This window comes from Acanthochromis polyacanthus, chromosome 9 (assembly GCF_021347895.1).
Source record: "Acanthochromis polyacanthus isolate Apoly-LR-REF ecotype Palm Island chromosome 9, KAUST_Apoly_ChrSc, whole genome shotgun sequence".
In the NCBI taxonomy this organism is placed as follows: domain Eukaryota; kingdom Metazoa; phylum Chordata; class Actinopteri; family Pomacentridae; genus Acanthochromis; species Acanthochromis polyacanthus.
In genome coordinates this window covers 10,737,603-10,790,727 of record NC_067121.1, presented here as the reverse complement: position 1 = coordinate 10,790,727, position 53,125 = coordinate 10,737,603, and the positions used below count along the sequence as shown (strand labels likewise).

The 53,125-nt window shown below is 38.9% G+C and overlaps 3 protein-coding genes across 5 annotated transcripts; 1 reads left to right on the top strand and 2 right to left on the bottom strand.

Moving 5' to 3' along the window:
• Nucleotides 1-3,346: 3,346 nt before the first annotated feature.
• LOC110958065 (acyl-coenzyme A thioesterase 1-like) lies at nt 3,347-13,203 on the bottom strand. Of its 2 annotated transcripts, none has more exons than XM_051953523.1 (2): nt 11,331-13,203; nt 3,347-4,035 (listed from the first exon to the last, which is right to left on the bottom strand). In XM_051953523.1, the coding sequence occupies exons 1-2, from the start codon at nt 11,382-11,384 to the stop codon at nt 3,427-3,429; spliced, it is 663 nt and encodes a 220-aa protein (XP_051809483.1). In that variant the 5' UTR covers nt 11,385-13,203; the 3' UTR covers nt 3,347-3,426. The 2 variants fall into 2 exon arrangements, with proteins under 2 accessions (XP_051809483.1, XP_051809482.1); XM_051953522.1 differs by lacking the exon at nt 3,347-4,035 and adding an exon at nt 9,062-11,133 and having other exon boundaries at nt 11,331-11,647.
• A 423-nt stretch (nt 13,204-13,626) lies between these two features.
• On the bottom strand, nt 13,627-35,915 carry LOC110958064 (acyl-coenzyme A thioesterase 1-like). Of its 2 annotated transcripts, none has more exons than XM_051953519.1 (4): nt 35,778-35,915; nt 30,740-31,195; nt 25,810-26,012; nt 13,627-13,737 (listed from the first exon to the last, which is right to left on the bottom strand). In XM_051953519.1, exons 2-4 carry the CDS (start codon nt 31,191-31,193, stop codon nt 13,711-13,713), a joined length of 684 nt encoding a protein of 227 aa, XP_051809479.1. In that variant the 5' UTR covers nt 31,194-31,195; nt 35,778-35,915; the 3' UTR covers nt 13,627-13,710. The 2 variants fall into 2 exon arrangements, with proteins under 2 accessions (XP_051809479.1, XP_022060060.1); XM_022204368.2 differs by lacking the exon at nt 13,627-13,737 and adding an exon at nt 18,649-22,161 and having other exon boundaries at nt 35,778-35,914.
• A 13,543-nt stretch (nt 35,916-49,458) lies between these two features.
• Nucleotides 49,459-52,442, top strand: LOC110958071 (acyl-coenzyme A thioesterase 1-like). Its single transcript, XM_051953521.1, has 2 exons — nt 49,459-51,208; nt 51,406-52,442. The coding sequence occupies exons 1-2, from the start codon at nt 51,005-51,007 to the stop codon at nt 51,997-51,999; spliced, it is 798 nt and encodes a 265-aa protein (XP_051809481.1). The 5' UTR covers nt 49,459-51,004; the 3' UTR covers nt 52,000-52,442.
• Nucleotides 52,443-53,125: the final 683 nt, after the last annotated feature.

The following is a 53,125-nucleotide window of genomic DNA, read 5'->3' as shown; positions in this document are numbered from 1 at the left end:
TATCTATTGCAGGGAGAAACCAGGCAGTACTGATCATTTCATGTTCAGTGTTTGGCACCTTTGGCTACTCGTCCAGTAGATGTTCAAGGGACATTGTTGTCAACTCAACTAGAGTTTGGCCACTAAAACTTTAGGTTTTATAGTTTAAAGTTTTATACTTTATAGTTTAAAGAACTAGCCTAGTTGGTCCCCTGGTATTGTACTGTGGCTGTTAGGGATTATGTGGTTCTTTAGCCACTAAGGACGGTGCAATTAAATGTAAGAAAATGATAAATCGCTCTGAAAAATTTGTCCCCCTCACTTCTGAGATGGTGGTTACGCTCTTGGGAAGGAGCGAAGATTATGGAGCACCCTTACTTCAAGTAAGTTTACAAACGGTCGGTTCTTCTCACAAATATATCATCAGACTTCAAAGGCCAAAATATAATAAAAAATGATTGGTATTATTATTGATTTGCTTGGCTATATTAGAAATCTTTGTTTCATTTTGTCAGTTGCAACTTGACTTACAATTTTCAGTTATAAAATGAACATTGGTGTTTGCATATACTATTAGCTATGACCAGCTGACATCTAAATGATTTGCTGACAAAATAATATTTTTTTTTTAATTCCACATGTTATATAAATAATAGGAAAAGGAAAACATTGGAAAAATTGGTGAGGGTAGTGAAGAGATTACAGAAGAGAAAAGTACTGGACTGTATGGAGCTGTCATTATGGTTGTGTTTGATAGACTTACTGTCTGTTTAGTAGTGTTGTAATTGCTATAGCATAACTGTAAAAGGCATATTTTTGGAAGGAAAAAAAAACAAACTTTTGGTGCATTGTCCCACGTGACACAACCCTTGCGGTGGCAGAAGTGGCCTGACTGATTGGAAATCTCCCGGCCTGAATTTCTTTCCCAGTCCGGCCCTGCTTCCAACCAATCACAAACTGTGATGAACAATACCCACACTAATGCAGCTGTCCCCTCAGGCGCCAGCAAGCCCACACAGCAAGTATGGGGATGGCTAGTAACTACGTCATCGTGTCCAAAAACGTCACTTCCGTGTCCTACCAAACCAACGATATAATGGTGCTGTGTTGTGTCCTGTGTTGCAACAATAGAAATGATGTAAATAAAACGATATCTTTCAACCACTTTCCTCTGGACGAAAAGGAGAAGAGAAGATGGCTGACACTGATAAGGTAAGTCGGATTTCTAATCTTAGAAAATACATTTAGCGCCGGGAGCTAACGTGCGCTAGCTAGTATTAGCCGCTTGAATCATGTTATCTTTTTGTGTTATGAGGAGTGTTTGGGCCACATTACAAAAGAAACTAAAAGTGGTCGAGATTAAAGTCTCTGATAATAAGTTTATACTTTTAATTTATAAGAATAAAGTCTGCCGAGGGAGACTTTTGTCCCAGTTTTGGGGACTTGGACTTGCTTGACCAATCTGCCCAAAATTCTCGACTTGACTAGGATATGGGTCTATGTGACTTGGATTTAATTGAGTCCAATACTTGGACTGACTTGCTAAAAATGTTTGGCTAAGATTGTTTTAACTGTTATGGATTCATGATTAGTGTAAAGAGATGCGTAGTTATTTACATATGCAAATTAGCCATGTGCTCCAGGCAGAAGTTAGCGCTAGAGTGTGCTGCTGGGAATCTTTAGAGTATACTTTTCAAATCTAACATAACAACTCTAACAAAGCCAAGTAAACGACATTTAACCTCACACAGATGATAAAGCTAGCTTTATTTCTGACATCCTGTGTTTGTTAGCTTACACTACTTAGCTACTCACCTCAACACTGTACGTTTTCCTTTTCATTGACGCCTGCACTTTCCCTTTAAAACCACCTGCCAGCACACTAACTCTTACAACTCTGTTTGAGTTGTAAGAGTTAAGACCTCGCTTTACCGACTTCGGAAAATCCGCAAAATAAGATGTCACAGTGAAAAAGGTGACCGGTTCTTTCGCTACTGCCATTGTGTTTTCATTCGGTGCGCCGCAGCTTGGACACGGAAGTGGTCCATGACGTCACACTAGCCATCCCCATAGCCATCAAGCTAGCCAGAGAATGGATGGTGACAGGGACCTTGAGTTTCCTGTAAAAAATGACTTCACAAAACTTCATTTTGAAGTTCAACTACAAGTCAAAAGGGACGGTAGGCCAACTCCAAATCTCAATCTAAGTGTAGAGCTAATGGAAAAGCTCGCTCTTTTTGTGAAGCTAACTATGCCAGAAACGAGTGGCTAACTGGAAGTGCCAAGCTTAACCGGCTTTTCTGCTGGCCATGTCTCCTATTTGACCGGTCTACCGGCTCCCTAAACAACCCCTGGAGCACTTAACCTCTTTTTTTTCACTGAAATGAATGAGAAGTCGGTAGAATAAAGGTACTGTAACAGTAGGCTGATTTGTTTACATGAAAATAACAGTTAAAACACCGAATCTAATTTGTTGTTCACACTGGCTTCCTCTGTAATTTTGGTCACGGGCCGCCACTGTGTATAGATAGTATTTAGAAGAATCTTTTTGTAAAAATACCATGTGGTTTTTGGTTTTAGGCAGCAATGTTGATTTCTAGGTATGTAAACAGCAAAAATGTCAACTATGATACCTGTCAACTGTGTTACAAAAAGTCCTGCAACTGTATATTGAACCGCATGCCTGTGAGGATTACAATTACAATTACAGTTTCTTTGTCTACACACCCAGTAGAAGGCACAAGCAGACATGTTGTTTTCCGATGTCTGCTTGTGTCAATTTATGTCAATGGCCTCAAGCCCATTAACATAAAGGCATTTAACTTTTCAGATCCTTGCTGAGTGTGGACCTTTTATGCCATTTTTTCATTTCTCCTGCCCTCAATGCTGCAATTTTTCACAAGTTTTATTTTGCTCATGCTATTTTAATTTAAATCAAATTTCCACATCTTAAGATGATGGAAAATTAATTCTCAACATTCGTTTTTTAGTGAAAAATGTAAATCATATGTTCAGTGGGAACCTGAGTTTGAGGCTGAGTGCCACAATCAGAAGGAGTCAAGCCATGTTGAGACAAACTAATGCACAATATTTGAATTTATCACCAAAAGGTTAAAAAAAAAAATAATTTTTTAAAACTTTTAATACTTTGTTATAATACACGCAAGCAAAAGCATGATTTAATTATCTGCACACCTCACAAAGCACTACAAATGCCCATTTACATTTTTAATGATATTCCCTGTTAGATGTAAAAACCATGATCATATTCAGCTGTATGATATTATTTTAGGTTTGCCGGCAGCCGTGATATTATGATTTTGTTATTTGTTAGCCATGATGTCATTTACGCTTCTGTACAGCACCTTGGTCGACTCTGGTTGTTTTAAAGTGATTTCTAAATAAATTTGACTAGATTACTTTGTTATTAGATACTTCTATTTGTATTCATAAGTTGGCTTTTAACTGTGCAGCATCACAGCTCAGGTGAGTTCTGAAGAACTCCTGGATCTTTTTCCACATGTGGACCTCAGCTGCTGCATGGGACCTGGACTCACCCCCCCACATTCCTGGTTTGTCACTTAAGTAATGAGGGCAGGATTCGCAGTGGGGTCCATAAGGTGGCTCCAGTAGGTGTCCAGCTCCAGGGTAACACACACTCTCAAAGTTCTCCTTCCCATGACGCTTCAGTCTCTCCACCATCTGGTCCATGTAAGTCTTGCTGTCCCAGTTGAGGTCATCCTCTGAGGCCACAAAGAGGAAATGTCCCTTTGCTCTTTCAATGGGGATCAGGGTATCCTTGTTCTCCTCTGCCAGGGGATTATCAAGAACATGCGTGCCAATGACAGCCCCTGACTCAGTGGGAATGAACTTCTTGAAGTCAAACGATAATGGCGGAAGTATCAGACGTTTCTTGTAGTAGAGAGGAAAAGCTGTATTGGCGTTGCAGCCATTGATGCACACTACAGCTTCAACACCTGGCACAAAAGCAGCAAGTGAAAGTGCAATATCTCCTCCCTTTGATCTTGATATTACACCAATTCCTTTACTGCCCACCTGTTAATCAAAAGAAAATGAAGCATCCTTAATACCCGGATACTTGAAGATAAATGTGTTGTTTCTGTGGAGACCTAGTTAAAAAGGATACGTGATAGTATGCAGCTTTGACAATTTGAATGAACCAAACAAATATTTTAAAATGTTTCACTCACCTTTGAATGCTGTTTTAAGAAATTAACTGCTTCTTCAAAATAGTCCAGATGCATCTCTTTGATTTTGGAAGGTTTGTCAGTGAACAAAGTTAAGTTCAAAACCACAAATCCTTTGTTGGCCAGCAGACAGGCTCTTTTCTCAGATCGAGTGCTGCTCAGGTCCAACACAGCGGGAAACGGACCTCCACCTACAATATTACACACATGTTAATATCAGTAGATTATGTGAAGTCCAACAATGCAAGCTGTCATTGTTCTGGTTTGATCTCTGGACTTTTCGGGGCATCTGATGAAGTATATGGATTGTCTGTGAAGCAGATCGTGTTGCCAGCATTCATGTAGTGATCCCCTTCTCTCAATGCTTTGAAACAACAGCTCAGTCTTTGCAAAATTTCATGGCAATTCCTCCAATAGATGAGATATGTAATCATATTATTACTGCTTTCTCTTCTTTCCTTGCGTTTTTTTCTTCTTGAAGCTGTAGCAGTAAAGAAACCAACAATTTCCCTCTCGTGTCTATTGTATGTGGAAAAAATTACAATAAATTGTACCGTGAACCTTAAATAACTAGCTAGGAAAATGTTACAGAAAGCAGAACGCCACTAACCTGTGGGAGTATACAGGACTCCACACACTTTTCTTTCTTCGACAAGGATCCTGCTGACCCCGTCACCAATCAGAAGCCTCTCATTAGTCACTTCTGCCAGCATTTTGCTGTCCCCCTCCTCATGCACAGAGAACATAACCATCACTGGGTTGAGTATTCTGCTCTTATGAAAGTATCTGTGCAAAGTGTCTGGCTTCATGGACCACAGCAGACCCATGGGCTCAACCCCAACATAACTCCCGCTGAGTGAGGGGTCTCTGTCCAGGTGGATCTTCCCGTTCCCATCAGCCCTGTAGGTGGCTGAGGAGCTGAACATTACCCCTTTATCGTCAGTCGATCTGGCTCTCATGGTGACTAGTTGCCGCGACTTCAGTCCAGCCACCTTCACCTGAACAGGCTCATCATACAAACACCTGGCACTCGGCAGCAGCCTCAGTCTGACTTGGGAAGACATCTCTGCTGAAAAAAAAACAAACATTTTCTGACTTTACTCTGTAATCAAGTGAACAAAAACATGATCACATTCCTCTTGACACTTCAGTTGGCGAAATGCCCACATAAGGTGTCACCTATTTTAGTCAAGAGGAACAAATTGTTCTACACGCAACAAAAATCAAAACACAACACTTTTGTTTTTGCTCCCATTTTTTATGAGATGAACTCAAAGATCTAAAACTTTTTCCACATACACCTGTGCACTAATCATGGTGTCTAATCAGCATCTTGATATGGCACACCTGTGAGGTGGGATGGATTATCTCAGCAAAGGAGAAGTGCTCACCATCACAGATTTAGACAGATTTGTGAACAATATTTGAGAGAAATGGTGATATTGTGTATGTGGAAAAAGTTTTAGATCTTTGAGTTCATCTCATAAAAAATGGGAGCAAAAACAAAAGTGTTGTGTTTTGATTTTTGTTGTGTGTATTTGTGGGATCAGCAGTAATGCAAGACAGACAAACAATCACACTCACATTCACATCTACGGGCAATTTAGAGTAATCAATTAACGTCAGCATGGGATTTGAACCAGGGATCTTCATGCTCCAAGGTGAAAGTGCTAACCACTACTTCACTTTGCAGCCCCAACTTTAAACAATTTACCAATTTAAACTAGTCAAAATAAGGCCTAATTACATCCCAGCAGCACAATGCAGAGGCTTAATAAATGGTTTTAAAACAGTAACATGTCACCAGCTTTTCTCTTAGTTAAACCTTTTGAGATGAAATGAGGATTGTTTAGCCTCCAGTATTGTTTCTTGGAGTTTTCTCATCTAAATTACATCAAATTTGACACTGACTGTGTTGGCTTATCTAAACATTAACATGCAAACTCAAAAGAGCTGATATTTTGTTAGGTATTGCCAACACTGCTCAGAGACAGTAATAACCCTAACTGTCCCTCTGCTTAGCTCTGAATACTTTGTATAGTGCCGAGAAAAGCAGAATCCAGATGGTGAATTTAATTAGTGATCTGATTAATGTCATTGCTCTTTGTGCAAAATCTTTGATTCACAAACAAAATTGGCTGAATCAGTCACTAACTTTCTACATTTACACTTTGATTTGCGCTGTCAACTGAAATCACTGTTTACTAAACAACAATGAAAAAAAGCTATAAGTCTGAGGAGAGCCATAAAAGTTTAGATTCTATGCAAGTCTGGATAATCTGGGAAAAAGCCCTTTCTATATAAAGTGAGGGTCTGGATGAGGCCAGGGTGAGTCCACAACTGAAGGTAAATTCTCTGTATAATCAAAAAACAGACTCCTACAGCTCCTGACTGAAAATAAGGTCCTGAGCAAACTGACATTATACGTCACATGGCGCACTAAGTTGTATTTGTATCATCAACAGTATTTGTATGATTGTCACTTATATTCTCACTTGTATAGCTATATTGGTTTAACATATTTCTTACTGAAAAATCACTATCTATATCTATCCATCTATCTTATCTATATACAGTGGTTTGCAAAAGTTTGGGCACCGCTGATAATTTTCAAGATTTCCCTTTATAAATCACTGGTTGTTCAGATCAGCAATTTCAGTTAAATAAATATAGGAGACGAACACAGCGATATTTGAGAAGTGAAATGAAGTTTATAGGATTTACAGAAAGTGTGCAATAATTATTTAAACAAAAGTAGGCAGGTGCATAAATTTGGGCACCCCAACAGAAAAATTAAGTCAATATTTAGTAGATCCTCCTTTTGCAGAAATAACAGTCTCTAAATGCTTCCTATAGCTTCCAATGAGGGTCTGGATTCTGGTTGAAGGTATTTTTGACCGTTCTTCTTTACAAAACATCTCCAGTTCAGTCAGGTTTGATGATTTCCGAGCATGGACAGCCTGCTTTAAATCACACCACAGATTTTCAATAATATTCAGGTCTGGGGACTGAGATGGCCATTCCAGAACATTGTAGTTGTTCCTCTGCATGAATGCCTTAGTAGAATTTGAGCATACATTCTGCCTCTCTATCTGTAGCCTGTGTTTTCACTTGGGTTTCCCCCGTAACAGTTTCACAGCATTACTAAGACCATGTTGCACTTTATTCTGCTGGCATTATGTGGCTTTTCACAGCGCTAGAAAAATGAATTTCCTCATCTTTTTCTGTCAAAACAAGGCATAGTGCAGCTTTTTGTGGCACCTAAAGTATTAAGACCCACTATTTTTACTAACAAAAACAATCTGTCAATTGCTGTCATATCTCTTGATTTTTTTTTCTTTTTGCACATTAAGCTCAATGTAAAATGATAACACTCAAGGAACATCTTTGTTCACCATTTGATAAAGGCATCCGCTGGTGGAACAGTCGATGAATCCAACAATCATGGAAAACTGGCAGTCACCTGTTTATTCCTGCAGCCACCACTTGCACTGTGCTGAATGGAGGGGGATTAGTAAAGCTGATTTTTGTTAAGGTATATTTTTAACAATCCACACATCTATATTAAATGTCTAAGACAAAAACACAAGTCTTCTGTTACTGCGCATGTTTTTGTTGGTTGTATTTCACACTTGCTTTGCTATGCCTACAAAAGCACCTTAAAATTATTTACTCTTATTTTTTAATGTTGTTGCTGGCATTTTCATCTGCCCAGGGACTACAGTTGGAAATTAGCTTTATAGCTAAAACTGGTACATTTACAGAAATGTTGATTAATGTGAACTGTCCCTGTTCAAATAAACTAATAAAATAAAAAATAAAAATCGAACTGAGCTGAGATTGTGAGGCTACAAAGGTTCACTCTCACCAAAACACAGTTAATGTTATGCAACTTTTCAATTTAGTATTGATGATGTAAAGATATCTGACATTAGTTGTAAAAGATTTTAATGAACTTTGTGCAAACTATGCTAATTATTTACATGTTTCAAAGTGAAGCTCATCACCATCCACCAGCTACCAGTGCTTTCATTTTAACCATCAGTTCACTGTTTCTTATTCTTATATTCCAAAAGTGATCATATCTGACCTTGTTCTATTTGTAAGCGTGGTCTCCTCCGTCTTGGCGTGATGCAAATGCGCTTTAAAGTCCAAAACTTTATGCAGCCTTTATAACATCCTCCACAGCAGATCACTATGCACCAACTGCAGCTCTGTCCTCGTATGATCCCTCCACTTGGTCAGAGTTTATCGGTCCGCCTGCAGTCACACTCACAACTGTGAGTTAACGGTTATTTCTGATAGACCCAGTTAACACTGACTTCAAGACAGTCCCTGCTCTTGGTGAAATGTAATCTCCCAGGCAGCTCTTGGAATTACTTCAGCTATCAGGTGTTTATGTTCTCATTCTTTCTCTAAATGATCAAGGCTCTCATGGTTGTGAGCTTCTCAGAATCAGTGTAGACAGATTCCCCCTGATCTCAACATCATCGACTCCTAAAAAAACAATTTATCTGTATAATCCTTGCACAAACTGAATATATATTGCACTGTATTGTTTGCTTCAGACACTCATTTCCTTGCATATTTTTTTACATTAACTGTATACTCTCTTATCTGATTGTTTGTCTTTCATTCACTCTTGCTTGTGATCTGGAGGCAAGTGCGTCCCAGAGGCCTTGGAGTGTACAGGAGGCGTTATCTTGTGTGTTGAAGTCCCAGACAAATGATCCTACACAGGCCTTGGAGCACCTCAGTAGTGGCAGTTTAGAATAAACCTTGACACTCTGAGTGACTGTGTTGTGACAGGTATGAGAGGCAAACCAGCCTGAAAAATTATATTTATACTTTTGTTCAAGAAAGCACAAGTCCTGTTTGCTAAACCATGTATGATGTATTGCAATAAACAACTCTGTGGTACACTTGCTCTTTGTGAATTTACCTGTTGTTAAACTTCCACAACAAAAACAACACAAAATCTAATAAAAAGGGAAACAAGTAAAAGGCAGATACTAATTTTCAAGCGTGAGAAAGATTACATGTATCTTCACAAATAAAGATATATGCAGAGACAGAGAATTAATTCATGTAAAGATTCCAAAATTCTGCTGAAACAAAATTAGTCTGATATCAACATGTGGATAAAGCAAGTAAAACTACACGCAGTAACCTAGAAAATGGAGGCCATGCATTACAATTTCAATTAGCTTAGCTGTAAGAACAGATCTCGAATAAACGGGAGACAGATTGCTACTTTTGCAGCTGTACTTCGCGTATAGCAATGTGTCAGTCTGCAGTCTCAACACTCCAGTCATAATCTCCCCATATGAAACTGCTGAAAACCTAGGCTCTTTTTTAACTATCCTTCATCCATCACTCTTTTGACAACTGCATGCCAAGATTCACTTGTGGGGTTACAGTGGAGGTTCTCCAGCCGGGAAATAGCATCACCTTGTTGAGCTTCATGCCGCTGCACGGAAGGCACGGATGGCCAACAGTTAACAGACTGTTTACATTGGTTTTGTAGTATCTGATCTGAGACGTGTTGCTTAATATATTTTGTAGAATGGCATGCGCTTCATCTGCTTTCAACTGTTTAGAATGGAATGTGCTATGTTTGCTCCTGACTGTTCAGAAGGGTTTAAGGTTGTGTCCAAATAAGGGTCCCAATCTTCAGGTGGCTGACCGATGGGGCTCTTTTGGGGCCTCTGTGTCTAGGAGGATGATTGAAGGGGCCCTCTGTTTTCAATTTTGGTCTTTGAGCAGAAACTATTTGTGGTGACCTCATACTTGACCTTCTTGTCCAAAGCGTATAAAAGGGACCTCCAGTTGTTGTTTGGAGAGGTTCATTTGACTGATTTCTCCCTGACAGTCTCTGTCTGACTGATGCTATTCTTCCTGATCATAAAATTATGTCATGAAAAGCAACGGTGTCACGGGACGTGTTATTCAACCTCGGCACATCCAAGAGAAACCAGGACAGTTTACTTACAGTGTAGTTGTTTTGTTAAATGAATTGGTCTATTGCTCTCGTGAGAAAATGGCAAGAGTCCGACAAAGTTCTCCTTAACATTCATTTGTCTTGCTTCACCTATGCAAACATGATCTAATTTAAAATGAGCTACAAATACTCAATACACAATCTTTAATATTTAGTCTATTAAATGTCTATTAAATGTAGAATGCCTAATTGCTTGTTCTAGATTGTGACTGTCCATAAGTTTTCAATATGTGAAATGATCAATTAATGACAAAGCATTTAGCTGTAACACAATGATTTTGGGTGCAATTGACAGACATGATGTCATGATTGTATTTGTTACTCAGTCACCTTATTTGTATCTATAACCTCAATTTTGTTTTGTGCCACATCACAGCTCAGGTGAGTTCTGAAGAACTCCTGGATCTTTCTCCACATGTGGACCTCAGCCGCTGCATGGCACTTGGCCACACCCCCCCACATAAATGGCCTGTCTGAAAACCAACTGCAGCTGGAGCGGCAGTGGGGTCCATAAGGTGGCTCCAGTAGGTGTCCAGCTCCAGGGTAACACACACTCTCAAAGTTGTCCTTCCCATGACGCTTCAGTCTCTCCACCATCTGGTCCATGTAAGTCTTGCTGTCCCAGCTGAGGTCGTCCTCTGAGGCCACAAAGAGGAACTGTCCTTTGGCTAGTTCAGTGGGGATCAGGGCATCATTGTTCTCTTCCAAATGATTATCAAGAATATATTTGTCATTGACAGTACCTGACACACTGGAAATGAGCTTCTTGTAACAAGACAGTATTGGCTGGAGTAACAGGCGCTTGTTATAGTAGAGAGGAAAAAATACATTGGCGTTGCAGCCAATACACACTACAGCCTCAAAACCTGACACAAAAGCAGCAATTGAAAGTGCAATATCTCCTCCCTTTGATCTTGATATTACACCAATTCCTTTACTGCCCACCTGTTAAGAAAACCAAAACATGCAAATTAGCAGAGTCAAAAAAAAAGCACATAAACATCTTTAATACCTGTATAGTTGAGAATGAATGTGTTTCTGTTTCCATGGAGACTCAGTTAAACAAGAGGACACATAATGGTATGACACTTAGAAAATTAAAAACAAACAATTATTTTAAGATGACCTGTCACACAACTCACCTTAGAATGCCATTTTAAGAAATTAACTGCTTCTTCAAAATGGTCCAGGTGCATCTCTTTGACTTCGGCAGGGTTGTCCTGTTACAAGGCTATTGAGAGGACCACAAATCCTTTGTTGGCCAGCAGACAGGCTCTTTTCTCAAATCTAGCACTGCTCAGATCCAACACAGCGGGAAACGGACCTCCTCCTATAGCATGAAACATTTGGGTTAATATCAGTAGGATTCTTTTTTTTGTCTTTGTTTATGGATTTTCTTACCCTGTAAATAGTAAAATGACCCGAAGAAAAAAAAAAAAAAATGTATATATATATATATATATATATATATATATATATATATATATATATATCAGTAGGAGCTGAAAGTCCTACCATACTTGTAGTTTTTTTCTTTCATTTGAGCTTTAGTTGTTGTGTGTGTGCTCACGAGGTCTTAAAAAAGGCTGTCCCAAACAAAATCAACCACAACTTGAGAAGTCCCACCTGACTATCTTAGAATCAGCTTATTGTTTCATTTCTTTCTGCTTGTTTCTAGTATTCTATGTCATAAATGTCAAAGTGGTGCAATTCTGCTATTGAGACGGTGTCATACCCCGTAACAATGATGCAAAAAGTTGGTTATCAGCAACATCATGCCAAACAAAAAAAGCTTTTGGTTTTAGATCGACATGAAGTTCAAGGGCTTGAAAATTGTGCAAAGAATAGCACAAACTAAAATGAATGAAATTTCGTCCCACTTCTACCTTAAAGCTCGTAACTCTGAAAGTATTCATAGCGTGATTGCAACATTTTGCATGACTTCATTAAATATACTGAAATTATCATTCAAAAAAGTCAGCTGAATCTGAGGCAAGCTGATTTTTCATAGAATGACCGCAAGGTTTCACTAATGTTTCACTGATCATCACTCATCATCCAGGAACCATGAACATCCAAGATCTTGTGCCAGTCCAACTAGTAGCTGCTTCACTATGAAAACTTGGACTTGCTCATAGATATTTTTTTTTAAAAAAAGAAAAAAAGATGATTGACCCACAAAATGTTGCATTTATTTTATCACCATCAGTGACGCAGTCTGGGATACTCGTTTTTTTTTTTTTATACTTCCACTTTCCACAAGCACCCAACCAGATGGTATACTCTATGTTATGAACTGAAAATGAGAAAAATGGATATTAATCTTTGTTGTTGATAATCTTGAAAGTTGTAACTATTTTGTCATATTGACCATGTGTCATTCTGTCTGGGGTCAAAGACAACAAAAAGGTGAAATGACTCATCAGTCATGTGGGCTGCACCATAACTGATTAGGAAACGGGTATTTCAATCCCACATCATGTGTAACACATTACAAAACATTTTAAACAAACTTACGTGAATGCAAAAGCTTGACTGCAAATTAGTGAATGTTTTTCATCAGTTATACTGTCTGTCTTGCTGTGTTGTGGACCTTGATATGATTGATGTTGGAGCAGAAAGTGACTTCATCACCAGACCATGTTGCCAGTGGAAACATGCTAATTCCCTTCACTCAGTGCTTTGGATCAACAGTCCATGCACCTGGACCTTTCTCTTTTTAATAAAAAATATCGATTTTTTGAGCATTTTATTATGTCATTTATGTATTTTTTTCCAGAAGCAACAGCACTGCATAAACACTTTCCTTCCTGTGTAAATTTTGTACATGGAGAGAGTGGCAACACATTGTACTGTGAACCTTGAATATTCAGTCAGAAATTAGTTTCTGATCGCATCATCATTTTATGGAAGCTTTCTGAGTGCAGTATGCAGCTGTCAGTTGATACTGACAGACACAAACAATAAAAAAACAGTAACCGTACAGAAAAAAATTGATAATGTGACCGAGGTCAAGTCATTGTCGAAAATCACTAGATTTGTACAAACAATTCGACAGCAGTGAAGTCATGAAGAAGACAGAAAGCAGAGTCACTAACCTGGTGGCAAAAACACAAATATTCCCCTCTTTTTTGGGGATCCTGCTGACCCCATCTCCAATGAGATACCTCTTATTAGTCACCTCTGCCAGCATCCTGTTGTCCTCCTTGTCATGCACAGACAGTGTAACAATGTGGGGCATTTGTAGATGTGTCTTTCTAAAACATGTGTGCAAAGTGTCTGGCTTCATGGACCACAGCAGACCCATGGGCTCAACCCCAACATAACTGCCACTGAGTGAGGGGTCTCTGTCCAGGTGGATCTGCCCGCTCCCATCAGCCCTGTAGGTGGCTGAGGAGCTGAACATCACCCCTTTATCATCAGTTGATCTGGCTCTCATGGTGACCAGCTGCTTCGACCTCAGTCCGGCCACCTTCACCTGAACAGGCTCATCATACAAACACCTGGCACTCCGCAGCAGCCTCAGTCTGACTTGGGAAGACATCTCTGCTGAAACAAAAAATAATTTCTTTACAATTTAGAACTTTGAAACAAATGAAATTTGTCAAAAATACAGTAGGTATTTTCCGATTCAAATGTTCTCATCGATGTATTTAAACACTGAACAGTAAATCTGATGACAATTTAACACATCATGATGAATTAAATGTTTCTGAATCACATCATGGCTAGTCAAACAGCAGTTTGATGAAATCGCAGCAGTGCAGACATACAGGAGAGAAACTGGAACTAAAGTTTCGATCTCATTACACTGGGATCGTTTAATATCAATACCAATACTAGCATCAATAATATCGATACTTCAATCAATCCGCCCACCTCAAGTACTTGAAAAAGTTCTCAGCCTCATAGGAAGTAAAGTTCTTAACTTCCATTGTGGAGCGTAACTACGACTATGGCTGTCATGTTTGACTATATAAACAAAATCAACTGGTACTGACATTTTAAATGCGGCCCACTTGTAGAAAAGTCTGCTCATAGGAAAGGACATATGTTGATAAAATACACTTGGTTTTCACTCAGGTAAATCTGTGTAGAATTTTAACTGTTTTGTTTCGTTTTAGCCCAGCCACATACGTCAATTTCTGTCTAGGGATGTTCCAGAGCTGATTCAGCAGACCTAAAGAGAGGAAGAGACCACAAAACAGAGCAAATTGTACAACTCGGTCATCTCATTGTGCTGGAAATCCTCAGGACTGGAGAGTGGCCAGGATGGTGGGGTCCAAAAGTCACAGTGAGTTTTGGTTTTATTCCCTCTCAAGTCCTGTGTCTGGGCTGCACAGTGGAGTAAGTGGTTAGCACTTTCGCCTTGCAGCAAGAAGATCCCCAGTTCAAATCCCGGGGTGGGCCCAGGATCTTTCTGCATGGAGTTGGCATGTTCTCCCTGTGCATGCGTGGGTTTTCTCCGGGCACTCCGGCTTCCTCCCACAGTCCAAAAATATGCTGAGGTTAATTGATGACTCTAATTTGTCCGTAGGTGTGAATGTGAGTGTAATTGTTTGTCTGTATATGTAGCCCTGCGACAGACTGGCGACCTGTCCAGGGTGTCCCCTGCCTTCGCCCGAGTCAGCTGGGATAGGCCCCCCCATCCCGCCACCCAAGTGAGGATAAAGTGGTGTATAGAGAGTGGACGGATGGATGAAAGTCCTGCGTCTCAGGATGTCTTGTTCTTTAGTGAAAGTACCATTTTGGAAGCTTCTGTCCTTGTGACAGATTTACCAGATGGCAGCACTGTGAGGTGACCCAGTTGGACAATTTGCTTTGTTTGTGGTCTTGTTCTTTGGTGATGCTGTAACAGTGTAGCTGTCTGGCTGTGTATACCATAGCCAGCAAGTGAGGCATTCAGTGAACATCGGTAAAATGTAGTATTTGCCGATAAACAGATGGTCAGCAAGTGTTTAGCCTGTGATTCAGATATTTTACAAATATCAAGTCTTGTATCACTGAAAGTCAATACAATATAACTCGGTTATGCAAACGCAGCTGTTCACGAGCATGCGTGGTGGATTAAAACCAAAATAATGGTTTGGGGATGGGGCAACCAAATCATTTGCTGGTATGGCCAACCAAGAAAGTTTGTAGTACCAACCAGCCCTTTGAGGACCACATATTTTTGAATGGCACACTTCCTCCAAAGATGGTTGAAACAGTCGTCAGAGTTAATGCTAGACGTCTTATATTAAATAGGACACGGTGTCAGATTTAACTATTCTTTTCAGACTGACATGCATTTGTGTTTGGAGGTGACTTTGCTCAAGTGATGGTCTGGAACAATCTGAGCAGATAAGACACAGACAATACCTGAGCTTACAAACCCCATAACTGTAACAAAATGAGACACCCTGTCATGAAACAGAATTTAGTGGAATTAGTCAGTGTGCAGTGGAAGCATGTCTTTCACTATTCTACCAGGCTTTGGAGACACAGTGTCTTTATAGGAAAAACAACAACAAGAGAAAAGCTGACAGTGTTAAACAGTAAATGGTAATCAGTCCGTAGGTGCATTAACCAATCAAAACCAGGCATACACTTATCAATGTTTATCAGATATAAACAGCACTGCAGAGACCCAGGAATAACTGGTCGGTTATGCGTATGTTGTTACATCATCACAGACTTTATTCAGAGTTGATTTTTTTGTTAATTGGGAGTTGAGCTCACTTTAAATGCAATTTGAAGTGTTTAATCACCGACTTATTCCTGCATGACCACTTGCACTGTGCTGATCTCTGTGTACCGACACTCTTACTGTATACATCTAAAACCATTTGTGAAAAAAAATCAATAGCTGTGCTGTTTGTATTTTTCAATGCAAGTTTACATTTCAATGTTGCACCTCATCTGTTGATGTCTTTTGAGCTGCTGTAATGTGAGAGCTTCCCAGAAGAGGGATCAGTGTAGTTTATTTTTGTCTTTAAGATATATTTTTATTATTATGAACATACTTACTTTGACATGTCAATAAAGCCCTTTTAAATGAAGCTGAAATGAGATTGTGGGGCAGAAACAGAAGAGCTGCAAAAAAAACACAATTAATGGTAGACAGTTTGTCAACTTAACAGAAGAATATTGATAATGTGAAAACAAGTTACTTTAGTTGTGAAAATGACATTTATTTTCTGCAGTACTAATGTAACCATTTTAAGAATCAGTTCTACATTTCTTAGTTTTCTCATTAGATTTCAATAGCAATTGTGTCTGACCTTGTTCGAGTGGTGAAGCACTGTCTCCTTCTTCTTGGTGTGATACAGAAACACTTTAAAACCCACAGATTTGTGCAGCTTTTAAAGCATGACCAGCAGCAGGTCATCATGCCCTGCTAAATTGCAGCCCCATCCCGATCTGATCCCTCCTACTCCATCAGCCTGTCAGTCCACCTTTGTTCACACTCACAGATGTGTTAAACCCAGTTAACACTGACTCCGAGGCAGCCCTTGCATTTAGTGCAGGGTAATCTCCCAGGCACCAGTTGAAGTTAAATATATCTTGAGCTGTTTATGTTTTAATCCTATAACTGATCATGGTTTTCTGAATCACGTGTTGACAGACTCCCTCTGATCTCTGTATCTCTATATCATTGACTCCTAAAAACACTGTTGTTTTCGAACTGTGTTAACCTCACACATGCTACTGACACCAAGTACAATTTTGTTGCCTATTTTTAATATAAACTGTGTGATTCTTATTTGATGGTCTGCACAGGAGGCGTTATCTTGTCTCTTGAAGTCCCACACAAATTACCCTACAGAGGCCTTGGAGTGCCTCAATAGTGGAACACTTTTACTAAACTATGAGGAAGAGAGAAAAGTCAGGAGGTCACAGTCAGGAGTACAATCTCCTCTTTTCCAGAGGTGTGGTTGTTTACATAATCGTTGTCCCTAAGAGGATCATGAGTGGTCATTTTGATGTAAACATCTGACTTGCGTGTTCCCTTTGGCTAAAAGTTTGGGGTTAGTGGTCTTCTGAACTGGTCTCCCACCAAATTTAGAGCTGTGAGAAAGGGTCTCTGGATTCTAGGTGTGTTGCTTTAGGATGTGTTTGGCAATAAAGTGATGCTTTGCCTTACTGCATTGGATGGCGATGGTCCTCAGAGGTTGCTCTCGACTGAAGCTTGTTTCATGCATGCTTTAGCAACCACGACCCCTCACACGGTCCTTATCAAGGACGGAGAATTTCCTCGTTGTGCACCTCCAAAATTTTCAAACTGTGTGGACGGAGACACATGGTAACAAGAAGAACAGGTTCTCCTAGCTGCAGAAATTCAGAAATAGAGGCATTTATACAGTTCATCACACAGAGACAACCTTCTCTTGTTTTTCTGTCTCAGCAGTAATAAAAGGCAACAAAGTTTCTCTTAATCACGAAGATGGGTGCATGCCACTTTTTTAAAGTGGTGTAACAATGGCAAACTTTTTTTTACTATAGTTGTATTGCACCCTACAGATTAGGAATGAGATGTCATTAAAGCTCATGTTCATGTTAAGGCAGACGTCCCAGTATTTTTGGGAATATAGTGTATTAACTAACGCAACTTCAGAAGAATCTACTAAAACACCCTCATCATCTCCAAGAGCCACAATAAACTTGTTTCTGCTACAATGAAAATACTTTCATATGTTTTATAGTAACAATTTTGTGCTGATGTGTGGAGACAGTAATCGCAGTTCTTCAATATTCCTGCCATATTCTGTGATTGATTTAAACAATTTTAGACTTGGCTGACTTGTATTTGTAAATACAAATTTTCAAAAAAGGAAACAAAATTTCACAAACAAAATATTTCGAAGATATGCACAATGATAAACGGTGATTTTGGGTAGTTGGTCAGACAAAATAAACGATTTAAAAATGTAACTTGGAGTCTTATTAGGTACATGTTTGACTATTTATTGACACGCTATAATGTAGACTAAGCAGTTCATATATTAATCAAAACAATAACTGCTACATTAATCAGTACTGAAAATAATCACGAGTTGCCATGTCAATGCGATTGGTTTTTGAAATGAACATGTAACCCGGGTTTATAAGGCCCTGATTATTTATTTATTTATTTATTTGTTTATTTACTTTTTCGTCTTTAGCTGCACCTTAAGTATTGACGCTATGTTACTGCTCCTTTAAGAGAAGCAGTTGCGACTCCGGTGCACGAAAGGTGCGAGGAGTGATCATCGTCGGCTGAATCCCAAACCGCCCCCTACACACTATCCCTACACACTACCCCTCCGTTTGAGCGTTCCCGTGGAGGGTCCTCCATATTAAGGGCCGTCCCAAACCGCGTAGTGCGGAGGGAGAGTGGACTGTTCAGCCCTTAAATAGCGAGTCTGCATTGATGCTCACTCCGGACAACTTTTTCAGGAAGTGCAACGTCGAAATGGAGGAGGAAACAACATATCGATGTAAGTTCCACATGCGTTTATTTCTCCCACGCCTTTTTCACACTGACAGAACATCACAAAGAGTGGTGTAAAAAGATAAAACAAAAGAAACAAATCTTCTTCTCTGCTGACGTTTGATTTAATTGTGCACCCCCTGACACCTTAAAATTTGAACACAACTGACAGAATTCATTTATTCATTTGTTGGATCTGAAATGCCAGATAATAGGATTGGAAAAAATGTGAGTGAAAAAAGTGGGATGCTTTCGGCTTCTGGAAGCAGCAGCGATCTTTGTTAGTTGCAACCTGTGCCACAGCGCTACAGCCATGACAGTAGGCGTCTTTCTGTTACCATGGCGATGACGTCTTCCGTTTTCCGGTGAGGCAACAGGGCGTCCCATTCCTGCCGATCGTATTTATACCCTCCCCCCTTCAGTAATAGGTGCCCTCCACAGCTGCGAGTGTGACTTCTTTTGGAGTGACACTCGGTAGTGGAGGGGGAGTGTGTAGGGGGCGATTTGGGATTCAGCCTTAGTGTCTACAGATACGGACCCGTACCCGTAGCCTGTGGCCTACGGATACGGCACTTTCCCTTATCATAAATATTAATGAGACGTACATGAATATTAATTAGCCGGCTGATGAACGCGCTTTGTGATTGGCTGGTAATCCGACGTGCATAAATATTAATGAGCCGGTTTGGTAATCCGAGTGATGAAGGCGCTTCCGTGATTCGAGGTGAATCTGCGTGCCGAGCCTGTCATGTTAGTCATCTGTTGTTCTCTTTTCTATCATGCATAAAGTCTTATAAATATCATTATCTGACTTTTTCACGGACAGCGATTTGGGGGTTGGAATCAGCACTACTATTAAAAATAGCAAAACTTTTTATTCACGTGATCCTGTTCTAATAAAGCACAAACAGCAAACAAAACAAATGGCGGAACTAACAGCCAGCAAACTACAAGTAATTTTTTTACCTTCAAAAGTAGCGACAGACTATTACATATTAACAACCTAAACAAAACCCTGACGTATTTTCTACGTCTGTCAACACAGACACTGCACGTCAGTCACTTTAATGTTAGCGGACTCTGTTGAATGGCCAAGTTACATAACCACAAACAAATCTCACAATAGCACAGTAAATCGAGTTTGTGGTTTTTTTTTTAATTCATGCCGAATTAAAGAGCTGCTCCTCACCATTCACGAGTGTTTGTTTCATATTCGACATCCTTAACTTTATCTTGTAAATTAACATCCGAAATTAAATGGGAACATTTGCAATGGAGTTCGTCAGCTGCTTCCACCACTGAACGCGGTAAACTAATGAATAGGAACTGGACTTCAAACAATTTAGACATGGCGTCTAAAAGCGTAAAAACTGCAATGTCTAAAGTGTGAGAGGAGACGGTGTATTTTTGGTTAAATTATACAATGTTCGCCGTCAGAGTCATTCATATAAACTGCCTGTAATGTGCAGCAAATAGTAGTTAACCGGCGCCAGCTCTTCAGTGACCTTAACGGTCCGTACCTCTAGTACAGATCAACCTTTTTTATAAGCTATCTTTGACGTTTTCCCTTCCTGCCTGCGGTGCTGGGTGGTGTCTGTCGTCCTGGATTTTTGGAATTGAAAAGAATAGAGAAGAAAAGAAAATAGAGGAGATAGCAGACTGGAACATCACTGGATACTCTGAAGTTTCCGAGGAGCTGTCATTTTGTGCGGCTATTGACCGAGTGAAGGAAAATCATTCCCGGCTGATTTTTTGTGTTGACATCCTTCTGCTGGATTCCTGGTGCTTCCGTCCACCGTCTCCTACTGCGACAGACCTGCTTCTCCACCCTGATTCCCCATCTTGCTTCCCCATCCTGGACACCACTTGGTTCAACAACCATTGACTTTGGACTTGCTTTTGAGGGAGGGCGGTAGGACGAGTGCACTCGTTTTATTTCATTTAATTTCTTGGTTTATTGGTCTTGTTTTTTTGGAGTTTATTTCATTTGTTGTTTTCCTGAGATCTCAGAGTTTTGTTTTAAATGTTCTTTCATGATCTGGATAGACCTGTGTACTGGTTGAATTTGAACTAAATTATAGTAACTGATTGTTGAAGGCAACTGAAGATAATTTCATTCTCTTTTATTATTTCACTGCTGTTTTTTCCCCCCAGTATTTACTTCAATTTTATTATTTCTGAGCTGTTGAAATTGCAAAATTTCTATTCTGCATTTCAGTGATTATACTTCCTTTTAAAACTTTACATTTTGTCACCGTGTGTTCTTTGGGGTGAAATTTACATGTTTGCTTCCACAGACAGGCCAGCATAAAGCCACCTCCTCTTCGAGCCTAGGTCAGAGATAACCCTTAAACCTTTTTTTCCCTTTCTTTTGTAGCACCTCACCCTGTCTAAGGTGACGGGTGCTAGAGAGGGTTACAAACACATCCCAGATGCTTACAGAGATGAGATGGTTGATGTGAAACATTTGCAGAGAAGTATGTCTTTTAATGTCTATGTGCTGTTATATAGCAAAGGTACATCTGGAAATAAAAGTCAGAACATTACATTGCAACGTGAAAGTCACATTTCAGTTTTTTGACATCAGAACCAGCAGAGAGTTAGTGATTGTGACATTCAGTTAAAATATTTCTATTACAGATGACTTGTTCTAAGCTGAATTCTGGACCAGTTGTACGGAAAACATCTGCACTGAGTATGGGCCAGATGTCTCTAGAGCAAAGTGGAAAACAACGAAAAAGTTGCATAGGTCGACAGAGCCAAGACTCTGTAGGACTTTCAAATCTAGACTGATAAACTGATGTTGTGGCGGTCAATAAACAACAGAGGAAGGCAGTAGTGATAGATGCAGCTATCCCAAGTGACAATCATAATTTCCCTTTTCTTTGTCTTTCTTATCATCCTGTTTACATCTATAACTTGGGATTGGTCTGTTCCGCATTCCAGCTCAGGTGAGTTCTGAAGAATTCCTGGACCTTTTTCCACATGTGGACTTCAGCTGCTGCATGGGACCTGGCCTCACCCCCCCACACAGCTGGCCTACGTGCAACTCCATGGAAGCTGGAGGGGCAGTAGGGTCCATACGGTGGCTCCAAGTAGTGCCCAGCTCCGGGGTAGGACACACTCTCAAAGTTCTCTTTCCCATGACGCTTCAGTCTCTCCATCATCTGGTCCATGTAAGTCTTGCTGTCCCAGTTGAGGTCGTCCTCTGAGGCCACAAAGAGGAACTGTCCCTTTGCTCTTTCAATGGGGATCAGGGTGTCCTTGTTCTCCTCTGCCAAGTGATTATCAAGAACATATTTGCCAATGACAGCCCCTGACTCAGTGGGAATTAATTTCTCGAGGTCATGCATTAATGCAGGGTGGATTAATCTCTTCTTATAGTAGAGGGGGAACGCTATATTGGCAGAGCAGCCATTGATCCACACTGTGGCTGCAACACCTGACAGGTAGGAGGCTATGGAAAGTGCAAGATCTCCACTTTTTGAAAGGGATATTACACCAACTCCTTCACTGCTCACCTGTGGAAAAACATCCAAATTAAAGAGCAATAAAGTTAAACTTCAAGTGGTAGCAGTTTTTTTTACTGTAGTACAAATCAGCTCTTGTGTAGATACACATCACTAGAACACAGGGCTTAAAGTTTTCCGGCGCCGCGCCGGATTTCCGGCGCATGGAAGTGTACCATTTAAAAACATTTCATCCATCTCCGTCCTGAAGGCTCCAAGCATGTGCGTCATTGTGCATTCAGTTGCTCCGCTTTAATCAATCAAACTCCAAATCCTACATTAAAAAATATACACCTTCTGTCCAGGCATGCGACTTTCTGATAGAACTTTTATCTAATTACGGTTTTCTAACTGCGAGTGCGCATCGACTGCTGGGTGCACGATATGCTGCGCCCTCTTGGTTCGGCATCGTCAGTGCTGCTGAGCCACTCATAAGAAATAACAGTATCAAACAAAATCCAAATTTGCAATATTTGTAGGTGTTTTTTGTCATTATATTTAAAGGGAATTACTGGAAACACATTGATATATATTGCATATTATTTATTTTATTTCTGCTTGGACTGTATACCCATTCCACGTGTGTCCCAGCCCTGTGGCTGCCTGGTCTCTCCAGACCGCACGGAGCTCCAATCTGTGAGTGGTGCGGTGAAGAATCGAGCAGCTGACCACTGGTCAATAGCGTTGGAGCTTGTGTTTAGCCCAAAGACGCAGATACTAAAGTTTGCTCAGACTTTGCGTGACAGAGGAGAGAGGATGTGTCTCTGCTGATTAACAAAGAGAGCAGCCGCTGCCGCGATCCTTGAGCCGCGGTGTGTTGACTCGCCCCAGTGGCGTAAGTGCGTCAGTGGCGATGCGCGTGCACGCCCCACAGTCCCCATGGTTTCGCCACAAAATAAAAACAAACGGGCTTAGGTATTGAATTAAAAAAGTAACAAAAACAGAAGTTGTTGATTTTGTTTGTTTTCTTAATCTTTAAACATTTTCTATGTGTTTTACAACGGCAAAAGGAAAAAAGGAAACAGCTCTTTAGTTTGCTGGATTTTATTTTGAAAGGAAAAAAATCAAAGCTCAAGCCATAGGGATTTGTCCCATTATTCTACTCAGAACATCTGTTTCGTTAAATATGCACAAACTGAATGTAGCTTAGGTGATATGAACCTTTTTTATTTGAGGACATAACATGTTTGTAATAAGGAGTTAAATAGCTCTCAGCAGATTTTGTGACCTTATGCATCCAAATGATGTCTAGCCACAAACAAAAAATCTCCAATCTTAAGCAAATATTATTAGTAAGAACAGAACGAACGTATGGGTTGTGTGAAATGAATAATGGATAGATAGTTAAATAAGAATGTTCTTAGCCTGCTTTTCACCATTTTTTCTTCCTAAAATATAGACAAAAAATAGAAACATTTAAATTGAGTTAGTTTTGTAACAGTTTTGTTGTGGTTGGTGTTGTTTTGAGTTCTTGTTAAATCTACTGAAGAGATAAAACTTATTCAAAGTTATTAATAATACATGTACTTGCTTTTCATGATTTTTTCCCCTTTACACTAAAATAAATCTTTGCAATTATAGTGATGTGGTAATGAAACATCAACACACACAAAAAAATCTGACTTGGGACACTTTCTAAAATGCCTTCAGTTTTGGCCAAGTAAGGTTTTACATTTGAACAACAATAAAATAGTGGGATCATAATGGGCATTATTTCCACCAGATGACCTCATACACATGTGGACAAAATTGTTGGTACCCCTCAGTTAAAGAAGGAAAAACCCACAATTCTCACTGAAATCACTTGAAACTCACAAAAGTAACAATAAATAAAAATTTATTGAAAATTAAATAATCAAAAACAGCCATTACTTTTGAATTGTTGATTAACATAATTATTTAAAAAAACAAACTAATGAAACAGGCCTGGACAAAAATGATGGTACCTCTATAAAAGATTGAAAACTATTTGACCAGAGTGACATGATTAACTCAGGTGTGTCATTTAATTGACATCACAGGTGTTTCCAAACTCATAATCAGTCAGTCTGCCTATTTAAAGGGAGACAAGTAGTCACCCTGCTGTTTGGTGAAAAGGTGTGTACCACACTGAACATGGACAACAGAAAGCGAAGGAGAGAATTGTCCCAGGACATCCGAAAAAAATTATAGACAAACATCTTAAAGGTAAAGGCTATAAGACCATCTCTAAACAGCTTGAAGTTCCTGTGACAACAGTGGCTCATATTATTCAGAAGTTCAAGACCCACGGGACAGTAGCCAACCTCCCTGGACGTGGCCGCAAGAGGAAAATTGATGACAAATTGAAGAGACGGATCGTTTGAATTGTATCCAAAGAGCCCAGAGCAACCTCCAAAGAAATTAAAGGTGAACTCCAAGGCCAAGGTACATCAGTGTCAGATCGCACCATTCGTCGTTGTTTGAGCCAAAGTGGACTTCATGGGAGACGACCAAGGAGGACACCACTGCTGAAAAAAACTCATAAAAAAGCCAGACTGGAATTTGCAAAAATGCATGTTGACAAGCCACAAAGCTTCTGGGAGAATGTCCTTTGGACAGATGAGACCAAACTGGAGCTTTTTGGTAAGGCACATCAACTCTATGTTCATAGACTCAAAAACCAAGCATACGAAGAAAAGAACACTGTCCCTACGGTGAAACATGGAGGAGGCTCAGTAATGTTTTGGGGCTGCTTTGCTGCATCTGGCACAGGGTGTCTTGAAAGTGTGCAAGGTACGATGAAATCTGAAGACTATCAAGGCATTCTGGAGAGAAATGTGCTGCCTAGTGTCAGAAAGCTTGGTCTCAGTCGCAGGTCATGGGTCTTCCAACAGGACAACCATCCAAAACACACAGCCAAAAACACCCAAGAATGGCTGAGAGAAAAGCGTTGGACTATTCTAAAGTGGCCTTCTATGAGCCCAGATCTGAATCCCATTGAACATATGTGGAAGGAGCTGAAACATGCCATTTGGAGAAGACACCCATCAAACCTGAGACAACTGGAGCTGTTTGCTCATGAGGAGTGGGCCAAAATACCTGTTGACAGCTGCAGAACGCTCACTGACAAATACAGAAATCGTTTAATTGCAGTGATTGCCTCAAAAGGTTGTGCAACAAAATATTAAGTTATGGGTACCATCATTTTTGTCCAGCCCTATTTCATTAGTTTGTTTTTTTAAATAATTATGTTAATCAACAATTCAAAAGTGATGGCTGATTTTGATTATTTAATTTTCAATAAATTTTTATTTATTGTTACTTTTGTGAGTTTCAAGTGATTTCAGTGAGAATTGTGGGTTTTTCCTTCTTTAACTGAGGGGTACCAACAATTTTGTCCACGTGTGTATTTGCTCTGAATTAATAGAATCTCATATATATTGTGTTTTAGTGAGTTTTAAAACACATTTAAATACGTTTATTGTCACTATAAATTGGATCTTAGAAGTTCAGGCTCAGGATTTTTTCTCACTTTAAGCCCTGAGAACAGAATTTTCCCACCCATGTCGTAAACTTCTCAAACTTTAGCAACACCACTGACAGTATATAAATGGACACTGTGGCACATCAACAACATAACATAAACATTAATATTCTTAGAGATTTGTGTGTGTTAATGTTACTGTTCAATCAACTCACCTTATCTTGTCTTTTTAGAAACTCTATTGCTTCTTCAAAATAATCCAGATGGATCTCTTTGATGTTCTTTGCCTGGTCATCGTGGCCGTACAGTGAGACAGTCAGAACCACAAATCCTCGGGTGGCTAGCAGAGAGGCCCTTTTCTCCGACAGACCTCCACCGAAAGTGTACAGATCCAACACAGCAGGGAACGGACCTCTTCCTGGAATAGAAGACACACTTGCATTGGCAAACAAATTACAGTAGTGTCACGAAAGTAAAGAATGATAATTATAACATAAATATGTGTAATTTCTTGCAAACCAAGTCCAACGATGCACTGGGAACATTTGTTGTTTCAACCATCAGTCCAAAACTTAAAAACTTTGAATTTACAATCATATATGAAAGAAAGTTAAAGCCGCAAGCGGCGTCAAAAGGCCCTTGCCGGCTGCCAACCTCATCCGCCCCGTTTTTTTCTGGCGAGTGTACATCAAAATTTCATCAAAATATTTACGAATGTGCAAACAGTAGCAAACAGGAGCCGTGCTCATTCATTGCTGCATTATGACAATATGTGACATGTTGGCCATTGCCACAGCATCACCGTCCAAAATACTGCATGGATACCATTGACGTTTTTGACCTGCATGTGTGTCAGAATTTCTGTGTCAAATTTGGGGCGTTTCCATGGTAACAGGTAAATTTAATCGAATGGGAGATTTTTCACTTGGGCCCATTAGAATAACATGGGGAACTTCAGCCATCGCCACGGCAACACCGTTAAAATTACAACATGGTTAACATTTGCTTTTCTGATCGGGACCACATGAAGGAATATGTCACCCAAATTTCATTCATTTCTGACAAACTAAAAATTTTACTCCCCATACAGATTTTATTATGATTCTGTAGGGGGCGCTGTAACGCCGATTGTCAAAATTTCACTGTCAATGTGTCCAGGTAGGAAGGGTCAATAAGTGTTTAAAATTTGGTTAGGACTGGAGTCGTTATGTACGAATGGCAGCCATTTATCACGCACAAAAAATGGCAAAATTTGACGTCAACTCTGCGGCATTGCCATGCGGAAACCGTGAAATGAAATTTTAGGATTTGGATAACTTTTAATTGTCTACTTTTGTAGATGGTGTCCAGCAAATTTCATCTCATTTGGAGAAGCGTGCGATCAAAACGAACATTTTGTACGACGTCCTGGAAAACGGTGATGATGGGAGATTTTTCACTTGGGTCCATAGAATAACATGGGGAACTTCAGCCATCGCCATGGCAACACCGTTAAAATTACAACATGGTTACCATTTGCTTTTTTGATCGGGACCACATGAAGGAATAGTCACCCAAATTTCATTCATTTCTAACAAACTAATAATTTTACTCCCCATACAGATTTTATTTTGATTCTGTAGGGGGCGCTGTAATGCCGATTGTCAAAATTTCACGGTCAATGTGTCCAGGTAGGAAGGGTCAATAAGTGTATAAGCATGATTAAAATGCCAACTGTTCACACTGTAGTATACTACTACGTTTCCCATAATGCATTTCAAACCTCCGACGACAAAAACCGGAAGTACGGCTATCAAATATATCTTCAGGTCGATTTTACGCTAACAAACACTCGCATAATTAATGTGGCAATTTCAAGCCGGCACTCCTCATGCAGTTATTAGCCAGATTATGCGAATCGTTTCAATTGTAGCTGCAGGCTACTGGAGGTAGCTGCTACTTGTTCTGTATGCAAAGCGAGCTGCTGCAAATAGCTGCTAGCATTCAGTAGCACGTTGTGAGGCGTCTGACAAATTTAAAACGGTCAGAAAACACCTATTTCTCAAATCTGTGGGGTGATTAGGATGACTGCTTAACCACATAAAATAAAACAAAAATCGCCCTGGTCCGGCCACAGATCCCGCGGAGGCTTCAATTTCGGTGGATAGCTCGCAAAGCATTATGGGGCGGTTGAGTATGACTAGTGTGGTCACCGCGCATACTTAAAAATTTTCCGGAAATAGTATTCATCCGGGTATTTCTCGCGTACTCAATCTTTTCATACTATCTAATGTGAACGCACTACATACTTATTTTGACATCACACTTAGTATGAGTAGTACGTTAGTATGCCATTTGGGACACAGCCAGTGTCTGTGTTGCATAAACAATAGGCCCTTCGCCCTGGGCTGGCCAGGGGCTCGGGCCTAATTACCAGCTTCCAGTCTTTATGCTCGATCAGGGGTCGGCAACCTTTAACATTCTAAGAGCCATTTCGACCCGTTTCCCACAAAAGAAAACACCGGGAGCCGCAAAATCCTTTTGGCATTTAAAATGAAAACAACACTGCATATATCGCTTTTTTTTACCTCTATGCCCTTATTAATCAGTAGTGAACAATTAATTACAAAGCCTCTAATTAGATATTCATTTTTTTTAATTGTGTCCTACCACTAATATTTATCTTACTTGGTTAATGTCATTTTTGCTCCTGGACCTCATATGTTACGTAATGTTAGCTGGAAATCAATATTTTGCAAATGTCTATTTAACTTGTAAAATCTATTCATCTTAAGCTAATAACTTTTCTCCGGTAAGTCGCTGCCCTATTTTCCAAGACGACACTCCTCTGACTCTCTGACCTGCTGCCTGGATGCTGGACGTGACATCGATCCGTGCTCTCGCAAGTAACGTTGTATTAACCTGGCATATCAAAGAGTAGACACTGAGCAAGACAATTATCCGTAGTTTACCTTAGTACTCATGAGTACTTTTGACTCAAAGACAAGACGTGTCTTTCTTGGAGTGGAGCTTTAATATACAGGCTTGCCATTCTTGAGTACAAAACGATGTGAAACTACAGGTGTTGCTTCTCCATCTTCTCTGCATCAAGTTTGCGCTCTCATGTCCAAGGGGAAAGCCGCAGCACATCCGGTGGAGTGACAGGTCAAAATAAGAGCGGTAATTTCACAATAAAACTCTCTATATTAAAATGCATTGAAACGCGCCTGAAAGGCGGAACAATTTATTATCCAGAGTTACAGGGATTTTCCAGAGTTACAGGGAGCCACAACAGAGGGCTGAAAGAGCCGCGGGTTGCCGACCCCTGTGCTAGATGAAGCTAACCTGATACAAGTGGATTTCATTTGAATGTTTGATGGCTGTGACTTTTCTGTAAGATCTGTGAGGTGGGACAGAACTATGATTTATGGTACTAAGACATTAGCTGGAGGTCCACCAGCACTCAACTTTTTCTAGTGCAGTCAGTCAAAAACCCGCAGGGTGGCCCGCTTTGACTGGGATGGATGACAAAACTTGCATCAAGGTGCATTAGAGTGCTCCTACAAGTGCAGTATGTATGTATGTATCTTTGTATTAATGTGTTGACGTATATTTGCAGTCCTGAACATAAGTTAACATACACATGTACAGACCACCAGTGTCATGGCAGTCTTAAGTTTCCAGTGACTCCCGTAACTCAGAATTTTCCATGATCGATTCATTATAACCCGTCTGTCAAAAAAACAATCACGCATTTTGCTTTTTTCGCTGATTTATTAGAGGGCTTCTGGAAATACATTAAAAATCTGCTGGGTCAAAAATGTACATACAGCTACTTCAATTATCAGTTTGGGTGATCGAGAAAGCTGTGTTCACAAAATTTTCTTAGTAACATGGAGTCTTCTTATGAGTTATTATGATTGACAACAACTGGTGACTCATCCCATCCAGTGTAAATATGGCCCATTTGGTACCCTAATTAGACTCAGCCACAAACCCTACAAAGTCTGAGAAACTCAGGAAATATCTAAAAAAGAAAATCATTGACTTGAACAAGTCAGAAGAGTCACTTGGAGGCATTTCAAAGCAACCCCAGATCCCCAAATCATCTGTGTAAACAGTTGTTTGTAAGTATAAAGTGCATGGTATATTTCTGTTAGATGAAATGAAAATTGAACTATTTGGCCTCAATGACCAGAAATATGACTGAAGGTGAGGCCTTCAATCCCAAGAATACCAAACATATCATCAAGCATGGTGGTGCCAGTATCATGCTCTGGGGCAGTTTTATGCTAGTGGAACAAAGTAAATGGAATAATAAAGGAGGAGGATTACCTCTGCATTCTACAGCACAACCTAAAATCATCCACCAACAGATCGAGTCCTCCAACAAGACAATGACCCCAAACACACAGCAGAAGTGGTGAATAAATGACTAAATAAAGTTAAAATTAGTAAGAATTAGAAAAAATCTGGGTCAGAAAGCCAAGAAATTTTGTTAAACTGTGAACCATTTCTGTCAAGAAGAATGGATTGACACAGGACATTTTGTCCTATTCCAAAAAGACCTATAACAGATCTATGTAAGAACCCAAATGAATGATTTGTTTTTGACAAACATGCATGGGTTTCAATGACTCCATCATAGAAAGTTCAGACTTATAGGAGTTATTGGAAACTTCAGACTGCCATGATAAATACATGGTATTTACAAGACTATGTAAACTGTTGTACAAGACTATGTTTAAGAGAGAAATGTTTTCATCCATGATTTTATGTGCATCTTGTAACTAGCTGAGTATTTTTTTTATTATTATCGTGTCATCTGCAGTTGTACAGAACTGTAAAATTTGCACGACTGTAGAAGGAGAATTTTATTTTGGAGATTATAAAATATCTCATCTTAACACGCCAACCTTCGTGTACCTGGAAAGCATGAACAAGCCTTCAGCCTCCACAGCTGCTTTAATTGAAGAATTGCATCTTTCTGAACCTAAAGATGTTGCTTGTCTATGTGTTTTCAATAGCTGCAACAACATAGCTCTGTGGCATAAGAAGTGAGCTTCATCATGCAGTACTTGTTTGGATACATGGACAGATTTATTTAGAAAAACTGTTTAAATAGAGCCATCACCGTTCTCTCCAAAAACAAACTGAATGACTAACCTGGGGGAGTAAACAGGGCCCCACGGATGTTCCCTTCTTTGACTGGAAGTCGACTGACCCCGTCTCCAATCAGAAACCTCTCGTTAATCACCTCTGCCAGCATTTTGCCCTCCTCTTCCTCGTGCACTGAGAGCTTCACCACCTGGGGGTTCAGTGAACTTGTCTTTATAAACCTTTTGTGCAAAGTGTCTGGCTTCATGGACCACAGCAGACCCATGGGCTCAACCCCAAAATAACTCCCGCTGAGTGAGGGGTCTCTGTCCAGGTGGATCTCTCCGTTCCCATCAGCCCTGTAGGTGGCTGAGGAGCTGAACATTACCCCTTTCTCATCAGTCGACCTGGCTCTCATGGTGACCAGCTGCTTCGACCTCAGTCCGCCCACTTTCACCTGAACAGGCTCATCAAACAAACACTTGGCACTCGGCAGCAGCCTCAGTCTGACTTGGGAAGACATATCTGCCGAAAGAGAAAAACACTTGTTTCATGTGTTCTTTATTTTCTTATGACTACTGTACACCTAGTTTAAATATTTTTGTTTGATTGCTTTTTGAGTAGACTACAAATAGGCTTCATTTTAGTAGTTTAACATTTAGAAAAGACCTACCTAATTTCAACAAATTGTACTTAACATTATATAATGTTGAATTTTTCAAAAAAAAAAAAAGCCAAAAAGTCAGCCAACTGCTGATAGCATGATATTATTTTGCAGCCTTGTGTAAGGAACCATTTCACTCTGAAACTGGACTTTATGAAAGGTGTTGAAGAAAGTCCTCTTGCAAAGTTTGCTGTAGTGGAGTGTTGATTAGTTTTAACACCACTGAGTGTGAGTCTGTGAAGGTAAAACTGACTCAGAACATTTACTGAGTAAAATATTTTATGCACCTGCTCAAAGAGTTGGGAGGGGACAGTATGTAAATACAGAAAAGAACAGTGGTCAATTTGTAAATGGATGCTAATTAATGACAAATGGTGATGGAGTCAAAGAGTCTGAAGGTAAAAGATGAGAGGTCTGCAGACAGTTACCAATAACAAAAGGTGATTGAATCAAGAGCAAACTGGCAGACAGCAAAGGATAAGGGAGCTGTCAATGACAAAGCGAATGGAATAAAAAGCACACTAGGGGTAGGGGTAGCAATGTTTGTTCCAAGACCTGCATTAATGCATGGATGAAGTTAAATCTACATTTTCTTCATGGACTTTAATAATAGCACACTGTTTTCTAATGTGGAATACCACTATTAGGCGAACAGGAGTCAGTAGATACTGTTAGTCTGCTCAGTTTCCACTCGTCCTAATCAACCCACAAATAGAAAACATCTGTATTTCACTTTGTGATTAGTGTATAGTGGTTTCAGTGAACACCAAAGTTTTTGCAGAACACTTTAGAATGTTTTCACCAGTGACTTTGTTTAAGCAACTGAGAATATTATTGGCAACTTCACACTGATGCCCCGAGACTGACTTTTTTTTCCTCTCCTTTGTCTCTAAGATGCATTTAATTTGCTGCAAGTGTTACGACATAGCCGTATTTGAATTAGAGTTGAGTCAGACCATCTGACATAGCTCCCCAATGAAGGATTTGTGGAAACTTTTTTTTTCACCAAATCAAAGTGGCATGATTGAATATTCTCAGTGACAAATACCAATAGATTAATCAACTGATGAATCTGTGTTCTGTTGGGTGCAGTATTAAACTGTACTACTCAGCTTCTCCCTTCTCTGTGTCACGTTACAGACTACATCTGCAGCTTGCAATAACCATGCACGGTTCACTCTAATGCTGCTGCTTATTTCTAACATGACATCTTTACATTATAGTTCTTCATGATGAAATTTAAGTCGAAGTTCATCTTAAAAGCATCATGTTAACCACTGGTCTTTTCCACTAATAATTGTTTTTGACTGAAATAACAGAACAGTGGATGTAGTATCCTTCATGCCATACCTGTATATACGTAAATTCAGATAAATGTCATGTGTGTATATCCACATTTAAACTCACCATATCATAACTGTGCTTCCATTTGTAGATTCATCATGTCTTGTGAGACCGTTTTTATTATATCTATCTATCTATCTATCTATCTATCTATCTATCTATCTATCTATCTATCTATCTATCTATCTATCTATCTATCTATCTATCTATCTATCTATCTATCTATCTCTCTCTATATATATATAGATATAGATATAGATAGATATAATAAAAATGGTCTCACAAGACATGATGAATCTACAAATGGAAGCACAGTTATGAGTCATTCCATGTCAATTCAACAAATGCTTGTTGCACCACTTTCTCAGATCCTCCCAAAAAAATTTTTGGGCTTTATTTGGGTAATTTTATGAACAAATGCAAAGTATTATGGTTATAAACATACAGTATAAGCAGTAATGATCTAATCTAATACCCATAGTCAGTCCAAACTTAATCCTCGCCTATGATTTTAGGGTTTTAAACTACTAAAAAAAGCAATTTATACTCCTTTTACATGGTCAGAATTTTTTCCCCTTCCAAAACTTTTACCCTTCTGGTGAGAAAAGTATAGAAATGAATGAAAATAAAAAAATACTGGACTGTGGAATTTCCCAAAATACCCTTATTATTTCATGGGCGACTTTATTTTGGGTTTTTCATGCCTCTATTTTAGGACTTATTCTTGTGAAAAGACATTGAAAGAATGAATTTTCTTCTTTACTAATGAAAGTTGCATAAGGTAAAAGTTTTAAAACATTAAAATAAAGCTTATTTATTGATTTATAGGCTGTTGAACTCAGGTGTAGACCCAAAATAGCCTAACTTTAGGCATTAAAAAGTGCATGTGGGATATATGGTACGCGGTTCAAATTTTTTTTGGAGGAACTAGTATGTGTGAAGTATGTGTGAACTTACTTTCATATTTGTTTCTTGTGCCAAAGATGAGCAACTGCTGAATCAATTTACTATATATTTTGATCCTCGTTTTTGTTTTTAGGAACCATTTACATGACCAACTAAAGATGAAAGATGAATCTGAAGCATCAGCATCGTAGTATAAGTTACAAAGGGCATATCTGAAGTTAATTATTATATAGACATTGTTTTTTCTTTCATACAGTAACTGAATAAGAAGAAATGGCATCACTCCCAGACTGCATTCTCAGGACAGCCTCGGTATCGTATTTGACTTATCAGCTGAATTTGAAGATTTGCAAGTGAAATTCATGCACCCAAAAGGTCCCAGCAAGAAGTTCACATGGCCTAGAAAGGATGACGTAGTGTGGGTGCCTACAGCCCACATCCTCTGTCCAATCACTGCTCCTTCAACACGCCGTGGTGGACAGTACCACATATCTGGTGCAGATGATGGCCTGATTTCAGAGAAATTCAAGCAGTTCAAAGGACAGAAATAGTGGTGTGATAAGTTGGGGACAAATTACATGTTTTACATGGGACCTAAGGCAATATAACTCATTTTAACTGCAATATATTAGTTAGAATTCCTAAAAAAACGCCTATAAAACATAGTGCATTTCTTGGTTAAATTGGCCATGAAGGATTCAAGAAACAATGTTGATACTTCAGATATCAATTATTCGGATGTTTATTGTTATACAGACAAAGTTTCATGTTTCTACTCCATGTCCCACATTGGTTTCTGTGCCAATATATGTATGGTGTTTTTCAGTCTGTTTCATAAATAGGCATCGTTTTGAGGTCTAAGGAGACTAGCTAGCTCTTGGATATTTTTAGGTTAGAGAGAACTTTTAAGGTACTATGAGATTTTTATAACATATGAACCTTGTTACTTATTAAAATTTGTGAAAAAAATGCCTAAATTCTTGAAAAATGCCATTTTCGCCAAATTTTTAAATTGCCCTGTACCACAGAGAAATGGGTATATTCATTCCAAATTTTTTTTTCCTGCTCTATTGTTAAGGTGTTTGAACCCTTCAGATCACTTGTAAGTCTATATCATCAGTCAGTTCCCAGTATTATCTTCCTAAATCAAGCCTTTCTACCTAAAATATCAATTTCCGAGTGGAAAAATAGGGATTTAAATATTTTATAACTTAGCAAATAGCAATCATATGATGTTAAAACTTTGCAAGTAATCTATTCTTATGTTGGGTTGGTTAAAAAAAAAGTTTGGAGATGATCAGAGGAGGTCATGCAACAAAATTTCCTCAGATTTGTTGAAATGAGATGGAATGACTCTTATGATATGGTGAGTTTAAATGTGGATATATATATCCACACACATATATGTATACACACACACACACACACACACACACACATATACATATATATGGCGGGCGGGGGGGGGGGGGGGGGGGGGGGTAGCTCTTGTACTTTTTGCAATTCTTGTTTCTGTCTTTTCTATATCCAGCTGCTGTAACATGTGAGTTTCTCCAGTGAGGGATCAATAAAGGTTAACTTATAAACTAATCTGGAGCAGGTCAGCTGTGCAGCATCAGTTATCCATTAGTTAAACTGAAGATTCTGCCTTCAGGCTTCACATAACTCAGTTACACATCAATCTTACTGAAAACAACCGATCTGGTCTCTTGTGTGCTGCTCTACTCTTTGACCTAGTGGAAAGATCAGTCTGAACTCTGTGGTGACTGGTTGAATGCATGTCTGCACTTAAACCTTATTCTGCATGAATTTATTTTTCTTTTACGAAGAGCTCATGGCAGCCTGGATCTGATGGAATCACTGCAAATAAACGAAGCACGTTGACCTACATCTACTGGTATGTTTCACACATGAACAGTAGAGGCTTTTAAAATCCCTGCTGGACTTTAATTTGCAGCTGTAAAAGCGCAGAAGTTTTGGTGTGCAGAGAGCGCCCAAAAAAGTTGGATTTGTGCAGTGACCTGAAATAAACTGAATAATTTATCTTGGTGCAGGAATGTTTATAAACATGGAAAGACGTCTGTCAAGCCTCTTTAAGTTCTAACCTGTGTGCTGCCTGTAGGCTGTGTGTTTATGGTCTGTATATTTACTCTGTTTACACTCTGTGCTGCCTCTAATTCACGTTAAACTCACCTTTTGCAGCGATGATGGTTGATTTTCGTTCGAAGTGACACTGGATTTCAAAACTGCTGCTCAAACAGAGAACAAGCAGACCCTATCTTGATAAACTTTGTCCCGGTGGAAGTAAATGCTTATACACAACAGGACGCTGAGAGTTGGTGTTTCACAATAAAAATCTCAAGTTAAAAAAGTTAAAGAAAAGCTTAATTTTGAATCACTGACAGGAATGTGATTTTAAACTGACGTCGATTCCTGTGTTTTCTTCTTTATGTCTTGTGTGTCTGTTGTTTCTGCTCGTTTTTAATGTCTCTTGCAGTTACTTTCTGTTTTACTTTGAAGTTATCTTTCCTTGAGTGTCACTTGGGATTTTATCTCTGGACATTATCCTCTCTTCTATCGCTTTATATTTGCCTGATTAGCTTAACCTTAGTCTCGTCTTCCCAGTCAGTCTGCTTCAGTAATTTTGGCAATAATCAAGTTGTATTGTTTGTTACCTTCATGTCACATGTCCTGTTCACCTGCCTCCACTTTGTACTTGTTTGTCTTTCTGCATTTCTTAATTTGTTGTTTTTTTTTTAAAATGTCATAAATCCGTTTTTTCCATTTGGACTGAGTTATGTTATTTGTATTAGTTTACTGATCAAAGTTGGTTGTCTTTTTGAATAAAACTACTTTTTTTGTTCCTTTTTTTTTGATCCCGTGTCTGCACTATAACAAATTACTGTAAAAATACTGCCAAATTGCAACAGTAGTGTACTGTTTTTTCCAAAGTAAGGTTAAGGTTACTGTCAAATTTCAGACTTTTTTGGAGCAAAAAGAAGAATGACAGTTAACAGTAGGCTGCTGTAATATAACGGTGTGGATGCAGTATTTTCTTGGAGTGAGCCACATGGCGTGAAAGACTATCAATCGTCATTGATCCTCCCTCTCAGCAACCGTGAAAAAGCTTAGTAGCAATTCTTTGGCATTTGAAACTTGTATTGTGAACCTGGTAACTGAATTTGTGAGCTACGTTTCATTAATGCTAACTTTGCATAATCCAAGCAAGCAGGTAGGCCTACTGCACAAGACAGCATTTTTAGATGGTGTGTCTTTAGCAGTGAAAAATCAGATAATTTAAACATTATTTTCTATGGACAACCGGGCATCTGCTTACAGGTCTAGTTTCCGTTTATGCCCTAGTATATTCAATTCAAATTTTTTTTGGTCGCTTTTGTGAGGCTAAGTCATGTACAACCCTGGTGACATCACCAAATGTTAATTGCTAGTATATTTTTCTGCATTATTTGTTGTGTTTTGCCCTGTTTTTTGGTTGAAAGAGAAAAAAACACTATATCTCACTGACCGCTGATGTTGCATTGTATTATTTTTCAGCTTCCTCAAAAAGGAATTAACCATTTCATTGGTGGAAACCGGACTTCATGATATGTAAGTTTTATTCTTAACAACATGCATTTAGTCATTTGCTACTTTATGTCATTCAAGACTTGTAAAATTAAATTTGAGAATTAAATTTTTGACAAAAAGACGTTGTTTGACAAATTACAGTTTGTGTTGTACTGAATGCAGTGAACATGCAAAATGATAACATGCAACATTTGCTCCAAGACCTGCAGTGACACATTAGCATATTTGAGGCACATGCAAAGTTGTAAAAGTATGCCTAAAGTGTCATTCAAGTGTGGTTTTCTTGGATCCAGTAGAGTATTTTTCAGCCTTCGAGTGTCACATATATCGCCATAAAGAATGACACAGGACCACACTGAGAAGTGCAGGTGATGTAGCGTCATGTTGACTTCTGTAGTGTTAGTGTGACAATATACAGTCGTTTCTCCCTCCTGAAAACTCACATTAAAGAAGGAAAATCGGCATAAATTCCTAAACATAAATTCCACTGTCTGTGCTTAATAATTAATTGAATTTCCCTTCGGGGATTAATAAAGTGATTTTATTGTATTGAATTGTAATAGGAGTGTGCCACAGCAGCAGATATTGAAGCCTCTTTGACTCTGCCAGTTAGCTCGCTTCTGATACTAAGTAAGAAAATGAATATTAATGCACATGTTGAAGTTCTGTATCTCCTGAACTTGCATATGGATATGTTTTGTAATTATACAGAAGAGAGGAATGGAAAAATATACAAATATGCATTAGGCTTACATTATTTTTAAAGGAGACAGCTTATGTAGACATGCTAAAGACACACCTATCTCTTTTAACTAAACTCTCATCTTTGTTTGCTATAGGGGGCGTTAAAAAGGCAGTGACTGGATGGATGATCAGCATCGAAGGCCGAGTTATCTGTGAGGGGGTCCAGCCAACATTTATTGCAGGACTTGCTGCACTGTTTGTGACCTTTTATGTCTTCAATCTACAGTACCAAGATGACGCTGCTCAGACACTGGATTCCTGTGACAGAACTTCAAATTAATATGAAAACTATTTATTTGGAGACAGATACCATTTTTTTGATCATTCATTCATTCTGTTATACGCTATTCACATTTTTCTGATGGAAACAGAATGACTTTGCTTTTCTGTATAAAAATATATGACATAATTGGCAAAACAAATCACACAGTATAACAGTAGAGGTAATTTTCACTTTAAAATGGTATATTCCACTATGCAGTAAGTTGTATTTAAATATTTTTTTATTTTGAACTGCCATCCAAGTGGTACTTGTTTATAATCTATTGTAATTTGATTTGACTTTCTTTGAATTTTTGCATTCCCTGATCTTGACTGGTTTGTTCCAGGTGCTTCATTGGGATTAAATCAGAGGGAGACAAAAACCAAATGTGGAAAGATGGTGTCTAAAAAAAGTGGCAAGGTCTTTCAAAAGAAGACACAGACAGCGAATCAACATGTTGCAACTAATTAAAAAAAACCTGGACTTTGAATAGCACTTTGTCCAGGTTAGTAACTTCTCTCTTCATGTTAACAAATTGCTGTACCCTCCTGCTGTTTCGTTTCTTGCTCTGTGCTTGTCTCACTCATTGATCATTCCATGTACACAGCTGTATACCAACCCACGAAGAGAAGATACTGTAAGGCATTGCAAACCAAGTTAAAAAGTTCAACTTTGTGTTCACTGTATATGGTTTCTTTGTTTGATTGAACCAAAAGCTTTTGTGCAAAATTCCAGAAAGTTCATGCTCGTGATTTTAGGCAGGCATGCTAATAATAAAATTGGTAACTTTTTTCTGATGCCCTGACACAGGCATTTTCTATTTTATTTGCACTCTAAGTTAAATAGTTTTTCCTTGGTTTCTGAGACATTTAATTGATTCTCATTTGTATTGCTGCCTTTAAATAAATGTTCTTATTCAACAGAAATGTCAGTTGCCTTATCCTCTGTCCTTGTTTTCTGTGTTTAACTGGTATTTGCATTTTTTAATGTTAAGCACAGTTCGATATTTTTATATGATAATTCTGGTCAGTATTTTACTAAAAACCTCAGACTCTACAGTAGAACACAGATTTTTTTGACTGCTGTTTAATCAAATTATGTTAGTAACACTGTGAAAATACAATAAAATACTGGCGACCAGAGCTGCCAGTATTTTACTGTAAACGTCTGATTCTACAGTAGACTGTTGTCATAAAATTTTACAGTAATTAACCATTAAAATAAATTATGATAGTAACACTGTAAAAATACAGTAAAATACTGGCGACCACAGCTGCCAATAGTTAACCGTAAACTTCAAATTCTACAGTAGAATACTGTAATACATTTTACAGCAATTAACTGTTTAAATAAATTACAGTAATGACCCTGTAAAAATACAGTAAAGTACTAGCAACCACAGCTGCCAGTACTTGTAATTTTACAGGGAAATTTCTTACATTTGAGTCCTTTGCTTGACAATAAGCAAAGCATGCCTAAAGTAAGCTACAATAAAAATTTTTAAAAAAGATAAAAAATTGGTGAGGTACTGAAATAATGAAGTTGTGTTGCACATTGTGATGGCCGCACTTCCCCATAAAACAACCATAAAAGTTGGTAAACCTGTGAAACATTTTAGTTTAAGTTGAAACCCTTTCAAACACACTCATATTGCACATACAAAGACACAAACAACACATAGATTTATGGTAAGTCGGACTCTTTGTAGTTTGAAATGAAAATTTAAGACAGAAATAACGCATGAATTTTCATTTCAGACCGCAAAGAATCCAGTGGCGTATCCAGGACTTTTTTTCCGGGGTGGCCTTGATGGGACACAAAGCTAGTGTGGGGTGGCTATGGCATAGCGGAGTTTAATGCCATGTACGCAGCCGACCACAGTTCAAATCCCAGTACTGTGCTGCATGTGACATCCCTCTTTCTCCCATGATTTCCTGTCTCATAAGTGTTAAATAAAGGTGTCTATTCTGGTTTATTTTTAAATTCCATTTCCCATTGTTACAGTCCTCAATTATATCTGGTTATTTTAACTACTCTAAATCAGTAAAATATGTTCAGGATAGGGTACAAATTTTCTAAGAGTCATTTCCTTGGATTAAAGTCCTCATCTCTTCACAAATTAGATTAGATTAGCAAAATTCAACTGCTCTCAACTCATCCTGTAGAATAACATTATCAGTCATCAGCTCATCAACTGTCACCTGTATTGTTACTTTACTAACTGAAGCGCCATCTTGTGGTTACATTAAAATACAGCAATCCAGGCAACAGAACAAACCAAAACTTTTTTTGATTTGTTCTTTGCCAGATTTGTTTTTAATTAATCACGAGATGGCACTTAAATGAGTAAAGCAAACATGATGGTGACTGAATAATGTCACTCTAAAGGATGCCTTTTGATGTTTAAAAATGTGCAAAAAGTGGTTTTCAACCCAGACAGTATTCATGTTCCTGAAGAAGATATACATGGAAATGTTGGCTTTGATTCAGCATAAATGTTTTAATTTAAATCAAACAATTCTTTTTCATAAAGTAACTTATAAAAAATGTGCATAAACAATTGTAACATAAACCAAATAAATATTAACTCAAACAAAGTACATACTATGAAGCAATGTTAACAAAATGCTCATGATCAGGATTCTAATAACATGCAGCTGTAAGAAGAAGCTGTCTTCATGTTAACAAACCTTAAGGACAAAAACACAAGACCATTGAGCACATCTTAGATGAGATGAATCCTCCTGTTTTGGTGACTGTCTGCAAAAAATTTAATGAACTTGTCCATGTCAAGCGACTTGGCTCTTCTGGCCTCAATGCTGAGAACACCCAGGTTGCTGAGCCTGTCATCAGTCATTGTTGTGCGCAAATGACTTTTGATAAGTTTGAGAGCTGAAAAGCTGCGCTCACACGCTGCACGACTGACTGGGAGGGCTATGGCGATTTTGCACAGACGGAAAAGCTCATGGAACACATCCTTATGTGGTTCAAGGAACACAGCAAGTTCAACAATACTCGACAATTTCTGCATTCCACTTTGCTGTTTCCTTTGCAAAAGCCTCCTTGTCTGGTGGAGTTCATGACTGAGATCTTCGGAGTCACTTTCATAAATTTCTCCCAGGCGAAAGACTGCTTGCTCTTGAAGGAAACATTTGCTTTTGGGGTCTAAAGCTTGTATTCCTCTCATTATATCACAGTTGTCTTTGGAGAAACGCCTGTCTAACTCTCCAAGTATGGTGTCCACAATGGGATAGAAGATTGTCCTCTAAAGGAATCCTTGTCACTGTCATTACATTTGCGCTGACCCAATGCAGAGGTTATCACAGACCCACCAAGTCTGGAATTAACTTTTTGAGACCTCTTTTTCTCTGCATTTTCAATGGCAATATTGCACTTTGTGGCAGTGTCCACAATACCTTTCCACAGACTGTCAACAAATGTTTCACTTCTGTACTCCTGAAATGAGTCTTTGAGTGCACTTACTAAATCCACTGCCATGGCAAGGTCAAGTGAAGGAGATTGGAGACTATCAGACAGCACCTTTGCATCCCCAAGGAGCCTTCGAAAGGTTGCAAGAAGACTGACAAAGCTTAGGTCTAGCTGATTCAGCAAACCTCGAGCATCTACAGACCTTTCCCCGCTATTTTCTGTAGCAATGTCTTGCAGAACACAAAGTACAGCAGGTAATCGGTCCATTAGATTCCTGCAGGCCAGGTATCTACATGCCCATCTCGTGTCACTGAGCTTCTGCAACTCCCTCGGCTGACCTTCATACATTTCCTTTTGCACATCTAGCCACTTCTGGTGAACATAGGACCCAGACATATACACATAAAGCTTCTGCAGTAGTGCAAAAAAGCAATCAGCCTCTGGGACTGCCTTCACAGTATCAGTGAGTACCAAGTTCAGGCAATGTGCATTGCAGTGTCCATAAAATGCATGTTTTGCACCAGTCTTTATTCTGGCTGCCACTCCAGAGTGTTTCCCACTCATTACTGACGCTCCATCATAACCTTGTCCAACAAGATTTGTTCTGTACTCAAGTCCATATTTTTCCAAACAGTGGATGATTTTGTCCTTGCGTCCTTCTGCATCTAATCGTGTGGCTTGTTGAAAGTCAAGAAAACTTTCGTGCACTGCCCCATTATAGTAGTACCTAAGTACCAGTGAGAGCTGCTCCTTCTTTTTCAGGTCTTTGGTTTCATCAGCAACCACAGAGAACACCTCACTTTCCTTCACTTCCTGAATTATCTCCTCACGGACCATATTTGCCAAGCATTCTAGGATTTCATTTTGTATTACACTGCTTGTGTACTTGGCATTCTGCTTTCCCTTCATTTTTTCTGTACCACTGGGTCATGCTTTGCAATCATTTCCAAGATTTCTAAAAAGTTTCCTCTGTTATCTACCTCTTCTGTCTCACGGTGACCTCGTTGTGCAATGTTTTGTGTTGCTGTCAAAAGAAGTACTTCAGCCACTGTTTTAATATATTTTCGATTCTCTTGGACTTTCTTGTTGTATGCTTCATTAAGGGCATCACGTATGGAAGAATCTGTTAGTATTGCCTTCTTGTGCTCACCCCATGCAAACATGGCATTGACATGACCCTCTGACTTTTCATGTACTTTAAATCCACCATCTTTGTACATTGCCTTTTTCCAATGAGAGAATCCCAGTTGTGGTGTGAATACAGATGCTGGGGTGTTTGGCAAAGAGAAGTGTCGACATGGAAAACAGTAGGCAGAGTCTTGGCTTTGGGAGTACTCAAGCCATGGGTGTGGTTTATACCAGTCACTGTTGAAGGACCTCTTCTTGTTGCCTTGCATGGTTCGTGGAAATACCTTAAGTTGAGGTTGTGTAGGACCCGCTGCTCTGGACTGTGAAACATCTGTAAATTATGAATAATCATGATCAGTCCTTTCTTTAGTTTTTATGAAGTTTCATTCAGAATGATTAGTTATAAAGTGAATTTGTGATCAGTATTACAGTTTCCAAGTTAGTTAAATGGAAGGCGCTCGTAATGTTGTGTAAACTTAGAGGCAAAAATGTCAGAACATACCGTGAGGTCCAGGTGGGGCAGCATGTATTTGTGCATGAGGAGCATGAGGAGCCTCTCTGTCATCAGTGTCACCATCGCCTGACGTAGTAAAAACAATAACCATTACATCCATAGACTGTATGTGGACAGGTTAGTGTCACACATTTTCCTTTTGTCTTTTCAATCAATCAGTCAATCTTTATTTGTATAGCGCCAAATCATAACAAAAGTCATCTCAAGGCACTTTACACATAGAGCAGGTTCTAAACCAAACTCTTCAGGATTTAATTTTCGTAATGTTTTGTATTGAGATTTAAAGAATAGATTGCCTGTTTAAGTGTGCTGTGTATTAGCAAATGAATAGCATACACTTTAGTCAAAATTGAAATTAAATCAACTATGAGAGTACACAACAACTTCAGATAAATGTTCATGAATGACAAATGTGGACATAACATAACTTGACGTACCATGCTTCGCAGGTGGAGTTCCAGACCCTGCAGGATCCTCCTCTGGGTGTGGCTGGTCAGCTGTGGGAATACACAGATATCTGAGAAACATAATTATAATTTTATATATATATATATATATATATATATATATATATACACATATGGCATGCCGTTTAGGAAATTATATATATAATGAAAGTTGATATATATATATAATGAAAGTCGATATATATATATATATAATGAAAGTCGATATATATATAATGAAACTTGATATATATATAATGAAAGTCGATATATATATATAATGAAACTTGATATATATATAATGAAACTTGATATATATATAATGAAACTTGATATATATATAATGAAAGTCGATATATATATATAATGAAACTTGATATATATATAATGAAACTTGATATATATATATAATGAAAGTCGATATATATATATATAATGAAAGTTGAGATATATATATATAATGAAAGTCGATATATATATATAATGAAAGTCGATATATATTGAATGAAAGTCGGAATATATGGAATGAAAGTCGGAATATAGAATGTTCAGATTTTCATTCCATCTATTCAAAGTTTCATTCCATATATTCAGACTTTTTCCTACTGAGCCCTGGAAGGACATGGCAAACAAAAACAGGAACCTTATTGGACATTTGCTCTTCAGATGAGCTCTTCTGTGATTATCTGTCTTCATGGTTGTCACAGGGAACGGCGACTACGTTTGAGAAAACAGGTAATTTTTAGAGATGTTTTGATTCTGAACACTGAACGTGTTAGCATTAGCTTAGCTACTTAGCTTCGACTACATTTGCATCCCTATATAGCTTAAAGGTTAAACACATGCACCATATGTTGATGATAATGATAATATCTATGTTTATCTTTATAGCTGGTCTTAAGGCTAATTACGAGGCAGAGGTCAGCTGGGACACAATTGTACTGGATTTCAGCTGAAGGCTGCTGTTCTGTCCAAACTGAGACATTTTTATTGTGACATACCCTCCACTGTTGTTAGCTTTTGATTCAATAATTTTTTTTGAGATGAGGAAATCACTATTGCATGTTTCTAGTTAAATACCCTACTTTTATGATATATCACTACAGCATGCACTTTTTATATTTTCCATCAATTTCACCCAAAAGTTGAATAACTATTTGTGAGCAGTGTATGTAGACACATAATAGAAGCACATTTCAATATCTGCTGCAGTAGTGCAGTTTATCTACCTAGATTGGTGTAACAGTAAAAAACAACAACAACATATGCTACTGATGTTTCTGACTAAAATCTGCTTGAAAAGCACAACTGCTTATCTGTCAAAATGTGTGTAACAAAAGTGTGCACTGAACACTGAATAAAGTCTCTGTAGATTACAGACAAAATTTGCATCTCTCATCACAAATTTCTGTTTATTCACCCAAAGTGCATGAGTAAAATACAAAACAGGTGAAGTACTAAAAAAGATTTATTTTCTTATTTTCTTTTGTGTGTCAAGCAAGATCATAATAAATTTGGGCTTGAATCAGTGTGCAAAATACAGGTGTTCGTGGGGCTCTGGAACCCGCGAGTACTCAGGTAAAAAATAGATAAATCTCATGGTTTCTGCCATAGACATATATAGGTAGACGCCTCATAAGCTGTCGGGAGACGTGCTTACAGTGCCGCCATCTTGCTTCAGGGCCAGCCGAGGCAGCGGTGCATAGAAGTCTATGGAGGAGAGAGGTACTGCTGAATCTAAAAGTGGAATTATTCGCTGAATTTTGAACCGATTGCCAAACTGTTTGATTTTTAGAAACGTCACACGTGTAGCTACTATACAAGGTGCTCGGATATTTTTTTACAGTGCTGGTTTTGACTTCTGTTCAGCCTATGGATGCTCTAATCATTAGAGCATCCATGAGAGGGGTCTTGGGGCATCCATAGGCTGAACAGAAGTCATTATTAAATGACAAAAAAGTAAATCCTCACATTTTAGAGATTAAAGCCAGCACCTCTACATCTGCGTTATTTTTTGTATGCAAGTTTTGCTCTTCTGTCTTTGAGACATGCAAATTTCTCAATGACTCTATGGTTAAAATCTGGGGTCTCCCTGACAAGTTTCTTTTCCATAGAGAGCATGGCCAGTGCATTAAGACGATCATGTTCCTGAGGAAGGGCTTGATTCTTTTTAGTGTTGAGAAGCACCTCTCAGATTCAGCTGTCGTCACTGGAGTCGTAATGAGGATCTTCAGGAGAGACACAGTCTCTGAGAAGGTGTACTGAAGATTGTTGCTCATGAAGAGCTGGTACAGAGCCACAGCACCATTGCAACTCCTGAACTCTGTGTTGCTGAAGATGCGTGGTCAGCCTGCGCCCTGCAGTGTCCTATCTCTTGTATTGAAGAGGAACGAACTGCGCATGTCAAAGTTATAACGAGAGTCAATGGGGAAAGATGAGTGCTCCCCAGATATATCTCCACTATTAGTAATTGTACACAACGTTGGACGTTTCTAATCTAACTTTTTATTTCAAATTATACATTTTAGTAACTCCCTACAGGCTCTATTATCCATTTTGCTTGTTAAAAACAGAGGATATACATGTAAATGTAATTTTAAAAATGTTTTATTAAAGGAAGGGCTGTGACTCTACATGATGTGAGACAGAGGGGGCAGCGCCCTAGCGCCCTCTATTGACCAGCCGCCCCTGCGAAACTTTGAACTTTGGACTCAGCGGAGAGTCCTCTCTGCTGAAAACGCCCAGTCATGCTTGGTGTAGGACGGAAAATGTGGACCAGATCTTCACAAACCTGGCGTTCTCTGGAGTAAAAACGCGAACTGGATTTCCCCAAAGGTGACTGAGAAACTTGGAGCTGGGTGACAGAGACGCTCTGACAGGGAGCGGCCGCACAGACACGCCCACAGACACGCCCCCAGTCTCTGTGTTCATAGTAAGAGAGTGGAATATTCTACAAATACACAGAGGAGAGATGGCCAAACTGCAGATTTGGAACGTTCTATCATTTTTTTTTTTTTTTTTTTTTTTTTTTTTAGTCATGGGATACTTATAACTCTTTGAGAGAGCAGCACGTCCTTCACTGGCTTTGGCCACAGATCACTCTCTCTGCTAGACACCAAAGATGCACAGAAAATGAAGATTTTGTTTCAGATGTAGTATATTACTACTACTACTACCACTACTACTACTACTACTACTACTACTAATAATAATAATAATAAAACAACAACAACAACAACAATAATAGTAATAATAATAATAACAATAAAAAACATATTCTAGCAATGGAGAACAGCAGGACTCCAGATTCTCCCTATGGTCCTAAAGCCTGTTACTATTGTTTTTGCCATTGTAGAGACTGTGGTGGACAGAAAAAGTTTTTTTTGGAGTGGCACAAATTCATTTATGTAAAATTTTATTGTGACTTCTGATGATTTTGTAAATGACTGTGCAAAAGCTCCTAAAAATTTCCTGCATTTTAGTGCAAACAGTGGTATATAACTGTGTTTACTGCTAAATTTGCACATTATTTTATGACATAGACAATTTATATTTGCATTCTAAGCTCTGAAAAGGGTTGGTTGCATGTTTACATGTTTCTGTTGTCCACAGTAAAAAAAAAAAAAAAAAACTCTAACTTTTTCCTACTCAGGCTTTGTATTTTTTCTGCAATTTTAGGTCAAGTGTGTTCATACATTATATCAAAATGTATAAATAATTATAGAATCACACAGGTGCGGTTGTTCTGGGGAAAAAAACACACACAAGCAAAGCAAGATCAACAGCTTTTAAGGTGAAATATAAAGGTAAAATCAGAATTAATCAAAAACGGACCTCCTCCCCCCAAAACTAAAGCAGAAATAACAACTCAAGGCAACAAGACGGGGTACTCACGACAACGAGGAAAACTAAACAGGAGGACAGTACTGCATAACAGCAGCATTTTTGTGCATTCAGGTTCAACATGTGCACCTAAGTCACATGAAGGAGGAGGAGACAGCACCTCAGGGACAGAATAAAGTCTGACAACATCATGATTGGAACATAGCAAGAACAAAAATGAGAAAATTCTAACATTAGTAACTGCTGCTGGTGACGAGCTTTACTTAAAAAACTGTTTTGTAATTCACAGTCAACAACTGACGTTACTATCTTTACACTATCAACATTTTGCTGGTAAGTTGACAAGCTGTCCTACATTATTATTATTATACTGTATTGTAGAAATAATGATCTTTTTTAGACTCACAATTTCAATACAGTTGAATTCAAAGACAACAAAAATGTGATTAAACAGAAGAATTGTGATCATATTAAACTTGCAGTTTAAAAATATAAATATACATACAAATAAGTGTGAATGATATAAACTCTGTTCTTTTAGAAATGAATGCATCTAAAGATATTTGTTCTTTAACTTTATTTATGTAGTGAGAGTGTCTGCATTGATAGATAGATAGATAGATAGATAGATAGATAGATAGATAGATAGATAGATAGATAGATAGATAGATGCTTTATTAATTTAAGTGTTCAGCAGCCTTACATACAACAATATAAAATAACAAAAAAGCAGGTTAGTAACAGTCGAGGTTAGTATATAAAACTGAAATTAAATTAGAGATCTGCACAGTGCAAGTGGTCATTGCAGGAATAAGCAGGTGAATAAATTTTTCAAATTGCATTCAGGAAAAGATACAAATATGTGACATTTTCACATTTCAAATAAAATATTTTACCAAACTTAGTTTGACACTAAAGTGACAAAAAAGTGACCTCAGAACAAAATCTGAGACAGTGTAACAACATATATTTAATCAATAGTATTCCTGTGTCTCTGCGGTGCTGTGTATACCTGATGTTAAATATTGATAATTCAGCAGTGTGTAGTCATCTCATTTGGATGATCAGTTGGCAGCGGCAATGCTGGAGAGGAAACAAAGAGGAGACCTGACACTTCAAGAAAAACAAAAATTTTTGTTAAACATTTCTATTATGCTGCTGTGACAAACTGCTTTTTTTTCCTGGAATAGATGAGAAAAGGCATCTGGCCTCATTTTGACTTGTTTAATTTAGTATAAACTTTGAATTGTCAATAAAGTGCTTGATTTTTTGTTTGTTTGTTTCAGCAGAGATGTCCTCACGAGTCAGACTGACGCTGCTGCCGAGTGCCAGGTGTTTCTTTGATGAGCCTGTTCAGGTGAAGGTGGCCGGACTGAGGTCGAAGCAGCTGGTCACCATGAGAGCCAGGTCGACTGACGATAAAGGGGTAATGTTCAGCTCCTCGGCCACCTACAGGGCTGATGGGAGCGGGGAGATCCACCTGGACAGAGACCCTTCACTCAGCGGGAGTTATGTTGGGGTTGAGCCCATGGGTCTGCTGTGGTCCATGAAGCCAGACACTTTGCACTCAAGGTTTGCAAAGACAAATTTTCTAACCCCCAAGACAGTTATACTGTCTGTGCATGACGAGGATGATGGCAGGATGCTGACAGAGGTGACCAATGAGCGGTTTCTGATTGGAAATGGGGTCAGCAGGGTCCCCATCAAAGAGGGGAATATTTGTGGAGCTCTGTTTATGCCCCCAGGTCAGTGACTATCTGCTTTCCGTCTTCGTCATAGTTTCATTACTGTTCAATGATTTGTACAAATCCAGAAATTTTCTAAAATGCCTTGACCTCTGTCACTGTATCAGTTTTAGTCGGCACTGTCACGGTTTTTCATAGTTTGTGACTGTTGACAGAAACCGACATTTGGGTAGATCCCATATAAATATTAAGCTTCAGATCAAAATGCATCCTACAGTCAAAAATGTTTTGTAAAATCATGATGGTATCTAATGACTAGATATTCAAGATTCACAGTAAACTATCATCTGCTTCTGAGAGACAATTGGTCAGAGACAACCATTATTCACCAAAGAGCAGGTCTGCAATGAATTAGAAGCTGCTAGAATACAGCTGTTAGTGTGTGAAACATAAATTGAGCCATATTACCACAATGATCAGAAATATGTTTGGAGGAGGCAAGGTAAAGCCTTTAACCCCAAGAACACCAAACATACCCTCAAGCCTGGTGGTGGTAGTATTATGCTCTGGGGCTCTATGTTTCTGCTGCCAGTGGAGCTGGTGTTTGACACAGAATAAATGGAATAACAAAGAAGTGAGATGACCTTCACATTCTTCAGTAAAACCTAAAATCATCAGCCAGAAGGTTGAGTCTTGGTTGCAGTTGGTTGTTCAGATAAGTCAATGGCCCCAAACACACATCAGTAGTGGAAAAGGGATTAATAGATCAGGCTGGAATTAACAATATAGACTGGTCTCCCCACAGTCCTGATTTAAAACCCATCATGAACCTTTAGCCTGTGCTGAAGACACAAGTCTGCCTCAGAAAGTCAACAAAATTAGGTAAACTGCACCAATTCTGTCAAGAGGAGGGTCAAAGATAAAACCAGTAGTTTTCTGAAAGCTTGTGGATGGCTGTCAAGAGTGCCAAGTTGAGGTGAAAATGATCAAAGATGCTTAACCAAATTTATCATTGTTCTATGTACATTTTTGACCAAGCAGATTCCTTCATAGTTCCAGAAAATCCATAACCAAAATGCATGATTTTTCTTGTGACTAAGATGCATGTCTTTCAACGAAAAAGTCTGGTGTACTGCTCAGATGTGCTACCGCTCTGACATGCAACTGTGCTATGATGTTGTAAAGGAAATGAATTAAACGTTGTACTCACGGTTCAGGATGACCTGACCAAAGTGGAAAGGATCTCTACTGCAGGCCCTCGGTTGTTGGCTGGCCAGCGGGACTAGCGGATCAGCTTCAGAGGCTAGCTCTGAGCGACTGTCTTCGCAGAAAACACAGGGTCTCAGCAGCCAATCCAGTGTCCTTAATCCAAGATCAGGGGTCGATAAATCCAGCAAACGGTCAAAAGCCAAGCACCGAAACACACAGAAACACAAAAACACAACGCGTCAACTGTTCAGACTTCTTGAACCGCTGGTAATCCACTTGTGTGGATTTCCAGCTGCCTTTTGTTTCTTCACCTGTACAACTAAGTTTATTTATTAAGTCTGTTCCTTTCCACAACCTGCCTGCTGTGCTCAAAAATGCAAGAAAAAGCAACCTGAATACATAAATTCTAAATTTTGAACCCACTTCTTTTTGCGAAGCTAAAATTTTGGTTTCATTAAATATAGGCCGACTGAAGTTCTGAGGGGTTCAGGTGAAAACAATTCCAAAAAACAAACAAAAAACTACAAATGTAAGTAGGACTTACAATGACATACTACTGATTTATTATCCAAATGTGGAAAATCCTAGGTGGAGGTCCATTTCCTGCTGTGTTGGATCTGAGCAGCAGTGGATTAGACAGTAGTACATGTCTGCTGGCCAACAAAGGGTTTGTGGTCCTCTCAATACCCGTGTATCAGGACAACCCTGCCAAAGTCAAAGGAATACATCTGGACTATTTTGAAGAAGCAATCGATTTCTTAAAACGACATTCTAAGGTGAGTTGTGTGACAGGTCATTTTAAAATGGTTGTTTGGTTATTTGAATTGTCTAAGCTGAATACTATTATATATTCTCTTGTTTAACCGAGTCTCCACAGAGACAACACATTTATTTTCAAGTGTACAGGTATTAAGGTTGGTTCTTTTTCTTTTGATTGACTCCACTGATTTGCATGTTTTGGTTTTCTTAACAGGTGGGCAGTAAAGGAATTGGTGTAATATCAAGATCAAAGGGAGGAGATATTGCACTTTCACTTGCTGCTTTTGTGCCAGGTGTTGAAGCTGTAGTGTGCATCAATGGCTGCAACGCCAATACAGCTTTTCCTCTCTACTACAAGAAACGTCTGATACTTCCGCCATTATCGTTTGACTTCAAGAAGCTCATTCCCACTGAGTCAGGGGCTGTCATTGGCATGCATGTTCTTGATAATCCCATGGCAGAAGAGAACAAAGACACCCTGATCCCCATTGAACGAGCCAAAGGACAGTTCCTCTTTGTGGCCTCAGAGGACGACCTCAACTGGGACAGCAAGACATACATGGACCAGATGGTGGAGAGACTGAAGCGTCATGGGAAGGACAACTTTGAGAGTGTGTGTTACCCTGGAGCTGGACACGTCATGGAGACACCCTATGGACCCTACTGCCCCTCCAGCTTCCATACAGTTGCACGTAGGCCAGCTATGTGGGGGGGTGAGGCCAGGTCCCACGCAGCAGCTGAGGTCCACTTGTGGAAAAAGATCCAGGAGTTCTCCAGAACTCACCTGAGCTGTGAGGCTGCACAGTAAGAAACCAAAAAAACAAACAAGTTATCAATACAAATCAGCTGACCAAATAATCCTGTCCTGTTCGAATAGCTCATCAACTAAATAGAGCATTTTTAAAAATTCTCTTTATAACTCTTTGAGGTCAACAACTAAGTATAACACTGTTCTCTTCATGTGCAATCACACCATGTTAACACTAGTTTTTTCTCTCCATATGTTTTTGACTGCTGTAACAGAAATGATTTTCCACTGATATTCCATACAAATTTAGGTTCAATTGGGTACATTATCCTACATGCATTATCTATACATATCCTAATGTACATCCATTATGGTTCATCTGTGCATGCGAAAGATGTACATAGGCTTTCATTATATCCTTTTTTTAGCCTTATTGTACTTTTGTGTTTCTTGTTTTGCATCTTCCATGCCTCATTTTGCTGCTGTAATATATCTTATTTCATCTTGTCTTATTTTCCTATATTCTATCATGTCTGTATTCAAAAATATTATTTTGTTTGATTAGCAGTTATTATATAAGATTGTCACTAAGCAAATAAACACAAGTTGCACAATTAACTTTTTTCTACCAGCTTTCCTCTCTTGTATCATTAATAGAACCGGTGCTTTCTGTAGTAGATGTTTCACTTCAATAGAACAACTTGTTCCTGCTGACTAATGTAGGCGACTCCTTATCCAGGCATTTCGCCAACTTAAGTGTCCAGACTCTAGAGGAATGCGATCGTGTTGTTGTTCACTCGATTACAGAGCAAAGTCAGAAAGTGCTTTTTCTTTCAGCAGAGATGTCTTCCCAAGTCAGACTGAGGCTGCTGCTGAGTGTCAGGTGTTTGCTTGATGAGCCTGTTCAGGTGAAGGTGGCCGGACTTACGTTGAAGCAGCTGGTCACCATGAGAGCCAGATCGACTAACGAAAAAGCATTGATGTTCAGCTCGTTGGTGTGGGATCATGTGTTTGTTATTTGAGACAGAAGACAAACTACTTCTCTCAAATTAGGCTGTTTATTTTCTAATACCAAAAATCTTCTACAAGGATCTCTTCTGTTTGGAACAGCCTCCCAGAAAAGGATAAAGTTTGATATAAACACAACATTTTATTCAACAAGGTACAATGTGATTGGCTATAGGAC

What these genes read in the sequence shown, in the direction of transcription:
- LOC110958071 (XM_051953521.1), top strand. Translation starts at nt 51,005, where the DNA reads ATGTGGAAAATCCTAGGTGGAGGTCCATTTCCTGCTGTGTTGGATCTG. An exon ending in TCTTAAAACGACATTCTAAG is followed by an intron (nt 51,209 to 51,405) that starts GTGAGTTGTGTG and finishes TTTTCTTAACAG; the next exon opens with GTGGGCAGTAAAGGAATTGG.
- LOC110958065 (XM_051953522.1), bottom strand. Translation starts at nt 11,384, where the DNA reads ATGCACCTGGACCATTTTGAAGAAGCAGTTAATTTCTTAAAATGGCAT. An exon ending in TCTTAAAATGGCATTCTAAG is followed by an intron (nt 11,134 to 11,330) that starts GTGAGTTGTGTG and finishes TTTTCTTAACAG; the next exon opens with GTGGGCAGTAAAGGAATTGG.
- LOC110958064 (XM_022204368.2), bottom strand. Translation starts at nt 31,193, where the DNA reads ATGTCTTCCCAAGTCAGACTGAGGCTGCTGCCGAGTGCCAAGTGTTTG. An exon ending in GGCCCTGTTTACTCCCCCAG is followed by an intron (nt 26,013 to 30,739) that starts GTTAGTCATTCA and finishes CTTCTATTCCAG; the next exon opens with GAAGAGGTCCGTTCCCTGCT. An exon ending in TTCTAAAAAGACAAGATAAG is followed by an intron (nt 22,162 to 25,809) that starts GTGAGTTGATTG and finishes GTTTTTCCACAG; the next exon opens with GTGAGCAGTGAAGGAGTTGG.